The 71,794-nt window shown below is 40.7% G+C and overlaps 4 protein-coding genes, 1 long non-coding RNA gene and 1 other non-coding gene across 7 annotated transcripts; 1 reads left to right on the top strand and 5 right to left on the bottom strand.

Annotated features, from left to right (window-relative positions):
- Positions 1-4,756: 4,756 nt before the first annotated feature.
- On the bottom strand, positions 4,757-14,871 carry LOC117763437 (uncharacterized oxidoreductase YjmC-like). The gene is made up of 11 exons (XM_034588557.1): positions 14,669-14,871; positions 9,862-10,010; positions 9,560-9,748; positions 9,106-9,167; positions 8,265-8,318; positions 8,020-8,118; positions 7,493-7,628; positions 6,738-6,856; positions 6,234-6,329; positions 6,038-6,148; positions 4,757-5,425 (listed from the first exon to the last, which is right to left on the bottom strand). The coding sequence occupies exons 1-11, from the start codon at positions 14,674-14,676 to the stop codon at positions 5,357-5,359; spliced, it is 1,092 nt and encodes a 363-aa protein (XP_034444448.1). The 5' UTR covers positions 14,677-14,871; the 3' UTR covers positions 4,757-5,356.
- Positions 14,872-19,556: 4,685 nt separating this feature from the next.
- Positions 19,557-23,410, bottom strand: ifitm5 (interferon induced transmembrane protein 5). The gene is made up of 2 exons (XM_034589068.1): positions 22,418-23,410; positions 19,557-20,892 (listed from the first exon to the last, which is right to left on the bottom strand). Exons 1-2 carry the CDS (start codon positions 22,622-22,624, stop codon positions 20,671-20,673), a joined length of 429 nt encoding a protein of 142 aa, XP_034444959.1. The 5' UTR covers positions 22,625-23,410; the 3' UTR covers positions 19,557-20,670.
- Positions 23,411-24,604: 1,194 nt separating this feature from the next.
- Positions 24,605-24,676, bottom strand: trnam-cau. Its single transcript has one exon. It is a non-coding gene; the product is annotated as a tRNA-Met (tRNA).
- Positions 24,677-27,856: 3,180 nt separating this feature from the next.
- On the bottom strand, positions 27,857-37,121 carry cat (catalase). The gene is made up of 13 exons (XM_034589242.1): positions 36,875-37,121; positions 35,709-35,880; positions 34,400-34,510; positions 33,195-33,325; positions 32,891-32,995; positions 32,674-32,799; positions 32,401-32,592; positions 32,020-32,172; positions 30,894-31,032; positions 30,080-30,210; positions 29,605-29,712; positions 29,270-29,353; positions 27,857-28,723 (listed from the first exon to the last, which is right to left on the bottom strand). Exons 1-13 carry the CDS (start codon positions 36,938-36,940, stop codon positions 28,658-28,660), a joined length of 1,584 nt encoding a protein of 527 aa, XP_034445133.1. The 5' UTR covers positions 36,941-37,121; the 3' UTR covers positions 27,857-28,657.
- Positions 37,122-39,195: 2,074 nt separating this feature from the next.
- syt12 (synaptotagmin XII) lies at positions 39,196-67,667 on the bottom strand. Its single transcript, XM_034589243.1, has 8 exons — positions 67,132-67,667; positions 53,214-53,274; positions 52,221-52,414; positions 50,427-50,831; positions 44,691-44,906; positions 43,607-43,727; positions 42,956-43,089; positions 39,196-41,165 (listed from the first exon to the last, which is right to left on the bottom strand). Exons 2-8 carry the CDS (start codon positions 53,257-53,259, stop codon positions 40,992-40,994), a joined length of 1,290 nt encoding a protein of 429 aa, XP_034445134.1. The 5' UTR covers positions 53,260-53,274; positions 67,132-67,667; the 3' UTR covers positions 39,196-40,991.
- On the top strand, positions 41,091-46,783 carry LOC117763815. Of its 2 annotated transcripts, none has more exons than XR_004614218.1 (3): positions 41,091-41,201; positions 42,941-43,111; positions 45,792-46,783. It is a non-coding gene; the product is annotated as an uncharacterized LOC117763815 (long non-coding RNA). The 2 variants fall into 2 exon arrangements; XR_004614217.1 differs by lacking the exon at positions 45,792-46,783 and adding an exon at positions 43,638-43,767.
- Positions 67,668-71,794: the final 4,127 nt, after the last annotated feature.

The following is a 71,794-nucleotide window of genomic DNA, read 5'->3' as shown; positions in this document are numbered from 1 at the left end:
GCTACAAGGTGAACTGGAGGATGCTGTACGGCAGCACCAGGAAGAAAGAGAAGCTTGCAGCAGACTTGAGGAACAAGTGAAGAAGAAGAAAACCTGGTTCTTTCGGGCATATAAGAAATTACAGAGGCCAAAGAAAGCCCCAGCAGACACAGAGGAACTGATGTAAGACAAGGAAACACGCAGGATGGAGAACAAGTATATCACGTGTAAGTTAGAGGCCATGGAGGCCAAATATGACCTAATAGTTCAGAGAGACAGAGCTCACTCTCGGCGGAATGAAGAAGTCCTGCCACAGAAAGATGATGCCATCTTGAAGAATCAAGCCATCAATGCTAAGCTCCAACATATAGTCGATGAGCTCAGGGCACAAAAGTCGGAGAGCAAGAGGCAACCGGCCCAACTTGAAGACACCCTACATCAGGAGCAGATACAAAGGGCCGTCTTGGAGGAGAGAGTTAGTAACACTGCCTCCACTCTTGAAAAACAAAAGAAGAAAACCGTTAATTTGGCCTTTGCTCTTAAAAAAGAAAGGGCCATGTGGTAGTGGGGCGTGGTCAGCGTCGGCTGCAGGAGGGAGGGAGTGGGGATGGGGTTCTGGGATCGGTGCCAGGGAGAGAGTCTGATTGTACACAGGTGTTCCAGTTCAACTAAGGACTCTCTCCTCTTTATCAGCAGTAGCGCGCTGGGGCGCGGGTTGGCCGGGAACCAGGAGATCACTCCCGGACTCAGAAACTCAGAGATACCAAGCTGTAAAGCTAGTTGCTTTATGTGTGATTTAAGTTTATGTTTGTTGACGTGTGTGTGTGGAGCGAATAAAGAGAGACATTGAAGACACCTACCTGATTCCCCTTGTGTTCATGACGAGGAACTCACGGTAACGCAGAGGCATTGTTACAGGCCACAAGTAAGAGATACAGTTTTGAGCTCTACACATGAGTCTACACATCTTCTGCCGCAGGCTGAAAACACATCTCTTCCGACTACACCTTGGTTCGGCCCAATCCCATTTCAATCCTTGGCCCTATCCCTTGAAACAGAGTCACAAGGGGTAGTGGTTGAAATCTTCCCCTACGAATTGGGACTGCCCGTCAAGAAACCTGCCACGTCATCAGTAGTGGTCAATGTAAACAGACGAGTCAAAAGTTTTGCCGGGGATGTCATTGTAATAAAAATGTTGAGATCTTATACAAACCAATGCTATTGTTTGCAGTTACTAAAGTGACAAACCTATAATATCCAAATAACATCTGTGCTAATGCAGGTCCCAGCTTGCCGGTGATTCGCAAGGCATTGTGGGTACCCCTAGGTTTGAAGTGAGGGTCACAACAATCTCAGTTCCTACGCCTCAGTCCCAACAGGTATTGGGGACACCTACCCCTACACGTGAACGCGGGAAAACGAAGGGGAAGAGCTAAGGGGTGAAATGCGATTGGGCCTTAAGAAGATCTAAGTCAAGTTGCCTTTTTATATTAACTTGTCTTCCATATCATGACTGACAACAACTGAATTTCCCTGTTGTGTGGATCAATAAACTTTAATCTAATCGTGTCTTATCTTGAATTAATTCCAGAATCATCTGAAACTCATTTCAGCCACGTTACACTGACTCAATGTTTGATTTTAAAGCTTTAAAGCTCTTCATGACCCAGCTCCTGATTATATATGAGATCTCATGAAACTGAATGAGCTTTTAACTCCTCGACCTCCGTCATGACACGATGAAAGTGCATTCTCACTACTGATGAAGAAAACGTGATATTTACTCTTTAAACAATAAATCCAGGTCTGAATCCGGGTTATAAACTGGTAGGAATTTGATGAAGCTGGGTCACTACCAAGAATATCGCTGCATTGAAGTCAGAGAAGCGATGGTTTGAAGCATCAATCAACTAACTTATTGTCAAAATAAACAATTTGTTTGAGGGAAATGTCACACATCTGCATAAGAGCCTGAACAATATGGATTTTATTTTTGACATATATTAGTAAAACATTTCCAACACGATATATTTGTTTAAAATAAAGGCAAAGATTCCGAAGATGAAAGTGTTCAGTTACACATAAACTTTATTTAAAATAACTACCAATAAAATATAATTTACTAATCGAGAGCGAGTGGGGGGCGGGGTTGATGGCGCTGCTAACACGTGACAGACGCAAAAAACTAAACAAAACAAATATCTCCTGGTGAAAAAGTGGCGACACACACGTTGAACACACCGACGAAGATGATGACATGTGTGAAAGCCAAACTCCGTAGCCAATTCGCCATATTCTACCCGCAGGTCATGTCTGACAACGGCCAGACACACACACGTGCACACACAAATACACGCACGCGCGCGCCCGCACACAAACACCGAAGACACGCGTACTCAAACACACACACACACACACACACACACACACACACACACACACACACACACACACACATTAATAGAATGACTATTGGCCCTTTGACGTCTTTTAAATAACATAGACTATATAGATAGTCTAACGTTTCCTTCCACTATGCAGATGACACACAGATATACCTTCTGCTGAGACCCAATGACCTTGAAAGCCTAGTTGCTGTGTTAGACTGTCTAAATAATATCAACAACGTGCAATTCAACAACTCAAAGTCAGAAATAATATTATTCAAACCACCCAACCCCATCAATCACATTGAGCACATACTGTACCTGGTCATTTAATGTTAAGCCTGTTGCCAGAAACTTAAAAGTTCAAAATCAGAACCATCTCCAAAATCAAACCTGTACTTTCACACCCAGACTTGCAAAAAGTAATTCATACACTAGTCTTCTCTAGACTGGACTACTGTAACTCCCTGTAAGCCAAAAGTCACTCTCCCACCTCCGACTAGTTCAGAACGCAGAAGTTTGGCTCCTCACTGGTCTTAAAAGGAAACATCACATCGCCCCGATCCTTGCTTCTCTCCATTGGCTCCTTGTCCATTGTAGAATTGCTTTTAAGATTTTACTGATCACTTTTAAAGCACGCCAGGATCCAGCCCCAAGCTACATCACAGAACTGTTGACCCCGTATGTGCCTGCACATACCTTAGATCCTCAGGTGGAGCCCTGCTTGCTGTTCCAAAGTCAAGGTTGAAAACTAAAGGGCCCCTCAGCTTTTAAACAGCCTACCAGAGGAGATAAGGCTCGCAGAGTCAGTGACTTCTTTTAAATCACTTTTTAAAACCCATTTTTATAGACTTGCTTTCATGTGATGTTGTGTTTTTACTGTGTTTTTATCGCCGTCTTCTCACATTTTATTTTCCCTGTTCACTTATTTTTATTGTCATATTACTGTTTTTACGTGTTCAAGTTTTTATTTACTTTTCTTGCTTGTTGTCAAAGCACTTTGTAAACTCTGTTTTTAAAAAGTGCTATATAAATAAAGTTTCTTATTATTATAAACTAACAGACACACAACCAGACAAACACATGGCGGATGTAATAAAATCTATTCACTGTCTGTCTTCACAATACTAACTCTGTAGACATTAAGACAATGGTCATGTTGTCAGTATTCTTGATTGCATTGTTGGAATATCCCTATAGTTATATCATGAGATGACGTAAGAGGGCATGACAGTAGTGTGGCTGAAAAGACAAGGCTGCATACAGATAGGCCAGCATTATTTAAAATGTACTACATGTTGAAATATAATAAAGAAAATTCTGATGTAAAATAGACATCCAACTATGTACTACCACTTTAATTGAGGCTTTTTCAACAACAAATCACACAAAACTTGAGGCTGTTGAGTCAAACAATCATTGATCTATAAATCCATGTCTTTTTGATTTGATCTTTATTTTCATCGTCTGCAGCCCGCACCACTTTGTGCCCTTCAGGATACAGCTAAATAAATATATTCAACATTTTAAACTAATTTAGCTCTTCAGAATGCATAAAGGAAATTAAAACCGAATAATGTGGTCCTTTGAACAACACTCAATAAAATGTAATGGTGTTAACCTCTTGGTTCTCTCAGTGATGATTTAATATATATGCCCAGTTACGCATTAATCTTTCCAGCTCCAGTTGCTTAAAATAAATCTTCTTTCTCTACCCGTTACCATGGTGAATGGTAGTATTTATACACCACATGCACGTTTAACATACTCAGAGTTAACTGAAATGACTCAGAACAGCTGAACCATCTCAGGGTTGATCAGCACAGAGGTCAGGAGTAGCCTCAGTTTGTTGCTTTCTGTAAATCATATCACAAACAACACCAACATCACAGAATGAATGAAATGTAGAAAAGAATTACCGTCAAAGTATATTGACGGTCTAAAAAGTAAGTTTACTTAGACTTGTGGTTAAAACATATCTCATCTACAGACTGAAGAGGAGATTTTTTATTAAAATACACCAACAGCATATTTAGATTATGTTTGTGTGAAGTCAAACTGCTGTGTGGGATTTTGCTTTAAAATAAACTTGATTAATAAAAATTTTAGCAAGTTAATGAAAACGTGTCACATGAATAGCCGATACTCAATTGATGAAGGCAAACCACAAAAAAAGTTGATTTGAACATAGTTAAATCATGACACGCAATAATGAATAAAATATATTAAAGATGACATTCATATATATATATAAATAAACTGTGAGTTAAAGGTGTGTTGATAAATGGAATTTTACAAATAAATTGTAACTCATGTTGCCATCTGGTGGTTGATATGCATATGGATTCTTGTTTTGAAGATACAGAAGATGTTGAAAAAGAGTGATGAAATAAAAGGCATAGATGTAAAAGTTCGGGATATATATAATTTTTTTTAATAAGGCACAAATGAATGTTGTTTTATGATAACCTTGGAGTAAAAAGAAAATCTGAACATGGTCCCATAGTCAATTTAAAATGCTTTTATACATCTTTTAAAAAATGGTTTAATTACTGGGAATGAGCCAACTGGCTCGTTAATAACAAACCAAATCATGTTTAAACATCACCACCCAGATCATTCACATCCATCAGTCAAATCCGATGGTAAACAAGAGCTTCAGACAAATAATGTGCATATTTCACTCACAGAGAAACAACATCTTGAAGACATGTTTACATTTTGACATCTGCAGATGAATTATCTACAGACAAAAAAATATAAAAAATATGTTTTCAAAATGTCCCTTGAACTTTTGATCTTTTCCTTTCCACTTAACATCTAAATGGTAAAATTTTTCCAAATGAACCTTTGAAAAATCTGCATAAGACATGACCGTCAACATGCAGTACATGAGGCCACATTCCCACGTTGCCCTGCGGAGGAGCCAAGGAGTCAAGAGGAGCAAAAGTGCCAGATTTCTTCAATGTTGAGAATTTCAGCTGGAATGATTATTGATCGGAGACGAGCTTGTCACATGGCAGCAGCGGGCTGACACCGATTTTCTGCGCACATTCATTCTGCAGACAAAACAAAAGGTTAGGTTAACTCAGCCTCAAAGAGTGTTTGCCGTAATGCACTAGCGGGACATTTAGGGTAATATGCTCAATTGATTTCTTGCAGAAGTTATGCCCCTTTTCCACCCGTCAAAAACCCACTAACATACATTCACTCCTGGATCAAATGTTTCTGCAGTAGAAACATTTCTTTAGTGTTTTAATTGGCTCTGGCCCCAATAGGCAGTGATGGAAACATGACACTTGGGTGAATGCGGCAATTTCTTCTTCCTCTTTATTGTTGCTGAATTTTCGGACATCGACACGTAAACAGCCATGAACAGGAACGACTCAACTGTTTAAAAACACCAATTATACCTGCTGATTTTGGTGTGAGAGTTATTAGATAAGATGATCGATGTCATTGTCATGTGTGTACAGTAAACATGAAGCTCGAGCGGGCAGCTAACTGTCTCAGCTTAGCATATGAACTAGAATGGGCCAGAGCGAGCCTGGTTCGGTCCAAAGATTAAAAAAAGCAGCCTACTGACACCTCTAAAGCTCACTAATACACCACATGCTCTACAGGGCTCCATGTGCCCGACTGTTTGGTGTCGTCACTTTCTGAAATCTTACCATGTAGTTGACAACATTGATGTGGTAGGGAATCCCACCCATCTCTTCACACTTCTTCATATTCATCCTCTCTGGGTCTCCAGCAGCCAGAACAGGACTCCCTGCCTCAGCCTAGGACCACAGAAAGAAGTTAAAATAGTTACTTTGCTTTAAACTTGAATAGTTTTTCAGAATTGCACCATTAGGATCTACTCACGGGGTCCAGGCCTCTCTGGATGGACAGCAGGTCAGCCATCCTGTCGTTAAAACCATCAGCAAAGTTCTCTGGGTTGATCGCCACGAAACACTGACCCTGAGAACACAGACAGGACAATGACCACACTGTGCACATAGAGCCAATAGAAAGTAAAGGGACTTATAAACATGTCAGAATCTGGCCAACGTCTGACTCTCTGATTTCTTTTAGATAACAGTGGCTGTAAAAGTCTGCTGATACAACTCGGCTCCACAGAACTCTCCCCGTCATGGCTCATTTATTTGCTGTCGTTAATAAATTACACTGATGCTTAGTCAACTGGGCAATAATAAAACAAACAGTTTGTTTATCGTTACTTTGGAGAGAGGAACATAAGATACGTGGCTCCATGCAGGAGTTAAATACATTTCTAAAGATTCTCTTTCCAATCCAGATACAAACTAATGAGGGTTTTTGAAGTAACTATGTGTTCAAGTAAAAAAATAAAAAAAATAAAAAACGTACCAGGTCTGCAACACGATCCGTTACTTTCCACGTGCGGACATGTTTGCTGTACTTGGCGCCGGCCAAGATACCACAGAACACCTCCACCATCATTCCCAAACCGTAGCCTTTATATCCTCCTGAAACAAACAGACACAGAATGACATGAATGGAATGAAGTCGTTTAATATATAGAAAAAATCTGTACAGTATAGAAAACAAAAATACCATGGGGCAGAATGTACAATTATACAACAACAGAGTGAACTAGGATATTGCCCCTCCCACCCATTAAGAACGCAAATTAAATCAGAACGATGTCTAAATTAGAAACGGTACATGTTATTACATGTGTGCCTTTTGCATTTCTAATGTAGTGAATAATAAAGGAGAAAACAGTTAGGTCTGATTATTTCTCTTCAAAGAGGATGTGATCAATTTCATCTCCTGACTAATGAAAATAAACTTCTACGAGAAGTAGAAAGTGTGACGGCTGTTTCTGTGTGTGTTCTTTTACTCTACACCTGCAGCTGCTGGCAGACGGATCAAGTCAGACACAGTCAGACACCTCGAACTCACCTAAACGAACCAGGGTAAACTGAGACAGTTGATAACCAGCTTCGTAGTGCAGGTTATCAGGACGGCTGATGTTTGGTTGAGTGAGGCCGGAAAACAAAAATATATCCTGGCTACGTTAAACTCGCTTTGCAGTAAAGGCCCCAGGATTTCTATCTCCCTGAGCTGAATGCCAACAGTTGTATCTGCTGGTTTCTGACCTGTGGCTTCACTGCCGCCGATGGGCACCAGTCCTCCTCCGTCTAGGACTCTCTTGGGATCTGTTGTCAGCTTTCCCTGAGCGTCACAGCCCCAGCCCTCGGGAATGGTGTCTCCACGACGCTCATGCAGCTCCACCTGTGCACATTACACATTCAGTACAAGAGTGGGATGACTTAACATACACACATATCTCATTCAGCTGATAAGAACACAAAATGTGATGTCATTGTATCAGGTAGTCAATGATTCTGAGTAGTCATTTCTGTCTAATCACAAACTTAAATAAGGCTGGCTGTATCTTACTTAATAATTCAAAACTTCCTTGTCCAATGAACAACCATTGTGAACCATGTTACAAAATCCATTCCGAACAAGTTTAGATATTTATCAGACAAACATGTGGTGTTACAACTAAAATAATCCACATCCAGCTGCATTGGTGTGACATCGTCTCTCTGCATCAAGGAAGTGTCGTGCAGTTTGTACGGCATGCCCTGACAACCTATAATGATAAACCTGATCCCACCTTTCCAAGTGCCACTGCTGATGTGGCCATATCCAGAACAAAGCTGTCTCCGTCTTTGGAAGGAGCTGCCACACTGATGGGGTTGGTGCCCAGAGTGCACTGCAAACAGCAGGATCACAGTGTTAGGAGGGGACAGATTTTTTACATGCAATATGTTTATTCACTAAATAAATAAATAAAACTTCCAGAGTACCAAAAGACCCGCTCATAAGTGGCATGCGGTTTATATTATCAAATACATTTACCTCTTTAGCGCGTGAAGGAACAACCAGTGGGGATGTATTGGTAAAGGACATGCCCTGTGGTGGACAGAAGATTATTATAATACAAATAGAAAATATGTTAGGAAATACAGCACATGTTTAAATTACAGCTTCCATCTGGAAAAGAAAAATGAAATGAAACTGACAGATGAAAAGTTTTTAAACTAGATGCTAAAAGCATTTACACAATCCTCATCCATTCTTCTCCCCTTTTTACATGAACTGCATCAGACTTGCAAAGATAGAGCAAGCCTTAATGAGAAAACAGGAGCTCCTTCAAAACCAGTGGTGGGGAACCTCAGGTCTACATCAAAAGAATGAACTTCTTTATTGAACTGTCCACAAGGACTACGTGTCTACCCTCGTCCCACTCACACCTCAGCATGTTAAATTAAAGATCTCTGTAAAGCTGAACCGAATCCCACACAAAAACCATTGCATCACAGTTCAGATTTTGTTTTCTTTCTCATCAATGCTTTCTACACAGGTCATCTGTGTCCACTCAGAGACAAAGTCCAATAATCCAATAATCTACTCCCATGACCTAGATTCATTGCTCCATGTCTTTGCCCTCACCCCCATCTCTTCATTTTTCTGCCATTACCCAAAGCCTTCACCCTTCAAACCTTCCTCCAGACCCTCAATCATTTCACTTCACCTCCACCTACATTGTGCAATAAATTATTCTGATCCATATGATTATCGGTATGGTCTTTGGTAATGAAATAAAATAGGGGAATCTTAAGATGATTTTAACTATTTGTCCTCAGCAGCAGTGTAAATTTTAAAGATAGGTCAATAGGCTGATAAATGCTTCACTCACAATCATGTTTTCCTTCAGAGCTTGCATTGCATAGTATCCGGCAATACCATAATGATTGGAACCTACAAATGAAAAGTGGCATTAGCACACATGGTTTAAAAGAAATGGTATTTCATTGTCATCAAGTGAGGCAATAAAATCGACTCAAGAGGGATTTTATTGCTGAAATTAAAGTGAATTGTATTGAAAGACCAACTTGCTGAGTGCTTATTATCCAGTCATTCATCTTAACTACAGTTTACTGTTGTGTACCAAATACTATTCATCTTATACCAGGGAAAATAATTCCTGATGAACACTGAACATTGAGTCTACTCAAATAAAGACTTGTATCTGATGCCTGAGCATTGTTGGTGTGAAACATCGGCTCACAGTAAACAAGCTAACATGGTCTGAACCTTTATTGTTGTGGCCTTCTACAGTGTTGATGCAGTTAAAAAAAGACGGGACTGACCATGTGCCACCACCCAGCCAATGCCGACTTCTTTGGCTTTCTTTACGGCCAGATTCATACAGAAGTTTCCCACCACAGGACCCAGGAGGTTCTTCCCATCCACCAGCGCAGTGGCCACGCTCTCCTTCTCTATCATAGGCTCACCGTCCTTGGCACAGATCCCTGTCTTGATGTCCTTCACATACATGTCTGTCAAAAAGTACAGCAATAGTTCTATTTTAGCCACTTCCTTATTACATGCAAACACAATTGTGCTACTACCTTAAATTAAATGTGCAGATAAGTTCCAGCAGAGCACTAACCCATCCTGTTGAGTCCATGGCTATAGTGGCCTCTGTGGTCTCCTTCCACCAGCACCTCAGCCAGGCTACGAGCATGATGCGGCTTGGTGCCAACAGCCGTCATACATCTCTCAATGAAGCCCTGCACCTCCAACTGGCTGATCAGACATCTGCAGAGAGGAAAAATTGTATCAGATGTGAGAGGCAGAAATCTTTGACGGAAACGCTGGAGAAGAATCTTTTTGATGACAAAGAGCCAGTCAGACACAAAGGTTCTCGGTTAAGGCACTTTAATAGCAGGTTTGGGTCAATACTGCACACTCAACTACACAGATATCCACAAAAGAGAAACCCACAACTTGTATAGGGTTAGCATATACAGGCTGGTATAGGGATAGGGACTCTCCTACACATCTGCAAACCATCAAACAGGCTGCACACCTACTGGTGCCTATGGAACAACATATGCTTGAGGAATGTAGCATGAAGCCATCAGCAGATTGTTACACAACAAGGAAGAATTGGTTGAGCATGGTTCAATATACAAACTAAATAGCAAGATGATCACATCATTGTTGGAATCTATTTTAGCTGCAGCAGAGTAATGCATTCAAAAGATGTAAGAAAAAGAATTAGCATAACATTTCTTAAGACATTACAACAACATAGACACAGACAAAAAACCTAAATCCAAAACAAATCTGTGAAGTCAACACAATGAGTTCTAACAAGGAGTTAACCATAACAAACGCAATTGCTGTAAAATCTTGAGAGTTGCATAACTGGTTCAAAAAACAGACTTTTTGAAACTGTCCTCCAGCCGTTACTCAAGAGGAAACGTGTGTAAATCAAGATCTGACAGAAGCAAGAGCTCAACAAGAACTCTGTGTACGACTTCAAGTCCCCCCCACCAATCTTGAGCTGTGAACAACAGCAAAAACACACAACGTGTTGCTTTACTTTTATCTGACACCACTGTGCTCTGAAGTGTTACATAATTGAAAGATCCCTCCCCATCTTACAGCAAACACGCTGAAGTTTAACACTGATCCAATGATTCAAAGCAGAGAAGTGTGCTGAGGGTTAGATGAGAAGATGCCACCGTCATGTGTGTACAGTAAACATGAAGCTACAGCAAACAGCCAGTCAGTGAGGGTAACAAAAGTATCAGCACATCTAGACTGTAAAAACTAAACGTCAGCATTTTGACTCCTGTTGGTTGGCAGTCACATCCTGAAGTCTTGCTAGTCGCCTGATAACAGCTTAATAAGGATATTTACTGGCAGATAAACTCCCCCAATACTGCACATGCAACTACACAGATATTCACAGAGGAGAAACCCACAACTTGTATAGGGTTAGCATATACAGGTTTGATAACATGTGGATCTATCACACAGACATACTGGTGCCTATGGAACAACATATGCTCGAGGAATGTAGCATGAAGCCATTGGCAATTTGTTACACAACAAGGAAGAATTGGTTGAGCATGGTTCAATATGCTGTACAAACTAAATAGCAAGATGATCACATCATTGTTGGAATCTATTTTAGCTGCAGCAGAGTAATGCATTCAAAAGATGTAAGAAAAACCTCAATCCAAAACAAATCAGTTCAGTCAACACAACAGTTTTCGGTTTACATAAATCTTGGACTCTGATATCCGGTCTAAAAAGCAAACCAAGGCAAATGCAAAGTTGCCAACTCATGTCATAAAGGTCAACACTTCCATTGCCCCACATTCTGCAGGCTTTGGCAGCATGGACAGTGCCATGCTAACTCAAAGTTTGAAGTCTGTGTTTGCGACACAGACTTCACAACCGGTAAACATACAGATGATGTAGGTCAAACAGTAAATTCCAATTGGGGTTGCATTACTACTGCAAATAGAGCTCAGCAGAAACATTAAGAAGGTTTGACCACTGTAAACTAAATTACAACCTTACTGTTGACTTTGCAAAACAACGATAAGCTGAGTGAAGATTGGAAGTAGTAGGACATTATGTTCCAGATGTTTTGGAAAAAACTTTCTTTGTCCAAACTTTGAAAAATTGTATCACTGTCTCCGTCAAAGTTTTATCTATTTATATGCACATATTATTGCTTATACATTGTGTAAGCATGATAAGGAAGTATAATTGATCCACCTCAAAGTTGCCTATCATTCACAGTTTACCACCACAACCTGAAGGAGCAGCAAAGGAGTTACATGTTTGACTAAATGCATGACAACATTCAGCCCACTTACTCTTTGAATACACATTACAACATTAGATAATGTTCCAGGGTAAATTTCAATAAATGTTAAAGGACAATTTAAGTAGAAACATAATGATCAAGTGCCATTTCTACCAAACGCTATTCAACTGGAAAATGACGACCACATTGATGAAAAAATCTTGTCTTAACACAGATTTTTTTTAAAACAACCCACATCTGTGTTCCTGAATTGTATCATAGAGTATGCAATGTTCCTTTCTTTCTCCTCTATTCTCCTTTATTGCCCCCAGGTTTCCTCCACTGAGCTTTGTGGTATGTGGTGGTAAGTGTTTTTTGTCGACTTGTGTCATAAGTTTAGGAATGCACCATGATTGAATCCAGACCTAGGCAGGAGTGTAGGCGGGCTGGCCTCTCACTTCCTGTGCAAAGAAACAGTTTTTCTGTACGAACGGCTTCACCACTGACTGATGCACATCAGTAAGAACCTCTGCATTGAGCATTGAGACTGTATTTGGGTGATTATCGTGTGATGCATCACTTTTTGCTGGCTGGTTCTAGTTTCTAACAAGGATCTAACCATAACCACATGTTGTGAGAGTTGCATAACTGGTTCAAAAAACAGATGCTCTGTTTTCGACATCAACTTTTGGAACATTTAGGTCCCCCACTGAAAAAATGTTTGGGGAGAATAATGGAAGAACTCGTATGACCTCAAGTCCTCCCCCCCACCAATCTTGAGCTGTGAGCAAAAACACACAAAACGTGTTGCATTACTTTCATCCCAGACATCTGACACCACTGTGTACACAATTGAAAGATCCCTCCCCATCTTACAGCAAACACGCTGAACTTTAACACTGATCCAATGATTCAAAGCAGAGAAGTGCGCTGAGGGTTAGATGAGAAGATGTCACCGTCATGTGTGTACAGTAAACATGAAGCTACAGCAAACAGACAGTCAGTGAGGGTAAACAAAGTATGAGCACATCTAGACTGTAAAAACTAAACCTTAGCGTTTTGACTCCTGTTGGTTGGCAGTCACATCCTGAAGTCTTGCTAGTCGCCTGATAACAGCTAAAAGAAGACATTTTCTGGCAGATAAACTCCCCCAATTAGATGTTAAATAATTCAAACTTAGAGACTGTATCTGGATTAAATAAATGAGGCAGATTTTGTAACATTTGGATAAAACTATGCTAGGCTAAGCTAACTAGCTACTGGCTCCAGCCACAGTATTTAGCATACAGATGATTTATAGCACATGTTTCCTACTAATAGCAGAAGGTCAAGCTTTAATTTGACCTCACTAGAAAATATTGGAATCAGATGTTATATTTACCCATTTATACATGAATTCAGATTACTCTTGTGTATACGAATCACCTGGACAGAGCTAGGCTAGCAGCTTCCCTCTGTATCCAGCCTGTATGCTAAGCTAAGCAACAAGCTGCTGGCTCCAGCCACATATTTAGCACAAAGATGTGAGAGTGGCATCAATCTTTTCTCTGTAATAAAAGAATTTGTGTATTTCCTTCAATGCACTTTAGTGCTGCCAAGTATATTTTCCGCAGGTCAAACCTTAACTTGACCTCACTAGCCAATAGTATGGAGTGAAATCAATCAGTTTTGCATTATATTTACCAGTTAACATATTAATTCAAATTATCATTGTGTGTTTGTAACATTTGGACAGAAGTAGGCTATTTGTTTTCCTGTTTTCAGTCTTTACGCTAAGCTAAGCAAACCAGCCACATATTTAGCATACAGATAAGAGAGAAAGATCAATCTTCTCTTGGCAAATAAGCTAATCAGTGTATTTTCTACCGTGTAATAAAGGATTTCAACAGCAGTAGTTGAGTGTATTTTCAGCAGAAGGTCAAGCATTTGACCTCACTAGCAAATATGTAAGCCTAGAGAACTCCACCAAATTCAAAGCTGCACATTCACATTATATTTAACAATGCATACATTAATTCACATTATTATTATGTGTTCTCATGTTCACGTGACTCTGCAGAAACCGCATGATATTGCAGTGGAGGATCAAATAAAGCACATTGAATTGAGCTGTTGGAAATCAAAATGTACATATCTGCATCATTGTTCTGGTGAGGCTTCACATAAACACGCACACAAACAGAGGTTCAATTGTTTGCACTGGTCTTTGAAAGTTAAAAGAAGCACATCAGCCAGCGAGCATGTGAACACGATAGTCACTTGTGCAGAATACATGCTTTGTGCACAAAGGCAGAGCTTGTAAACTGATAGAGCTGCAGAGATGCACACGATTCTCCGTTAAAACCCTTTCAGTGGAGCTGTACTTATTTCCTCTACTTCCTCATTGTAACATATATTGCTGACAACCACAAACTGTCCATTATGAGAAGTTGACTAAAGTTAAATAAAGTCCTGTATTTGCCTTCATTCGAATTTGGGAGCAACACAACCACAGCATTTTGCTTGAAGTGTAGTAGAAGTAAAGAAGATGAATAAATACTGAGGTGCAGAACAAGCAGGCCTTCCTATTTCCTGTTTCAGTTTGATATCTGCAGGACCCTGTCTCACCTCTGCACACGGACACACTGGGACTGGAAAGAGGTCTTACCTGCTCATGTTGACTGTCCTTGGTGCTTCCACAGGTCGGTGTACGTCGTTCCTTCCTGGTTGCAGCAGCTTGTGACCTGCAGCTGGAGTCGATGATCCACTATGGACTCCACCTCCTTCACTCTCAGGCCCCACACAGCAGGGTTTGGAAACGCCCCCGTGTCGTCGAGTCTCCCAGGTATCCGGACTCCTGGCTGCCTGGGTGTGTTCAGTGGGAGGGTTTTTGGAGGAGTGGCCTGGAGGAGGGAGGGTGTTTCTGTCTGCCTCCTTCACGTGGTATCAGTGCATGATACTATGAGAGGGTGAGGAGGTGGGAAGTTATGTAAACTTTGCGTGGTGTTGCTGCACAGTTTGACATTGTCCCCTTGCAGGGAGGCCACCAAGAAGAATATCCACACAACCTTCATTTAAGGACTTCTACTGTAGGTCACCTATAGACTAATCAATTAAGTCAAAATAATCTGTTCTCATTTAGAGTGACATTTAACCATAAGATAATGGCCCTAAATGTAGTTGTGTGCATACATATAATACATATATAATTATTCTGTGTGGGCATTATGCCCGTCCCTTCTTAGAGTGACAAGACACCCCTTACTTACAAACACATACAACCTCTAAGATGTTGTATCATATTTTTAATCATACTACATATAAATACATATATACATAAAAACATGTGGGGGAAATGATAAAGAGAATAGACATAATAAAAAGAAAAATCTAAATGAATTCCAAATGAACTCAAAGAATTATTTGTATTAGAAATCTGTCACTCGATTTGATAATGAGCTTTTTTCTCTTCTCCCAGGCTTTCTCCAGATAACTGTCTAGTTTTCATTAACTTATACTTATATAAATTAGCCTACTTATATAAATTATAAAAAGTTTCCACACTGTACAGGTACATAGTGTACCTCGTGAGACAATGTGTAAATTTCTGTTTATACAATTATATATACAGAGGATTTTTCTCTGTACATGAGAAATATTTTTCTCCTCATCTCCTCATTCAAATAAACAATGATTTTTCACTTATTGCCCCGGGGTTAACCATGCAAAGTGTCCTGGGTAAATCTTTGTAATTGCACATTATAATAAATGATCATGCACAATGCGTACTGCATATAATACTGACAGGACTAGTTCCTTTCAGTTGGTTGTGCAGTCTGTCTGTGAAGCAAGAAACAATCTTAAGTGCTCAAAGGAAGTGGAAACATGAGACTTGCTTTAGACTTGGGAGTTTTCAGTTACATAAGACACAAGTGGAGAAAAACGTCTAATCATTCTGAGCATTGCTCCCTCTAGTGATGCTGATCTGTGCTTCAGATGCACTTACTCCCGATCATCTGTTTTAGATCAAGTCCACCATTGTACGTCTTGAGCTCAGGGTGGAATGTGGGAGTGGACGAAAGAGGAGCAGAGGAAAGGCAAAACACAAAGTTGAATCTGGCTTCAAGCTTATCCTTAAGGAATAGGAACCTGATTATGATTTGGTTGTCACGTGTTTTAGTCTATTTTTTACAATATTATAATTTACACCATCATTAGAAGAGCTGAATGCACACAAATCCGGACATTTCTGAAGTTCATCAGGCCACGGGATCAGCCACTCACTCAGAAGGATGGTGAAGATGCACACAGCAAACTGCATATAACCTGTTCAATGCACAAGTGTGTTCCATTTGGACACAGTCCACAGAGTTGGAACACATTAGTAGAAACATAATGAATCTCAGATGTTGGCAAGCTTGTGTTCGGACACATTTCCCTGATCTGCACTGATCTGCACGTGAATGAACCGAGTTCACGTTTGCCTTTTAAATGTTCTCATAGACAGAAAGAAAACAAGATAATGATAATGAAATACTTGGGTTAGGGTTACCCTAATTTCCTAAAATACTAGTTATAAAACTGTTGTGAGTTATGAACTTCAACCTCATTTAACACGACAAATAAAACTCTAGAAAAAAAGGCTTATCTTATTCACAAAGGGGAGAAAAGTTAATAGCTGTAATGTGGCAGTAGCTTAATGTGGCCAGTGTTAACATCTATGAATATTTTTGATAAAGTCTTAACCTGACTGAATCTTGCTCTTGAAACTGGGTGTGGAAACCAGTTTAACGGCTCTACAAATTACCGGTCACATTACACAAGAGCTTCTATTGTTCCATGTTTCAGGTACTGTAACCAAATCATGTAGTAGCCTGTGCATAGATACAATAAATTTACAACATTTTGACTAAACTCTGTGCCCAATCACACATTTATGGTCTGGATATTTTAGAGCTACAACCTCCTGTGTAGAGGAAATCTCACCCTTGTAGTATTGGCCATAATCAGTGGTTTACTGTTGTGTTCTCCGGCAGTCAATGACAGGAATTGTCCATTGCTGCTTTCCTGCAGGCACTGTACGACATGCATCGGTTAAAAATACGGGTTGAGACAATGTGTTCGTCTGTTTACCAGCCAGAGGATTCCACTTGTCTGCAGTTAACCCCGGGCTGGGAGGAGTACAACTGAAATGTCAGGAGGCACAGTGAAACCCTGCTGCTGCAACTTGGAAACATGGATCATTTAGATGTTAATAATTTTCTTTCAGAGGATGGTTAGTTTACATTTGATTACAGTTACTTCTTAAAAATGCTAATTGAAGATAGTGCCTAACTTTTATACATGATGTAAATAATCGGAGTTTCATAAAGAGTCCAATGTGGTGATCAGCATGTCTCAACAGGAGCAAACAATGAATCAACAGCTAATGTGTCAGGAGCAAAGATGGTATCTGTAGATGGACGTCACGTCTCCACTTCATCCCACTTTCCAGAAATATCCCGGACGCTGCCATCTTGTGGCGATTAAGACATTTGGATCCACAGTCTACACATTTGCGATTGGGGGAGGGCACGGCAGTATTGAAGTCCAATGCACGAGTCAATCTTTTTATAGCATCAAATAACTAATTAAAACCAAACTTACTGGAAAAACTATCACTTGTACAAACATCAGTGTGACAAGAACTACCTAAAATGACAGAAACCACTGAGAAAATATGTATTTGATCTGTACTTGGAAATTGGGAGTTTTTATCTTAGTCCATATCGTAATCCTATAACACCGATGCTGTATACTACAACCAGCCAGCCAGCAGGGGGCGATCAAGACACTGTGGCTTCACTTTTGCAGAGCAGTGATGTCGTCCATTGTGTTTTTTAACAGCAGCAAACAAAGGCTCAGATCAACAGTTGCTTAAAGAGTGTGTGTTTCAGGATGTTTGCATATGACTCTGTGTACTGCACGTCCTGCTCTCTCCACTTGCATCTGTGAACAGGGGTGTGTTTGCACATTTTTGTGCACATTTAAGAACACTTCTGTGTGTCTGTATCTGTATATGTGTCACAATTCAGACGAGGTTGCTGTGAAATGCTTTGAATAGTCTGGGCGTAACCTCAGAGTTGCTCCCTTCGCAGGTGGGGGGGGGGGGGGGGGGGGGCAGCTCATTTTGGTTGATGTCTCCTATAACTTTGGTTTGATCGTTAATGTATTATTCATCCTAACCATGTTACACAGACTTTTACTACCTGATGATAAGTCTAAGCTATACCCCTTACTGTTAGTAAAAACATATTTGTGTGTGTGTTCTTCCAGCATGTCTTCCAGGCAGAAGTTAGCGCCCTCTCCCTCTGCAGTGCAAGCCTGTAATTCTCCACTGCTCGAGGACATCTGTAAGTCATTCTCTCCGACCACAGGAGGAAAATAGAAAGTTGGAAGCTTGAGGCTGTGATTTGGGTATGTATAAATAAAGTAGCGAGCAGAGGAGAGGCTGCTAATATGATGGCATTACAGAGGGTGGGAGGTCAGCAGGAGCGGGACACCCAAGTCATCAAAGACAAGGGAGAAGGAGCGGCAGGAGAAGTCAGACCTCAACGGGATATGGTGTCCACATTTACTTTCTGAAGAGCTTCTTCGCTGGGTTTATTCCAAATTCTGACGTGTACCAACTGGAATCGTTCTCAGCTATCACATCCTCCTTGATTTACATGTTCTAATCACCACATACTGCATGAGATGTTCGTTAACATGGCTACACATTATACACACAGTTCAAATCTTTAGAATGACACTCAGAAGAGAAACTTGGCCCAAGCCCAACAGTCCCCTTAAATTCAAGCCGCACCAAATTTCACACATTAATAGATATCAGCACCCTAAACATGTCTGATTTTGTTTCATCGGGAACCATGAATTATTCCCTCGTGAATCATTGAAAACACCCTATTTCGCAATGTTAAAGACAGCGAAAATAATTTCCTGGATCCGCCCCCTGAAAAGCCTGATGGGTTGCCATGTGTTGTCTTTGGAAACATGGACTTTGGACTTTTTATTGCGTTCTAATTTATTATTATGTGTTCCAGCACAACATACAACTGTGATGGTGATGCTAAAGGCATTGGCTCAGGCTTTGTAGATTTACCAGGACCACTGGAGGAGTGGATACGAGCCCTCGTACAGCTGCAGGCTTTCAGACTGCTGTTAACTCCTCTGTAGTGGTCTGCCCGGGCAGCCCTGCCTTACAGCTGGACGGCACATATACACTTCCCTTAAATGGTATGTTCTGTTTATAGCTGGTACACCAGCGAGCTCACAGCTGGGATGAAAACAACCATGCCTCGCCTGTTTCACACAGACACCACCCAAGGATCAAACTCGAACATGGAGCCCATAACCATCACTTTAAAGTTGGGTGTAGGTGCTGCAGCAGAACCGCAACCGAACTTTGAACCTTCATCTCTTCATCCCTGTGTTCATTAGCTGAGAGGGGATCTGAAAAAGACCTGAACATTTTGGTTTTGTTGGTAAAAGGAGAAAATGAAGGTTAGTTTGTTTTCTATTACTGAGTTTACAGTATCTGTTTTATTAAGCTCACTCACAAGAGGTTGGAAGAAGATCAAGATACGTAAAACAACAAATAAATGAATAAAATACATGAATAATGACAAAATATATGTAGCCTATTGTAGCAGTAATACAATTAAAAAAAAAAATCTTTAAGACATAAAATAGAGGACTATCAATGAGAGGTGAGTGTTGATCGTCCTTTGTAAAGTGGCTTCTCATCATCACGGTTTTCAAACTCCACAGTCGTCTGTTCTCTCTTCTCTCTCTGCTCTCTCTCTCTCTCTCTGCTCTCTCTCTCTCTCTCTCTCTCTCTCTCTCTCTCTCTCTCTCCTCTGTCTGTGCTGACCAGAGGGAACTTCAGCTGTCATCCAAATTCCACATTCATCATAAATACAATAAATAACAACAAATATGACTCAGAGTAGCTGCATGCTCAGTCTTTCAGTCTGGATTCAGCTCTTAGTCATTCTTCGTTTTATATTTTATTTCAGGCATCTTCAATCTTTTCAGCAAATTTCTAACCATTTCTGAGAGACTGGCAGGTGCAGGCTAAACAGCCTCTAATACTGGCATTACAATTAGGAATGCACTGATACTAATGTTTTTTAATTAAAAATACAAATTAGGAGAAATGCCAAATCACAGGCACTGAAAATGTATCATTGGTTGACCAATAGGTGACCTATTCAAAAGTCTTATGCTTTATTTATAACTTTTTTAAATGTGTAACTCTCAGACATAGGTCAAATTTCCTGTCTAGTTTTGTATTGACAAAATATTTGATTTCAGCATTTCAGTATCGGTGCATCCCTTGACAGTTATTCCTATAACACACAACTCCAAATTTACATTTACTTTTGCCAATAGGGATTATTTTAATACTGAACAGGTTTTCAAAAGCTCGGCAGTCTCTGACGTCCATACAGAAAAGAACGCTAAGACTTGTATCACATGCCGTACTCTGACTAGAAGCTGTCACGTCTGACCTAATCTGCTGAGCCTAATCAAATGCCCTCTCCTGACGGTGACTGTGAATGGGTCGACATTTTGAGATTGATGTGTTTGTTTATTTCTTCCTTTTCTCTCTCCCTCCCCCCAGTCGATCTACCAACTGAAAAGTTTGAAGAAGTTTTTGAGGCCGTCCTCTCCGAGGAAGTCGAACGAGCCCTGGGACGAGCCCAGGTGGACGAGCAGGAGGACGATGAGGACGACGGCCAGGAGTGGGATCAGCATGTTCCAGCCGGCCGCCAGGATGTTGTACCACTTGGCTTTGTCCGAGCACTCCTGGGCCAGCTGCAGGTTACCCTGGGTCTTCTGGTCCCTGGCCTACACACACACACACACACACACACACACACACACACACACACACACACACACACACAATGTTTGTGTTTATACCCATGTAAACAGTAGCTAAGTGTAGTGACAGCAGGAGACCAAACAAAGACATGTTATAAAGTTCACTTGTGTTTTTCTTTATAACCAGTCCAGACACAACTTCTCCCATAGTTCTGTGTTTTTCCACACACAGTGCAGATAGACTGTGCAGTTGGCGAAATCTTTGAGCTGCTTCCAAGGCTATCTTAGTATTTCTTGAAGCAGACTGGGCCAAATCTTTCCCCAGCACTCTCTAATTTCCCATGAGTACTTGCCCATTAGAGAGATGCCAATTACACCATTTTTAACTCCCCATGCAGACAAGCAGCCAGTCCCTGTCTTTAATTTGAGCATTGAGCCAATGCACGGCCTGGCCTGTCATTCAGAGCGGCACCCTACACACAGACAGAAATAAAAGACTTAAATAAAGGGTACCCACACATCTGTGGTGTAACCTTTTTATTCAGGTGATCTTACAGTCTGTCCCACCTTGCTTTACTGGGAGTGTTCAAGGATCTTTTGGTCGTCTTACAAGTGAGAAAAGATTTTGTTTAAGTTTTTGTTTCTGCACAGCCCCATTCCTGTGGTGACGGGGACACCAACCTTCTACTTTGTGTGCCAGCTGACCAGGGACAATACCAGGTCCCTATACACACACTGCTTTTCCCCATTTTTCAAACAAATGTATTTACATGGCATTTACATGGCGGATCAAATGCTAAACAACCCTTTTTATGGCATCTACTCAACCTGTTGCCAAATTCTGGCAGCGCAAATCCTGACATGGCATTTTTAACCTTGACTTTGGCAGAGAAGTAAAAGCGTATTTCCACTTGTTGTTTTAGAAATCGGTCTGTGCTTCATTTCCCAATATGGCATTTGGCCCTGCCAACTGTTCTGTGCGTATCTTGGCAGTTTGGCACATCTTTTGTCTGGTACTGCCAAGCTTGCATTACAGAGGGCTTCAAAATCATGAAAGAGATGGTTTTGTTGCAGATTGGGTTGCATCAGAGTGGCCTTATAAAAATGTAGAGTGTATTGTATTATTAACTAGTTTCAAAATAGTAAAATCTAATATTTCTGCCTTTGTTGTGTTCAAAATCACTCACCACTTAAAATTTAAAACAATTCTACAAATATTGGTTATTATCAATAGAACATAGTTTTTTAGACCCGATCAATCAGATGTTAAAAACATTAAAAGAATAGTTAAAGTATCCATGGCAAATTCAAGTATTTTCAAAAGACAGTGACAATTTTATTTTTGGGATCCATCTATACATCACAAAGTGTGTCCTCCAATAATTGCTACAACATCCTTATTTAAACATAAAACAGTTCACGCTCTTGCTATCTTCTTCCTTTTGACAAATTTCTTGGTTACTTGGCGCGTTATAATAATATGAAAATAATGGCCCAAACTTAAACTAGTCACTAAGGCTGGCACAAAAATAAAAGACAAAGAGCTCACCTTGATGGAGTAGATGAGAGCCACGAATCCCAGGCAGCAGAAGTTAACGTACAAGGTGTTGCACAGCGACCAGAGGAGATAGTCTCGGGGAGGATTCTTGCCAGCGTTGCCCATGTTCACCACGGTGGATCCACCCGGCTTACGGACAGACTTGCAGTTGGTGAGCGGGGTGCAGTCGGAGGGGAAGTTGTATGAATGGTTGTCCATGGCTTCGTTAAATCAGGAGTCTCGAATAGAATAGATTGCTTTGCGAACTACAGCTAGTCCTTGTGTACAATCACTCGTTGGAAATTAGTGCCCCCTCTGTTTGAGACGTTTATAAAGGCCCACGGAGAGGGCGGTGACCGGGTGAGGACGCATGGGCAGGGTCCTTTAATACACAGCAGGTCTGTCATTATGTGGCGAGGCCTGACAGAGAGACTGAAATAGAGATAGAGAGAGACTGAAACTTGTATGAGAGAGAAGCCAGAAGAAGAGACAGCAAATAGATACGGGCTATAGGAGAACAGTTCTCCTCAATTTGATTAGCGGTCCTTGTGGTGTGGGTCAGGTGGTTGTGTTGGAAGGTGGCGGCAGGGAACAGTGGCGGCGGGGCTGTGCTGTTGCGAAGGAGTTCATCTGAAATGTTGCCTGCCAGGGGCCACAAGGGATGAATCTTGTTCTGGAAGAAACCTGAGTGGGTATAAAAGGTCCCGCTTTACAACAGATATACAGAACATATGACAACTCCACTATCTCCACGGTTACAAGAACTCTTATAGAAGTTCTGGCCGAGTATCATCCAACACTTTTGTTGAGGGTAAAGCTGAAATGCTTGTTCAAATAACAGAAAATGTGCCTGTAACTTTTGTCTAGGTCACATCATTAGGAACAATGCTGTAAACTGTATGTACAAAAGATTGTGGAAGCCAGGTGTCTTCAAGATGTGGATTCAAACCTTCCTCTCTAGCGTTTTAAAGGTTCACTGTGTAGAATTTAGTGACAGCTAGTAGTGAAGTTGTACCCCCTCACCTCACCTCCCCTTCCAAACATGAAAGAGAACCTGTCTTCAGTTGTCATTAAAACTCAAAGGTGTTTAGTTTGTCCAGTTTGGATGACTGTAAAAAACATGGCGGCCTCCGTAGATATAGATATAAAGTATTTAAAAATATATGGCTCATTCTAGGTTAAAGAAAACAACAATTTGTACAATTTAGATGAAACACACTGGTGAAAACATCACTAGAAGTATTTGATGGTCAATTTTCATCCAACAGATCCCTTTCACCTAAATCTTATACACTGGACCTTTAATCGATGCATTATACATTATTGTTGACATAAAGTCTCCGGATGTGGGGAAGATTTCAGGGGGGGGGGGGGGGGGACGTTTCATGGTTCAGATCGGCTTCTTCATTTCAAACCTTTCAGACAGTGTAAAAAAAAATTGCAAAGAAAATCTGCACTTTTAATCCCATTTAACAAAAATCCAATTTAGGCATTTTAAAGTTTTATTAGAAGAATAGTTTCACCTGCTGAATAAAAGGAAAATCTAAAAGAATATGTTTATCTAAATTGTTATTCCTGTATTATGTGTAGTTTTGCCATAACATAAATCCTCTCTCTCTCTGCTGGGTTCTTCTTGGCAGAGGTTGTGAGTTTTTTTTTTCCAGTTGGTTGCAATTTGCAAATTACATCACTAGGTGTCACTCAAACCTTCACAGGGAGCCCAGACAATGGCTGGGAGAAAATACATTATAAATACGTTATTGTGGTAAGTGTGCAGATAATGTGCCATGTCACCGTGATGTATAATAAAAAGAGAGAATAAAAGAAGCATTTAAAACAATGGTGCAACAATTCATGTTTTTTGGGGGGGTTTTGCACATTTTTCATGTTTGACCGTGAAACAGGAAAACCCGATCTTATTTTTCCTTTGAATGCTTGTAGAAGTTGTTCAGGTTAATCATTGCATGTATTGGAATCTCATCACCGTCGTGCTTTAAAAACACTGAGTTTGAGGTAAAACTGTTACATCAAATAAAAGGCGTTTAATCAGATTGTGTGTGGAAATTAAAATACCAAACATTATGCGGTTTGGAAAACGTCTGTTAATAGGAATCCATGTTACTGTCGCTTCAATGTTGTGTTGACATTGAAAAAGAAATATGTAAGAAAAAAGAAAAAAAAAAAGAAAAGATAAACACATAGCAGAGGATGGTTTCGATCCATCGACCTCTGGGTTATGGGCCCAGCACGCTTCCGCTGCGCCACTCTGCTTCATGACGAATAGGAGGAAACATAGCATTATATAGGGTATGTGTTAGGGTGGTGCTATGACGTACAATTGTTTTGTCCTCACTCGATCGCAATATGAAGGTTAGTTTATAATGAACAATACGTCTTTCTCGCCAACAATTCAACATAGTAAAGGATAAAAACACAGTAACGGAGACGTATAGGCCACATGTAAGAGCAACAACGCCTCTGTAAGAAGAGTGAAGCTTATCTAGGAAGTCCCCGTTTACCTCATTTATTATTGCTACGACCCGGCTCACGAGGGAAAAGGAGGTAACATAAAGTCAGATGATTTGAGTTTAAAAAGGTTGTTTATAACAGGCCGGTTAGAAACAAAGAAACAAATATAACAAAAAGAGGACTCTTAACAAGAGCTGCACAACAAACCTAATGCAAAGCACAACGAAAAATAAATCCTCACTAACAAGACAACTGGTTCACAGTAAAATAGCGCCCAACTCCTAATATCTCAACATAGAATTCTCAAATAAAGAATTCCCGAGTGCTAGTCATCAGTATAAACATAATTGTAGTATGGGCTGACTCAGGCAACAGAAACAAGTGTCTCACAACAACAGCGGGCCCAAACCCCAGCCTGTATTTCTTTGGACTATGGTAGGTGGGCTAAATTTAGACAATCAAAACTAAATAAACTGCAGGCTAATGGCTATGGGTGTTTAGACACCAAAGCCAATACTGATAAAATATGTTCCTATACCAATATACCGACTGACATATACACATATTTAACTAGAATAACTGCACTGCAGTAAGCCTCTGCCAACCAGTGCAGTTTCCATGTACATATTTTTTTCCAGATTCATATAAGGTCACTGTGACCTTTGACCACTGAAACGTAATCACTTTATCTGAAAATCTTAGTCAGAGTGACAACTGATCAAAAGTTGAAGAAATCCCTCAAGCAGTCTTGAGATATCACATTCAAGAGACCTTTGAACACCGAAATCAGTTAATCAGTGAGTCCAAGTAACTTGTACCAGATGTAATAGAATTCCCGATGGGCAGTCCTAATATGTCACATTAACAGGGATGTGAAGTCACTGTGACCGTGACCTTTAAAACTACAAGCACCTAAATCTAATCAGCTTTCTTTGAGTCCAGGTGAAAGTTTATACCAAATTCAAATACATCCCCTTAAGCAGACTGAGGCCCGTGGTTAGTTGTGCCTGGTTAGTGATCCATGTTTGTGTTAGTGGCGTGGCTGAAGGCACGACACTCCTGGTCCAGCATTTATACAGACATTTATGTTCCCCTGAGGATGAATCCAAATAACATTTTCTGCAGCAGCTCCAGCGTGTCAAGGTTTTCACCTCATCTCAATACCTTCTTGATAATTATATGAACTTTGATTGGCAGCAGTATATAGTTTTGCAATAGGCACCAATGTGGCTGTAGACACAGGTCAGTGCTGTGTTCATGTTCATTGAGTGTGTAACATGTTCACAATCCAGAAAAGTGGCAAAATAAACCAACCACTGCTTGCATGCATGCGGACTAGATGTGATTGGTTTTCAAGTGTGCTGTTTAATGCACACTATACTCCCATAATGCATTGCACAAAGGAATTAGGGGAGTAGTTCACAGCTACACAGCAAGACGTTGTATTTAATACAAAATATGGATTGCTGGTGGTGGCCACAGAGCTCCACAAACCAGAAAAAAACCCACATAAAATTCTACAAAAAACTTTTTAATGTATCTTAATGAAGTATTATTGGTCGTAGCTTTCCAAACTTGCATTTTGATTATGACAGGCCTATTGTATTATTTCCTATCAGCATGGATTGGTTAAATATTATACCACCAAGAGTAAATAGTATATAGAATTATAATCATGGTATAATTATTGTTATGGAAGTTTTCTAGAAGCCGGTGAAAGGAGAACTCAGGCAGCAGCTGAAGTCTTATGCAGAAGGTTTTAATGTAGACTTGATGCATCAAGGAGACCAGAAGAATTGTCACCCCCCCCAAGTCTGAAGATGTCTCCCACAGCATCCCAGTATATCTCTCCCTTTACTTGCGTCACCCATTCTAACAGCACATCCACGAATGGCTAGAATTGCTGTCACTCTCTATCTTACATGTAGGAATTTGCAGCCTCTTGGATAGTCTAGCCTAAAGTATGCATTCCTAAATCCCATTGTGTCCTTACGTCTTGCCACTGGTGAAATACGCAAAAGTTGGTGCCTCTCTGTCTGGGGCATCTGAGTTAGATATGAAAGTCCCTCAATACAATGTACTGTTGGTTGGCTCTTTATCTATAACCTGAACTTGGGTACTGCTGAGAGAGAGAAGAGAGTATCTGTGGAATTAGACCAGCACTATTCTCCTCTACAGATATAATGTAATATACATAATATATAGTTGCATATATCAACGGTCAGGACGGTCAAAAATTCCTCAACAATTATATTTTCATAAAATGAGTTGTACAACTGTTATAGTTGTTCAGTTGATGATGCAGAGCGGGATCGATCTAGATCAGAGATCAAGTGACATCAGTTGTTCAGAGGCTGAGACAGTATCTGTTAGTGTGCTCAGAAATCACAGGAGGGTGTATTAAGAATGTCAGATATTTGATCAAACTGCAGCACATGATGTATTAAATGATGCATTAATATGAAAGGTGGGACGGAAGAAATGGAGACAAATAAAAGCTGCTGATAAACTTTGATTATAAAATAATTCATACAGACCAAGTATACATCTCAGTTGAAAAAAAAAAAAAGTGACATTCTGATGAGATCACTTGAGAGTTCAGAACAACACAACAACAGCAGGTTACATGGATAATTCATATTAGATAGCGATGCATTTGGTTTAAATAGCTTAGAGCGTTTTGATCATGCTCCAACATGACAAATGTATACTTCTCCAGTGACAAAAATGTGTCACATCTGTAATACACCATTTAAACCCACAGAAACAATGATATGATTGTTATTCATTTAAGATTTGAACGTATCACAACCTGTAGATCTACTGCCAATTTAAATCTTCAAACATTATCTCTCATTCTACATGTGAACAAGGAGCCATTTTGTCTAAAATCAAAACAGATTCTTTCAGATTAAAGGTTAAAGTCACTTGTATTTTGCAGTTTTTGTACAAAAAAAAAAAAGGCACAGAAGAGTGTTTATGTTTTTTTTAGCTGTGAGAAAATATGTAATCTGGAAACTTATTCTTGGTGAATTCCATATCTGTAGAGACACGCAGACACCCACCGGGAAACAACTACCTGGAGATTTCTTATTGCCTTTTTTATTTATTTGTCTGTGGTTCAATCTATCATGAGGAAAAGTAGCTTCAAACTCATCTTTACGTATAGTGATAACTAAAACGCCACAGTCGGCAAAGTCATGAGTAAATCCTGAATCACAAATACAGGCTCAAACCCAAATTCTGAATTTAAGTAGCAGTCATGTAAATTATATGACAATGACTTTTTTTCCTAACAGATGTTATTTGAATGTTGACAGCTGTACCCGTTTTCTTTCAACTTTACTTAATGAGAAAAATCTGATCATAACAACATAATCACAACCTGAGGAATTATTGGAAACAAGCTTAACTCAAACTACTTCCCAGCAGTTGGGATTATTTCATTATATGCCATACAATCAGAAACACAAATAAAATATTATTTTAAAAATCATTTTCAAGGCTTTATGTAGCAGAAGGTAAGCGGTATAAACACACAATGATCTATGTTTTAATAAAAAAGCCTCTTGAATATTGCCAGCTTTGAGAATGTTGAAGAAAATCATTCAGATTGAGTTAAAAATAAACTAACTCCAACCCTGACAATACAAGGTTAACATTTCAATCTTGTTAAGTAATATCTAATCTTGTTACTGGTAAAAGCCGTTGGTGATCACATAAGTGCATTTGATCTTAGAGAGAAATGAGCCGGGGCTGATTCTCGGACAGAAATCTAAGGCATCACATCTTGGAGGCGGCAGCAATAGCTGAGGCACCTGGACGGCTGTAAACATGCACAGCTGAGTTCTGGGGAAGACAAAGAGGAAAAGACAGAAATATTTTAATCATTTTAATGTACAGAATATGCAGTGGATGACAACGATGAAGTGGTGTAATGACAAAATTAACAAAGCAATGTGCCCAGTTTCCTCAGTTGTCTTCTTTCTGTAAATGAGGCAAAATCTAATTCTATTTGTAAAATGACCTGCAATGTTCAAAGACGTCTTTAAATGGCTTCACTTAGGGCAATTCACTTACTTTCACACAGTATCATTCAAGAGAATTTTTCATGTTCACATATTTGGAGTTAATGGATAATTGGAAAATCTAAATAACTATATATATGAGTTATTTTTTGCATCCAATGCTTGCAACAGCATTAAGACAAACTTCTGCATGTCACTAGTTTACAGGGAGGTTAGCATCTCAGTGAAGCTGCACTCAGCACAGTGCTGCTCTGAGCTAAATACTAACTAACTGCATTCTCTGGGGATCACGAATAACTCTTCCAAATTTTGTCAAGATTCCTAATCTTGAGTTCAACTTAACAGTGAATCATAAACCTGCGTTTACCTTCTCAGCCTCTGCATTGTGCTTGTTGAGAAGAGTCTGAACCCTGTTTCCATAGTCTGGATAGACGGCCTTCAAGTTCTCCACCTGCAGGAAGAACCAGACAATGACACTTAAAAAGGCCCTGAAAACATATCAAACCAAAGACCACCATCAACTATTAGTTTTTAAAATACATTTGTTCAATTAATGTGATTTAAAGAGTGGATTATCTGTTTTAAGAAAATTGTTATTGGTGCTCAACTAAACAAACTATTTGTTTTTTAGATTTATAAAAGCAGTATCATGAACAACAATAAGGTGAGGCAGACTGTGGTCACTACAGTTGACGCACTCACCATGCGGTGCTGGATGAACTGCTGGGCTCCCTTCAGGGCCCCGGCCATGTTCTGGCAAAGTCTCTGACGCTCCTCTTCATTCAGCACCTGGGTGTAGAAGGTGCGAACCTGAAATAAAAAACACAAAGACACTCAGAAACGGAGGAAAGAGGATCGCATCAAATTTTGGGTTTATTATATATTATTTTGGTGCCCTTCATACAGGAATAGCAGTTTATAAACCTAAACATATTATTATGCTCTATTTCAACTAACCATTCAGTGCCCTGCCACTATACTGTTCGTAATGACAAGTCAAAAGATTCAAAGCAGCTCTTCCTGTCCTGGTCTATGTAAAGCTCTGTTCCTCTGGGTGAGCGTGTGTGTATAAGTGTATGTATTACTTAAATCAAGAACACTCACTGATTGAACTCTTGTGTGCTCAAATCGCTTGGACACAGAAGACATGCCCATAAAATTGTGACAGTACGTTTACCTGTGTAACATTATCTTCGTCACCACTGTTGAACCGCTCCACATCTGGAGACACCTTAAACTTGCACTCCACACAGTGAAGCTGGGTCTCTGGGGCACTGAAGCTGTTGGGATAGTAGTTTGGAGCGCCACCTAGAGGCCAGACAGACCAAGCACCAGTGAGTCAGGTGGAAGAAAAAAGGTCTTGCTGAGGGTTGAACACTGCAAAGTACTGAGACGACAACATTTTTTTTGAGAGGAGTGTGCGGGGGTGAGGGGTTGGAGCCTTGCACTCGAGTATATAGAGGTGTGTGTGTGCGTGTGTGTGTGTGTGTTTTTAAATATTTTAAAAAGGACTGTGTGATTTATTGTTTCGTTTTGTGTTGTGGTATCAAATTGGGTATCGGTATCAACTAGTAAATGTTTGGTATCGTGACATCCCTACATATTTCAGGAGAATGGGTGTGGGACAGTAAAATGAAGTACATTAACGAAATCTACTGGTTATTAAAATGCACAGCATACAGTATAATGTAGAAGATTATTTAATCCTTGAACTAAGTCTGTTGGGCAGCAGTTAGCTCTCTAGTTCTTTAGTAAATATATTCGAGACAAGACTAAAATGTTTAAAAACAGAGTGAAAGTTGACCAAATATTATTAAAATGAATAGGGACTTTTGTTTTATCTCAGGACTAAGACTGTGTCTACATCTAAAACTAGCTGACATATTATTTCACCAAAACCTCCGAAGACTCCAATCACGGATGTAGGTATACACATTTGTCCATTCTCGTAATTATTACCTCTACAAAAAAGACACACAGGTGGGACTTACCTTGGTTGTCAAACATACACATTGGGCCGTCACGCTGGTAGTTGGTCACACGTGTCTTGAAGGGACAGTTGACGGGGATCTGCAGGTAGTTGGCTCCCAGCCGATGTCGGTGTGTGTCCGGGTAAGAGAAGAGACGACCCTGGAAACAGGCATGGGAGAAGACAAAGCAGTGTTTTACTGAGGTCTCTGTGCTGTTAAACAAGCAGTGTACACCAAAGGCTGGTTTATGGTCCATCAGAACGAAAAGTATTCATAGATATTCCAAACTGCCACACTAGGTGGCGTCAGTTTTCACTAAAGACATTTGAAAATGGAGAAATTGCTGCACACTCATGTGGAAAAGAGACACAAATAGTTGTGTAACAAATGAAAAAGCAAGAGAGGTTCTGTCGAAGGTTGGTTTCTTACTTTCTCAGATTTGACAAATTTACAGTAAGAAGTGAATGTCCAATCTCAAGTTTCTGAAGCTTATCAGGTATATGGAGTATGAAGCAAGCTTAGCTAGGTTTTGAGTAGTTTACTCACAAACTTTCAGTCAAGCTTTAGTTCTGCTAAGTGAATGAAAACATCTGACCTAGAGTATAGTCACACCGAGATGGCTGAACACCCACGGGAACATGACACCAAAAGTTACAAAACCAGTTTAACTTGTTGATTTCAGGTGTTCTCCATGATCAAGCATTGTTAGGATGTGACATATACTGGACGGATATGATGTACAAAAGATGGTAAATGTTTCCTCCTGGTTCAAACAACAAATAAAAAAGGATGCCAATTATTAATACTTTAAGGAATTTGTTTGTAATCAAATGAGAAAACACAACATTTAATGAGAAAACACATTTTGTCGGCATTTCTCTCATGTTAAAAAGACAGACAGAGCATCCGTCCAATCAGCTACGAGCCTTTTCGATAGTAGGTACCTACCCTTTCCATTAGAAGTTACATTGTGTTTTGTGATTTGCTGTTGTGTTTTTGCACTTAGGGGCCACTGTATATTTTTTGCTATGAATACATAGTTTGGTTATATAATGGCAGCAAACTATGGTTTTTGTAGACTGTTTTTACTGTATTTACTTTTTTTCCAGACCAATCTGAGAAGAGAAGACGCCGGTCGTGGCGTTACCTGCAGCATCTTGTCGGGGCTTGCTTCAATGCCTGGTGGCATGTTACTGGGGTCGAAGGCCAGCTGCTCCACCTCTGCGAAGTAGTTGACTGGGTTCCTGTTGAGAACCAATTTTCCCACGGGGATCAAGGGGAATTCTTTATGCGACCAAATCTGAAAAGTGACACACACAGGGAAGTTTTTTTCATGTAAGCAAACATTGTGACAACGTGTAACACCGATATTACCATTTACTGCAGCAACCCCGGTCAACAGTTGCACGAAAGAAACACATTAAAGTGCTCTGTGACAGGTTAAAATGTGATTGAAATTGGTGTATTTTTACAACCACAGGTCTTTATAACTTTAACTCCGATTGTTCTGCTGTGGAGGACGTAGTACCTTAGTAAGATCGAAGGGATTGAACTCAAACTTCTCAGCCTCCTCAAAGGTCATAACCTGGATGTAGAAGGTCCAGGATGGGAAGTTGTCATTGGCGATGGCATTAAACAGGTCTCCAATAGCATAATCTGGGTTGGTGGATGCCAGGCGGTCTGCCTCCTCCACCAACAGATTCTTAATTCCTTGATCAGTCTAAAAAACATGACATGAAACATAAGTAAGCAATGACAATCTCAGGAGGCAGAATCTCTATAAAGTTAAACTCAAACTGACCTTGAAGTGGAACTTGCAGTAGACAACCTCTCCATCAGCATTGACCAGTTTGAAAGCGTGTGAGCCGTAGCCGTTCATGTGACGATGGCCATCGGGCAAACCTCGATCACTGAACAGGAAAGTCACCTGCACAGAGGAGAGAGGACGATATAATGTCATATATATATATATTCCCTTGTTGTCTTCAAGAACAGTCTCATGCTCAGGAAGCAGTTACCTGATGCAGACTCTCAGGCCTCAGGCTCCAGAAGTCCCACACCATGTCAGGGTCTTTCATGTGGGTTTGGGGGTTGCGCTTCTGGGAGTGGATGAAGGACGGGAACTGTAAGTGGTAAAAGGCCCAAGGTCAGCATGGTGTATTTTACACTTGATACATACATCATCATGTTTCAGATCATATTCAAGCTACAGTTGGGATTACAGGTTTGGTTTAAATACTTTTGTTTTTTAATTAAAATGATGAAAAATACTGAGTGAAAGCAAATGATTTTCTATCTCGTACATCCCCTCCACCCACTCACCAGGAGGGCGTCTCTGATGAAGAAAATTGGGGTGTTGTTGCCTGTCAGGTCCCAGTTGCCCTCCTCAGTGTAAAACTTGATGGCAAAGCCTCGGGGGTCTCGCACTGTATCTGCTGATCCCGACTCCCCAGCTAAAGTAAAACAAAGAAAATAGGGAGGTGACAAGGTGAAGGCAGCTGAGAAGAGTGTGTGTGTGTGCACTCCCTGTGTATACATGGATATTTACGCAGTTAACCACATGTTTACATTTCAAATAACCTACTTTCTACATCTCAATGCTTCATAAAGCCGACGGGCTCACGATGTCACACACCCCTCTCCTCGCATCTTTGCCCTCAGTTGCACACTGTTCTCATACATACACAACCTCTCTAGAACCAGTCAACAGAAAGGCATGTAAGAATGGAGAACTGATTTTTTCCAAAATACCCTTACAATAGTCACTCACACACATATGCAGTATATCAAAATACATGCCTTTTTTCATCCTTTCACATTTCCTATTCAAAAAGTAATTTAGAGCTGATAAAAACAATGATATGATCTTGGAGAAGTAAATATCACATTTCTATTATATAATTTTATAGAGAAGGTCTGAACATTATAACCTTATGACAGCAGACAAATATGAAGTTAATACACCATAGGAGGACCACTGTGTTAAGCCAATTTGTTTGCATCACTGATATAAAGCTAAATGAATAAATAAGGCACAACTGAAATAAGTAAAATAGAGTAGCATTTTCCAATCCACTTCTACAATGAAAAAGAAATAGTTCTATGTTTTCGGCATAAATTTGACAGTAATAGTAATGATAAGATAATAAACTTTATTATATAGCAATTTCCTCAAAAATGTGTGCTTAACAACAAAACCAGACATGGCAGTTGAATAAAAGGGTGTTGGCCACATAAGATAAGAAACAGTAAAAATTACTAAAACAAAAAAACCCCCCATTAAAAACAGTATAAATAAATGCATATCAAACATTCTTAAAAGCTTCCAAAAAGAGAAAAGTTGTAAGATGGGATTTTAAAGAAGTTAGGAAGTGGGAAACATGACAATGTTTGAGGCCATAAAACTATCCTATCTTTAAAAAAGAATACAAAATATGTGTTTTTGATATTTTCGAGGGAAATGTAACTCCCAATAAACAATGACTTCGCAGTGAATCATGCTGAAACACAATGAAGGTTATTCTTACCGACAGTGGAGAAGCGGATAGCGATAGGTGTCGTCTTTCCGACATGCTCAAACACCTTGGCCTTGGAGTAGCGGGTAATGTCATGAGTCACCTCCAAGTAACCAAACGCCCCTGCATCATGGAGGAAAAACAAAAAGACATGTCTTTATCAGCAAAGACAAGTCTGGTGTCAAATATTTGTGGCCGACTTCTCAGACTTGGGTGTTTTATCAGGCACTGGAAAGAATGGGTCCCTCCAACAAAATAAATGTGAGTGACCTTGATCTGAAAAAGCTTGAATAGATTAGTATTTGACTGGAGCTAATCCACAAACAAGAATTACCCTCATTTGCCTTTTGCCTACTTTATGGTTAGTTAGTTCTGTTAACTCTGGAGGGTTAATGTCGTTGCATCAGTGTCATTTCATAGGATTTCCCAAGGATTTTGAGATCTAGGAGTCTGTACAATTTGGTGCAGATTTCCTTTTTTGTTTCTATTCTAAGAACCGTACAGACGTGTGTTGACCTGTGTGGCCTTGGCGGAGGTTTGTGCTCGACTGTGCCATTCCAGATCAAACTTTTCTCAGTCTTACAAGTCTCTAAGTTTGAGGTGCAGAATATGAATGGATCATGACCATCGCAGCATGTGGAACAATGCTGCGATGGCAAATAGTGCTTAGTATGGCATTATTTCAAGTATTCGAACAAAAAAGTGAAACCATAGCCAAAAAGACAAAATGTCTGGGTCTCCCCATCATGTGACATATGTTATATGCAGTAGAATTTGATTTAAATTATTTGATATCACAAAGATTACATTACCGCACAAAATAGGAACCACTGAATATCAAAACCAGTAGTGAACACTGAACAAGTTTGGTTTCTTCTGTAACAAGTTTATTATGTCTTCCCTACATAGTAATAATAACAATAATAATAATTATATTATTAATAATCTTTTTTTGTAGTTTGAAAAATAATAAAAAGAAACAGACCCAATAATTAAAAAAAAAAAAAAAAATATATATATATATATATAATACACAAAATTTGGCCTCTCAATACTGTGTATTGTTATTTACATTAGCTTTTATGCTAATGTTTATTTATCCTGTAAGAGGACATATTTACAGTTTCCTTAAGGAGGATATGGAATAAGCCACAGTATCATTTTTGTAATAGGGGAACAATCAGGATATGAATATGAAATGTGCCAGTTATGTGAAAATACAAAATATTACAACAGTTCCTTTATTGTGCAACGTCAACCAACCACAGATATGACACAGAGCAGGCTGCAGGGAAGTAACTGATCCGGGTTCAACACTCACCTGCACCCTTGGCGTGCACCACTCTTTCTGGGATTCTCTCCCTGTCAAAGTGCGCCATCTCATCGGTGAAGACCACATCTTGGACCAGCAGGGGGCCCCTAGGTCCTGCAGTCTGCAGGTTCAGCTTGTCTCCAACAGGATGACCAGCTCCTGTAGTCAGTGTGTCTGGCCTCTGTAAAACAAACACATTCATGTACCAAAGATGCATGTTAGATGAGTTACATGCATGTATGTATGTATGACAATCTACATTTCAAGTCATGCTGCAAGCAGATCATTATGTCTAAGTAATAGTAAAGACTGCCAATACTTATTTTATTAATAATTCTGTTGATTATTTTCTGATCAATTTGATTTAGTGTGCCAGTGGTGGATCCTGTATTTTCAAAGTAAAAACACATACATTAAACTACAACAAAACACAAATGATGCATCAAATTCACATGTGAGAAGATGGAGCTGTCGGGGAACTTCCTTTATTCCTACTGCAGAGACAGTAAGTTGGCAAAGAAGATGAGTTGGCTGACAGAATCGTTTTTGATTGCTTTTGAAACTTTTGAAACAAAATGGAAGCAAACACATTTCATGTGGCACGACACTGACAGACACTGAGAATCATGTAATAACTGGATCCACCAAATCAATGATGATAATTGTTATTATTCTATGACCTTACAGCTGTAAACCATTCTGGGAAGTTGCACCGTGTGCATGAGTGTCGCAACAACATTCAGGCAGCTGCAACAATACAACACAGAGATAAGTAGCAAGTCATCACAGAGTGGTTGCAGTGTCTTTACTAAGTGGGATTTCCAGGTTTTCTGTGCGGAGCTCTGCTTATATAACAAACAGGGTCGAAGTTCAGCTGCTGGACACTGACCCACTTCATATCTTCTACACTCTGGGCTTAAGGTCACTTTCGCTGTTTAATAATTAACTGTAAAACACTCAGTGGTTACTCGTGGGTTTATATAGGAGGCTCAATTAGCCCGTAACGTTAGCAAACAGCTGTTTACAGGTTAGCTAGTGCTATGAAAACAAGCTAGCTGCAGGTTCCCGGCTGTTAGCTGCTTCACCCCAAACGACCCGAGTCTCCCCCAGTCCCCCCGGAGAGAGGCAGCGCGGCGCAGCCCCAGCTCCTCGTCAAACCCCGGGTAAATACAGACCCGCTGGCCTCTGCCGTGCTGCCACATCTTCATCTGGTCCGTGGATTTCTCTCTGTTCTCCGCCATGTCGACAGATCAGCGCCCCTGGACGTTACAGACAAACACTGAGAGTCAAACGGTGTCGAAGAAAAAGTCGTTATCGTTTTTTATCCCGACGACTTTGGTCGATGTGGCCCCTCCCTCACACTGGCGTCCCTCTCCTCTGATTGGCTGAGGGGAGCAAGTTGACCTATTTTTGAGGTGAGAGAGCGAGAGAGAGAGAGAGAGAGAGAGAGAGAGAGAGAGAGAGAGATATGGGGGGGGCACCATATCAAATATCGTCATTTGTTTGTACGTGATGCAGTAAACATGCTTTGGTTTAGAGTTTGAATAGCCCTGTTAAATAATCTGTATGTTTTACATCTCTTCTGTATAGAAACACAAATTCACATGTTTCTTAAAGGGTTGTAGTTTTGCTTGTTTTTCCAACTTTCCAACTTTACACAACTGAGTTCAGTACAAAAAAGTAGATTGTCCCCTTCTCACTCAGAAGGCGGCGCAGGTTCTGGTCCAGGCTCTGGTCATCTCACGCTTAGACTATTGTAACTCTCTCCTGGCAGGTCTACCTGTTAGTGTCATCCAACCTCTGCAGCTTCATCCAGAATGCAGCAGCTCGACTGGTCTTTAACCTTCCCAACTCACACTACTCCGCTCCTCTGATCCCTTCACTGGTTACCAGTGGCTGCCCGCATCCGTTTCAAAACATTAGTACCTGCGTACCGTGCTGAGAACGGATCATCTCATGGATGTAGACTGGACCTTATCCGTTTAGCTCCCTCGCTGCGAGCTAAACACTCAACAAAATCACGACTGTTTGCTGTCCCGGCTCCTAAATGGTGGAATGAGCTCCCCAACGACATCAGGACAGCAGAAAGTCTACACATCTTCCGCCGCAAACTAAAAACACATCTCTTCCAACTATACCTTGAATAAAAAAAACCTTTAATTTAAACAAAAAACTTAGTAGCACTTAAATAGCACTTACTTGTAGCACTTTGTAGTTTGGCTTTCTTGAAGAAAATTGTACTTTCTTGATTCTTGTTGTTCTAGGTTTGTACCCTAATGGTTGAATGCACTTTTTGTAAGTCGCTTTGGATAAAAGCATCAGCTAAATGAAATGTAATGTAATGTAATGTTAAAAGTAGGTTTTGATGCAGAGTTCCCCTTTGAGACTGGGGACACAAGCTGGAAAACCGGTTATAGTTTATATTAATTGATGCCACTTTCTAAAGTATTTTTTGCGTTGAATTACACATAGTATGCACATTTTTGTTATTATAAAGTAAGCTGGGGGCTGCTGGGGCCTGCTTTACCTGGTTGCTAATCAAGCCTTGAGTCTTGAAGTTCAAACTGTTAGTGGTGGAAAGAGAAAGGGGACAACATGGAATTACCATGCATTTGATTATAATTTCCATGTTTCCCTGTTCTGTAACAGTAGCTACAATAGTAGCCTTCATTGTGGTTTATATGCTTTACAGCATTACATTATTCCTGTAGTTTATTGTATTTTAGATTAAACTGATGCAGTGATGTACAATCTTATCGTCATATTGTATGAAGATTTACTGAAAGAAAAGAACAGATCATGTTATCTGAGAGAGAGTTCACAAACAGCTATTAAATGGATCTTGTGGTGAGATTGTTTTGTCAACTCCTGTTGCAGAGATCAATAATGAACTTTCAATTGCAGCTTATTCTCATTATATGTTAAATCATTTATTAACCTCAGAGGACCGCTGTAATGTCTGCTCATCTGATGTGTTTATGAACACATGCTTAAGTAAAGATGAACACATTTACCTGCAGATACCTTGGTATTTTATACAGTAGACAGCCACTTACTGACTACAAAGGTGGGTAACAATTTAGAAAATAAATTTCAAGTCATCGTATTTCTACCTGTATTCCAAGCTGTAATTTAGAGTGACCAATTGTCTACACGTTTTACAAAATCTTCCTATTTGCCACAAATTTGAAATCAAGGTGACACTTTAAATGCTTCAATTAATACTTTCTCCACATTACATTTCAATCAAAATATCCCTAGCCTCTATAGGAGCAGCTGTGTATAACTGGGCTGGGTTCAATGCTTGTGATGTGAAATGAACTTACAGCATTTCACAGATGATATTTAAAAATATATACCATATATCACAACAACAATAGTGTTATATGGTATATGAGAACACATTTTTGGCACAGAATAAATAAGGACAGAGTGAGACATCTTTCTTTTAGCCCCCTCTCAGGTTACAATAAAGATAAACAAGTGGTCAGTGTTACGGCTGAACTGCTTTTATTTCAAACAGCATTCACACAATACACTGAATTCTTGAGGCACATTCACATCAAGTGCTAAATAATTTCATGCATGGTCTGATGTAGGCTACAGCTCTGTTGGGTTGAATGCAAATGCAGATTGTAAAATGAAAATATTGCTTTATTATTTGGCACAATAGGAAATATTGTCTGTTCTATGACCACAGGTTTGTTGTTTTTGAACAGTGAGGAACGTGGTCGCAGCTCGACCAAAAAATGTGAAGTGGGTTCTGCTGGAAGAAAAAAGTCGAAACAATGCATGAGGCTGACGATGCTTTTAGAGTTAGCAGATATTCCACATGATAATTCACATTCAGAGAGTTACAACAAAACAGCACTATTGCACAATGTTTTAGAGAATGTCTCTGACAGATAAAAATCCACCTTGATGTTCTGACTTTCACAAGACTTAAATTTTAACCCCAAAAAAACCTTTAATCCACATTACCATTCGAACTGAAAGCTGCCAAGTGGCTCCAGCTCCGCACTCACCTAGGAATCACCAACGCTTGCAGGTGGTGTTACGACAAAAGCTATCAAGGTGTTTTCCTCTGACATTAAATAAATTAAAACCTGTTTAAAGGGGTTAGTATACTTTACATCACAAGTTAAATTCCCAGAGGTGTTTTAATCATAATACATTATTGATCAGCAACAATACTGGTGTTAATTACAGTGTTGTGTAAATTAACTTCATGAATGTGTGATTGTATGAAAAAACATGACTTGCACCCAGAATTTAGGGGAGAAAATGGCAATGATGAAGACTGTTGTACTATTTACACTGTTAAATATGCTTCTGCAACTAGTATTGCCATAAGTGTGGTTAAAAATAGAACAAATGTGAAGTGAAATTTATATGTTGAGTACATCTGATTTGGCCACCCTGTAACAACTGCTACAAATTACAATAATTTTACCTGGATAAGAGTACCTGGATTTAGATTTTTTTTATTTTCATTTTTTTAAAAGCACAATAAATACTGAACATACCAAAAACCTCTGCTGTTTGTCGGTCTCACTGTTGACACAAACACAAACCACATCCAATAGAGCGGACTCCATCGAGCAGGCCCCAATCGATGACTTGGTTCGAAAAAGATAAATGAGAGTTTTCCTGAAAGAGAAGCAATCTCCCCCCCTCCCGTCCGGCCGTTCATTCTCTAGACAACTATAATAGGCTACAACCAGAGTAGGCACCATGCAGAGAGGAGGGTGGAGGGGGTAGGGCGTATGGCGTGGTCACCTTTTTCTGAATTAGAACTCGCCATTAAACTCCACACTGACGTTTCTGATCGAGATATTTAAGAATGAATGGGGGATTCAGGCCAGTTCTCAAACCAAAGGGGGGACTTGCTAATGTAGGGAGTACAGGATTAGTTTGGGTTGACTTCTCCCTGCCAAACACCACCCTCTGCCATAGTGCATCTGAGCCAGGATGAAGCCAAATAATAAAGACAGGATTTAAATGTATAATTGATCCCTATGCACCCAGATACACCCAGTTCAGGGTCAAACACTTGCTTTTCAGCTTCCCCCCCTTTATATGAATGTAAGGTGTTTACTCCAACTTCTTACATATCAGAAAAAACGCCACAAGAGAGACATAAGCCACACACAGTATTCTCCTGTGGGCCACAGAATAAACTCTTATCTCCCGACACAGATTCGAGCAGGGCACCGCATGAGGGGGGGAGACGATGAAGAAGCGAGTGTTTTAACTTGAAACAGGTCTGGTGTGTAAAAGGGCAGATGGGGACTAGATCCTGCGCAGGGGGTGCCACATGGACACGGGTTTCCTCAGAGTGGCCAGCATCTGGTTCCAGTGGGTGATCCCCATCCCGCTGGCCTCAGGACCGATGATCACGTGACCCAGGTTCTCCCCCCGACCGTCGTCTGTGGACTCGGCCACCGTCACCCTCAGCGACAGCTCCTGCAAACAGCACAACATGGTTACACAACCTGCTATGTAAGCATGACTCAGCATCCTTTTTTACAGCAGGGAATCAGTTAAATGGACATGAGCAATAACAGCATTTGCTGCTTTTACTGCTTTGGCATTTTAACCTCATCACCTTCTTATTCACAACATTTAATTTTATTACTGTTTGGCTCATTTTCCAAAAAAAAGTGTCAGAGCAATTACATTTTTTTGTGCTTTAAACATTTTTATAAATTAATCGAAGTCTTTAAGGGGCACATGTTATACTGCAGGAAGATTTTAATGAGTTTGTCATTGTTATTTTTTTAATATTATTCTAGGGATGGTATTGTCAGTCTTGAAGTCAGTCAGCTACTGGATTGCTGTGACATTTGGTAAACACACGTTCATTTCCCCTGAGGATGAATGGCAGGGGCGGATCCAGGGGTGGGGCCAGGGGGGCATTGACCCCAACTGAAATCTGATTGACCCCCCCAAGTTCCCCATGACATATAATTGGCCCCTTTATGGCCCCAGATTTAGAAAAATCCACCACTGGTAATTTTTAATAACTTAAGTGATCCCTTATCCCTTAAATAGTTTTCATTATGACCAATTACCTGTAAAACAGTCCAGTCAGCTTCATGCTAAATCAATATGCTGAACATGGTGAACATTATACCTCCATCAGCATGTAAACACTGTGTGACACTGACATTTAGCTCAAAACTCTAACCAGGAAATCTTTTGTGAGGCCACAAGAGACTAGTACACATAAACATAGAAAACACCCAATACTTTTACAATATTTAGGTTTAGTCCAATAAAAATAAGACCTGAACAGAGGTGTGAGTATTTATAATTGTAGATATTGTAAAATCATTCTATCCATTAAAGATGTTATAATTGTCAGCAGCAAGCGCACATCTGTTTTAATCACATCACATTTTATTGACATTTAATTTGATAATGTTTGGCTCATTTTCTAAAGACTTTGCAAAGCACATGTTACACAACAGGAAGCTTTTAATGACTCTTTTAGCCTCGCTGAGAGTGAAGCTGATGGGATCTGTTTCCTGTTTATGTTCTTTTTGTTGCTTTAGTAGTATAAGTACTGTGGCTAGAGATACTGCTGCAACGATTTACTGAATTCAGGCTGGAAATGCCCATGTTCAGGCTCTCAAGTCTGTTCCTTGCCTTGTCTCTTACAAACAAGATGCATGAGATCAGAATGAGAATTAGGATACATTACCTCATCACTATGCATCCTGTTGTGTAATGATGTGGTTTGATATTCCAGCCAACTTTAGGCCCTTATACATTGAACGACTCTCAGGTGGGATGTTCCATTTACCCACTATAAGAGGATGGATGGGTTTCTAGTACCGGTGTTTAAAATTCAATGATTATGTTGAACCAGTTCTAATATTGTTAGAAGATTGTCTTTTCTGACGAATGGGTTCATATTTTCTGTATCTTTATATGAATATGTTGAGTATTTTGTGTGTGCGCTCCCACATGTGTTTTGGTCAGATAAGGTTACAACTGGGAGTGGTTTTTTTCCCATACTGCAGCCAAGTATGGTAAAAACAAGTTAAGCGGAAACACTACTGCTTTTGTCCACAGAGGCACCACAATCGACCAAAATGAAAAGTTCCTTGTAGGAGCTTTAAGGGTTAGGGTTATTTAATCACACATGTATCACATTTCATCTCTCTTATCATTTTCTTTTACATAAATCTCCTGTTTGGATATAACAGTTTTCATCTCATCGTTTCCTCAGCAAGAGTCTGAAGTGTCACCTGCAGGACGAGGGACGGCACAGAGAAGATCATGGCTTCGTTGAAGATGGGGTTTGTGTCGTCCCTTTTGGTGGACGTCTTCTTCTTGCTGATCTTCCTGCCGTCTTGCAGGAGATAAACTTTGACGAACGGATCTGACAATGAGAATGAGTGAAGGTAAGATTACATCCGCGTGTCAGGCCTCTAAAACCCAACATAAACACACACACACACACGTTAATATACAACACCCCCTCACACAGTTCTTAGTCAGTGCAACAGACTATGATGGGATCAATTAGAAGCACAGTCCTGTACACGCTGTTAGCTCAGTGGATGATAACGACATTGTTTCAGTAAGTGACCTTTATCAGTGCAATGTTAAAGCGGCACTTATGTGGACGTTTAATGTGATGAACAAGTCAATTGAATCCCATCTGCCTCTCTGAATAATAAGAGAATCTTCTCCGAGTGGACATTACGAGTCTGTTATTACTGAGTCAATACGTGTTTTGTTCAGTGGTGAGATGAGTCACTTTGAAACGACAGATTTTAAGGCAGAGAGACGGATAGATGTGTACAGTGCATAGTTCAAACACTGAGGGAGATAAGATAGACCAATAAAGTACAGACACACACATACACTACAGCCAACAGATGAAGGTCCCTGACCTGCTGTGTTCTTGCCGTTGGTCCACACTAGGTTCTTGCACTTGGCCACAACCACAGTGAGGCGCTCTGCTGTGGGCAAATAGCTGAGAGACAAGAGGATCTCGCCGACTGCATCTACAGCCTGTGGAGTCAAAGCAGAACACGGCAACACATGTCATATAACACAGGATGAGTGACATGTGTTCGCAGGGGTCTGACCAATCAGAGTTCAGTGCTTTTAGGTGAAATACTGCTAACATACTGTATATTCAGATGAAATATTTAAACTAAAGCAATCACATCCCGGGAAACTGCACATTTTTAAATGGGACAATAATTTAAAATGTAACGTGAGGCCAACATATGTAATATCTAAAACCTTTTCAACATGTTTGATTCCATTTTAATATCCAATTGATAATTAATCACTATAAGAGAAAATATGGATATAAAAATAATAATTGCTAGATTTAAGGACCTTTTATTGTTTTACTGTGCATCAGTTAATGGCAATCAACAAAGTTACAGCCTTTTAAATATGCTCGACCCATTTAGTTGATTAGAATTAAACATGGTAAAAGCCAATAACTATTCCAGAGGCACACTCTCTTCCCTGTACTGGTCAATATTCTTGATATTTAAATTTTAGGTTCAGTGTACACACATATATATTTATACATGGGAAATTTGTTAAACTTTTTAAACTTACATATTCGTTTTTTTAAATCACTCAGTATTGTTACCATGGTAACCTCCAATCTTATATACCTGTGTTATATACCTGTCACACGTTTTTCGATGCCGATAGCATAAAAGTGTTTCAATGAAATAGGCTTTTTATTATAACTGACGTCATCACCAATCACATCAGTTCTGCATTACATTGTGCAGGTAAGTCTTGTCGCTATTTATTCTATCTGACATGTAGTTTGTCTGAATGTCCAGCAGGGGGTCTCAGACACCACTTTGCCTTCCAACACATTGCAATGAAGACAGCATTTAGACACGTTCAAATGACGTGGTCGTACTTTAAAACCCATACTTCTGTCTTTCCTTGTGTCATATCAACTTACACATTATGACACATGTCAGTATTGAAATTCACCTTATTGACATCTTGAAGGTAGAGCCACGCGTTGAAGGGTCTGATGGACAGGTCCAGGTCTGACAGCTTGAGATCTGCCACTCCTGCGCTGATGTTCCTCTCGTCAGCGTCGATGCCAAACGCGGCGAATAGCAGGCTGTACTCATCCAAATTGGACGATTCCATGGGGATGGAGAAGCGCTCGACAAAAATCACGGTGAATGCATTGGTCTGGACCTGTGGGAGGCAGAGAAATGTTGGACTGTAATTCATAACAATGGCTGGACCAGGCCCTCATAGGTCGAAAACACATAACGTAAACACAGAGGAACCAAAACCACAAGCACAAAATGTCTTGTTGTTTTCGAGATGAATCAAACAAGTTTCTAAGAAAAGATGTGGTGTAGGCTGTAACATATGCTCCTCTCCTCATCCTCTCCCTGACTCACTCAGAGCCACACAAGGACAATACACTTTCTATTTATGACATGATAACTCACTCAACTGTGGAAAAACCTCTGGTTCAAGCAGGCTGAATGAATCCATCACCAAGGTATCACATACAGACGACCCCAAAGAAAGCAGGTCTGCAGGTAGTTTTTTAAGACAACTTAAAAAAAAGAAATGGTCATTTCGAAGTGGAGAGAAGAGGATGCTTGGATACCTACGGTGTAACCTACACTCAGGGCTGACAGCATACAGTACAATACATGTAAAAAATAAAAAGAGGAGGAGAAGACGCTGCCCTGAAACCAAATGTACGATTAAATGTGTACTGTATCATCTTCAACTACTTTACCAAAAAAACAACAACAAAGTATTCTATATCACCTAACTCCATGTGGCTCGAGGTGTTAAAATCTGCCGATTCCCAAACAGTGAAGGTGAACTTTCATATTTTTTGGTTCTGAACTACTCTCTCCTAAAGAAATAGTCCCTATAACACTCTTGGCAGTGTGTGCTATGGACGGTCATTGTCAGGTATCTCAGAGGAAATCCGTAGAGTGTTCCAACTAATATTAAAGTTACATCAATTTAATAGCACATATACTCCATATCGGCTCAGTGTTCATTCTGTGCACATCTCACCCTAATGCACTTAGCTACCGTTTGCACTTTCAGGCTTGATGCCAAACTGTCTTTGGAGCTTCTTCTTTGCAATGACAGCAAAGCTTGATGTATTAGCTGAAAACCTGGAATCATTGACCAAATGGCTTGAAACTACAACAGGGAAGACATATGTTATATGTACATTCATTATATTTGCATTTGGGATTCCCAAAACTATTCCTTCACTTTTCCTGCCATATCCTCATTTGTGAGGCATAAGTAACATCTTGTGTGTTTTTTTTCAGCAGCCCACATCAAAACCAAGCAGAATCACGTCACAAGTCACTGTTGCTATTTTTACAATGAAAAAACCCCAGTCTGACGGCAGTTTGACCAGCAGAGCACACCATGACTCCTACAGATACAAGTGAGAGACTCAGTTATTCAGCCACAGTGACCAACACCAATTTGGTGTCTGATGCTGAGTTCAACCATCAGATGCTGAAGCCCACGTGGAAACAGGGGGGCTTTCAAAGCGGAGGGAAGTTACCAGGCAACTAGTACATGCGTAGAGGGGAGAGGATTTAATAATAGCATTTTTTTTTTCTCACACCAGTGTATATTCTTGAAGTGTGAAATACAAGGAGGAATCTTTCTGATAATTTACACACGAACAAAAGCTGCTGCGATGCAAGGTCACCGGAAGATGTTATTGATGAATAGGAAAATAATATCTGCCTGAACTGAAGGAGAGTTGTGAATTCAGAGTACAGTATCCACAAATGAGCCTGTGTGAGGCCGACCTTGGTTTGCACCTCATATAAAACGTCTGAATATCAACACAATCATACATCCAACACCTACAGCATCCGGTATAGGGCCCTGCTGCTGCTGCTGCTGTGCAAATACAGTATGTACATGAAGATATAAAGCATCCAAAGAGGTATCTCTCGCTCCTTCCATAATATGAGACTGTCTGTCTTCATTATTCGCCCTATCGCCAGGGGGATAACAAAGGTGATGTGTGTGGTGAAAATGAGGCAATGAAAATAGAGAGAAAGAGAGTGAGAGAGAGAGAGAGAGAGAGAGAGAGAGAGAGAGAGGATGGCATGTGTGTGAAGATGGGAGCGTGATTTCCACAGGAGACAGCGACAGAGAGAATGAAGACTGGCATGAGCATTATTACAGGCAAAACAAAATCAAGAAGCAGTGACAGCAAATAAATGAGAAGGAAGAAAAGGGGATGAGGGTGAAAATGAGAAAGGAAAGGTGAGTGAAAGGAAAAAACCGAGGAGCTGGGGGTGAAAGTGAGCGAGAGAGAGAGCACAAGAAAACAAAGGCAGAGAGAGGGAAAGAAAAAAAAAAGCTGGCTTGACCAGCAGGGCGAGTGGAGCTGATGTAAGCATTTCCTTTGGTCGTCAGCATTAAAGAGAGAGCCAGTGAGAGAGGCTGCTTCCCTTTCTTATTACACCCAGTGTTACCATCAACATGCTCAGGTGAGCGGAGCCCCGATGAGTGTGTGTGTCTGTCCCTGTCAGCCCTGCACAAACTGTACAAAGCGACAGGCACACACACACGAGGCGCCGTCAACCCACAGCACAGCCAGGCAGGAATCAGAGAAAGCTCTGGCAGCGTGGAGCCGAGAGCAGGAGGCCAGCGGCAGGTGGAGCAGATGGAGGAGTGACGCTCTGTTCTTTTCCTCACAGTCACTCCACCGTACAGAAGAGCACTTTAGGAAATTGGTTCAGTAGAAAATGTAACAATTAAGATAATAGCTTTTATATCTTTTAAAACTTTAAAAGATATGCGTGATAAAGAAATAAGAACACATATGAAAATAATGAAAGTACATTTTCAATTTAAATACATTTTTTATTGTAAAAGTTATGAGATTGTAACTTTAATGTTTGGACTTGATTGGTAAATCATTACGTAATAATTATAATAATAATAATTAGAAGATGGATAAATTCTCAATAAATAATGTTTAAAACTGATTTACAGAGCAATAAAATAAAGATATTAGCTTTAAAAAGATGCTCTTTAATACCAAAGTAAAATAACAAATGTAAATAAAATAAAATATAATTAAAATGCTATTCTAAACTTGAGTGTTTAAAAAAATATATTTAACTGAAGATAAAGAAATATGAACTCAGTTCCAGTGAGTATTTTGATTTTGATTATGTTCATCTTTTATCTTATTTTGCACACATTCAATGTGTGCAACATCCTAAATTTCAAAATATCTACATGTCAGAATGTATATACTGATATATATATATATATATATATATATATACATATACATATACATACTCACATATTTTCAGGGATAAATATTATATAAGAAACAGACAGAAATATCTGTTTTTCACAAATTCAGAAAATAAGATTCCAGAAAAATCAATGCACTTCATCACAGTATGTGGTTCATTGACTTGAAGAACTGTCCACGGAGCCTAATTATACATCCAGAGGTATTAACAGGATATTATGGAGGAAAAATCTGAAACTGTCTCATAGTGAATATATCGTTATATCAGCCAACACTATTATCTAATCTAAACTCATCTATGTTGTGTCCTGCAGCATTGCTCATTTTAAACTTTGAACAAAACACATCCGATCATTATAACCTAAAATGTTCCATCTCAAACCACTGAGAGTTCATCACATGCACTCCAGATGAAGGTAAAATCTTCAACAAAATTTACATCGCTTTGTACATTCAGCCCCCAGGGGGCCTCACTGCTCAACCACATGAAACAGGCTCTCGTGTCAGACAGGAGAGGATTGGGCTCATCGAGCTGCAGGATCAAGTCTCGCGGGACGTATCGCTGTCGAAACTTCACCCAGGGCTAAAATCTTAACCACAGTTCAATCGAGCCGAAGCTTCACCACGAGGGAGAATGTTTCAGACGCGACTGTCTTCAGTCCTTTTGTCGAAGTTCAATCACTACGGCTTAACTGCAGATTTCCTGTCTGAGAAGCTGTTTCTTTCGTTTCCACCTTCACTATAGGAAGTCTGCTTGTCTATGGGGGATGTGTTGGAAGTCCCTCATATGAAGATTCACTGTATAAATTGGATTGCCTTTACTTGACATTAACATAAATCCATCTATCTTTAAAAATGCTGTAACGCTTAGAAAAACACATACAGTGCTGAAAGGTGCTAAGATTTATTAGTTGATCAATTTTGACAATTAGATAAACTGCTGGAGGCATTTGTCCAAATAACCGATTCTCAAAAGTGAGTGTTTTTCTGTTTCCTTTGGGGCTCAGGGCTACTGTCACTTTTTTGGCTCCAGGTTTGACAAATGCCAGTGCACCACTTTAAACCACACTGAAAAGATTTCGATTTCTCTATGCACTTCTGTCTGCCACCCTGCAAGAAAGATAATGGGACAATAAAGGCCATTGTGCAACTAAAACAGGAGCATTCCACAGTTTGTAGAAACGGCGCAGGGTGGAACAACTACAGTAACTGTGGAAACCGGCAAAATTAAAAGAACCCTGGCAAAAGAGAGACAGCGAGTGTTAGAAACCAAGGTAAAACCAAAGTGAACTTGACATTCACTAAATTGGCTTATCACTAAATTGCCGGACTAGTCGTTGAACATCGACAAAGATCAATCTCATGCACATCCCTGACGTCAGGCACATGGAGAGGCACGGTAAGGAGACTGATGGGGACGGTAAGATCTGTAAAAAACAAAACCTAACCACTTATTTACACAACCAGGTGCTTTACTTTGCCTTTACCATAGAAAGGAGTTATTTACGGCTCTAGCCATGTTGCTAGTGCTTAACAGCCAAACTCAGACATCTGTCCCATGTGATCTGAACAGGTCCTATGATTCTTTATCTGTGTTATTGGTGAAAATCACTTTATACTGTTATGATCAAGTTGATATAACAGAAAGTGATCTGCTCCTTGCAACGGCAGCACCAACTTCAATACAACTCTTATCGTCACTATAATACAATAATCCAAATATGATACGTTGCAGCCCTAAGACACAGACAGTGTCAGTCCAGCTGTGAGGAACTTCCCTTTAAAGGTGCCCTGTGGATATTTATTCAAACATAACTTACTTTTACATTCAGTGTTTGCCACCACAATACATTATGTGAATCCTTGAGGTCTAACAAATGAGCTGAATTGATTTTCGACATAAAACACTTGCAAAGCTGATTATTTAAACACCAGCAGTCTTCTTCTTCTCATATCTCTCTAAATCCTGCTGGTGAATATTACTTGTGTGTTACCGCCATCTGCACGTCACTGTAACAGTTTAAAACCATTGGCGGAAATCTGTGTGGTATCTGTGTTGTATCACCCACATGCATGTGTATGTCACTGTACACATGCTTGATACCAACTAACACTGATCTATAGAGTGGCCAAACTCTCCATTGGGTGCCTTACCTTATTATTACCTATATTCCATAACTAACTTATAACCCATATAACTTTATAACTGATGCATGGACGGTTATATCCACCAGGAAACACAGGAAACATTTTCTAACGTGTGTCATATTCAGATGAATCAATGTGGTTGAAAGTCATTTTTTGATTGTGACTATTTCTAAGGTCAATTTCTAAGAGAAACAATTGTATTACTTACAGATTTTTTTTCTTATAATTTTGAAGACATCACATATAAACACAAAAAGACAAGAACAAAACCACCTCCTCACCCGTGTGACTCCCACATTTTGCTCCTCTGGCCCCAGGGAGACTCTGATGAAGCAGCCAGGGAAGTCTCCCTCCTCCTTCTCCAGCAGGTCCTTCCCCTGGTGCAGGGTGATGTGGAGCATCCCCATCCCCTGGCCCGGCTGCCTGGGCGGTTCAAACTCCAGCGTCACCTCCAACTGGCCCACCGTATAGTCGTGGCCGAAGTTGTTGGCGATGGAGGAGATGGAGCTGAGCGAGTCGGTGGAGATGGAGCGGTTGAGTTGGGCCATGCCGGTCGGGTCCAGCTCCCTGCTCATCAGCTCCAGGTGGCCCAGGTCCCTGAAGCAATCCGGGGTTTCACCGAGGGCCAGGCTGGGTTTTCGGCTGGAGGTGGTGGAGGTCCTCCGGTGGTTGTTGGCCGCCACTCTCTGGACCAAAAAACATTTTAAAGTTAGGGGGGGTGTGGAAATCAAAAACTTCCTGTTACCTTCTCTGCTTGTCTGCAACTGGATCATATTTCAGTGAGAAGTTAGGCTGCATGGTTGAATGGTTTTGTTTTTGTTGTTGTTATTTTTGTAATTCAGACCATTTCATAACAAGACACTAAAATGTAGTCAAGTGAGGTTTTTTTTCCTCAGCTCCAAAAACATTTTACCATGTGTTTAAAACGTAGGACTTAGTAGGCAAACAACTTGTCATCTTCAAACTTCAATTTGACTTATATGCTGGTTTTATTAGTAAGTTCAGTAAGGTCAATGCTGTCTGTTCTGCACTATGAGCTCAACAAGGCCACTTCTTTATTAACAATAAACCTGCAATAACTCATTTATCTGGGTCTGTACCGACTCTCGTGGGCAAAATCTGACTCTTCAGCTTGTACATGCTGCACTATGTCCACCATCTTGTTGTGTCTTTGTGCTGAGTAGGTGTGGAGTATATCAGGTGTTGGCCAAAAGCAACACAATGAAAGCAGCAAGTTAACAAAACAGAACAGTGTTGGTCAAAACATCTTGACCGCCCCCTGATGGTTGGCTGCAGCATAGGTCAGAAACCCTGCTTCCTCTATGTGAGGGGACATGTCAAATACATTTTTCACAAAGTCAGTTTCTGTCATTTGAGGTTTGTTAGTATTATTAGCGTTATGTGCTATTTTTTCTAAGTTTGGTTTTAATTAGTTATTGGTCGCAATTAAAACGGAATAAAACGTCATGATTGACAGCTGAAACTCTATATAGAGCTCCATATGGCTGGGAGAGCTGAAAATAAATTCTTCTTATTAGCTTTACCTCAATTGTATGAAATTGTCCTTTTGTTGAAGTAATGTCGCGGTTTCCGTGTCTCTGAAACTACTTTATTTTACACTTGTTATCATATCCTACGGATATTGAGGGCCAAGACTCTGAAGGTGGTGCTGAAGTGAATTTGAACCTTCAGCCACAGGAAGCTTTCACAAACCAGCTGCTGCACCTCAGAAAGAAGACCTTGCAGACATGTCTGTTCATCACAGATCCAGGTGATGAAACCCCAACTTCACAAAACCCCTCAGCTCCCTGCTTTTAGACATACACGGCATCTTTTGTGCACAACACTGACAACATACAGACCCAGTTGACTTGTGTACATACACTCATGGTGTATAATTTCATGGGGTTGGTCATTAGTCTTTCTACTATATTGTATATTCTCCTACTTTCTTTTCACATCTTTTTACCTTTCTTTAACATCTTTTGTTGTTGTTGTTGTTGTTGTCCTCGTCCATACAGCTATATGTGTATTTCTATGTAAGTACATCTTACAAAAGGTACAAGTACCCGTACCTTTTGTCTGACTTCTGAGAAGGAAGTTCCATATTTCTCTTGCAGGTACCGATAGTCGAAGTTGGGGAAGGGCGACGGCGTGGGGAAGGTGCCAGACTTCCACAGCTTCCAGATGTTGAGCCCAGCCACACCCAGCAGCACGAGGAAGCCCACCAGGTAGATGCCCACCTCCCAGCCGGGCGGGTTACGCACCACTGAAACAGACAGAACGAGCTGCCATCTCTCCTTATGCGTTTCCATTTCATCAGCGACATGCATCTTACAGCTTGGCGTCATAACCGTGTCTGTATTTATGGGCAGAGTTTGATCACTGAGCACAGTAAAGATTGTTTAGAAAAGGCTTTTTATGTCAAGACCAGCAGGAGTCTTAACAAGCTCACAGTCACTGAGCTCAGCCGCTTGTGTCGAGACTCCTCATTTAGCAGTGAGTTGTGGCTTTAGGTGATCGTCAGGTTTAAAAAGTGTAATGTCAATCAGATAATGGTTTGGAAAAAAACCTGAGAGACAAATTGGAACGCTGCTCTGAATTCAACGTCAGAGTTTCTCACGTTACATTGAAGAGGAGGCTCGTACTGAGCCGCCTTCCTCCAGATGAATTGCATCTGTGGGGGCACTCTGACAGCTTTATCTCCACTTTCAAACACCAGAGATAAGTCAATTATGGGGCAAGTCCAAATGTTTTGTAACACCGACGGCCTTCAGCAACAGATGAGGACAGAGGAGTTGTAAATCTTGCGTTTAAGGGCGACACCAGCTGTCAAATAAACCCGAGAGCAGACACAGACACACACACACACACAGACACACACACACACACACACACACACACACACACACACACACACACACACACACACACACACACACACACACACACACACCCAACAGCGTGGGTAAAAAACATAACTGACAAGCATTCATCGACACAGGGATTCATGCAGAGATCAGGGCTGTGCTGGAAACTGTGTGTGACGTGCAGCGCTGTCCACTCACCGCTCTGATGGTAGCCTGATATATCGCCACTTTGAGCCGAGGACATGGTGCTGCAGCCAGCCTGCAAAAAAACATCCAGACGATAATCTGTTCAAGTGGCTTTAATGTCAAAGGCTGTAACAGAGCAAAATCTGACAAGGGACAACATGGGAAATGTGTCAAAGAAAATTATAGACTTCACTCAAAATGGCAATTTGTGTGATCATGCAGAATAAAGTTTGAGCTAATTTTCCTCTAAAATATATTGAAAATAAAACTGAAGGAGCTTTTTATTAAAGACATGAAAAATCATCTTGTAACATCCAGATCTGAATCGTTTCCCTTCAACATGAATCAGAATAACCATGTTGATTTAACCTGCTCTGAGCCGCAGGGCCAGAATGCACCATGGGACACTAGCAGCTCCTGTCATCCATTGCAAGGTTCGAGATAAAATACATGTACATGAACAGGGTACATGCACATTGACAGGCATGCATAACAAGGAAGGTCAGGGCTCATGATACATTTTAACATTTCTACACAGGGACCAACAGAGGGCAAACATTCAGATGTTTATTTCAACCAACGATTTATCAAGAAGCATTATTTAAAGTGCTGCTCAGATCCAGGTCCACTGCTTTGCAGCCCAGTGTTTTTACTGGTCAGGATGTCGTGGTTAAAATAATCCAGTCTTAGCTGATGGTGGGAGGACAATGTGAAACGCAGCCTCCAGGGTTAAAGTCAGACTATGTTTGCTCAGACTTTCACCTTGACACACACCCTGAGAAGTTCTGATACACTATAGCTGTGTAAATATGGTTCCACCATCACTTATTGGAGAGAACACCCGGTATTTGTTAAACCACAAGAAGTTGATGTCAGGAAGATTATAGAAGCTCATATAAGAAAACAATATGTTGTGTTTCAGTCATGAACCAACAATGGGGGAAATCTTGCAGGGGGAAGGAATTATGTTTTTTCTACAGACGGATTACATCTTCAGCAGAAGTACCATCAATACCAGATGCATCAGGGAGACCAGACGGACAGAAGGTTAACAAGTATACAGTCGTATTGCCATCACCAAATCTGACAAATATCTGAACCTTGGCTCGTCCATTGTTGTGTCTCCTCAAGATGTCTCCAAAGAAGTCAGAGTGTTCTCTTGCTGAGACATTATGTACTTTCCTCCGGTTCTTATCTTTCTAGCATCCTAACTCAAATAAAGAAATGGGGACTCGGTATTATAACTCAAATCCTCCTGGGTTAGAGAAGCCAAAAACACATGATTATTCATACTAAGGGAAAAAGAATGAAGGTAACTACAAGTTATTAAATAGTTTTTGTAAAAATATTAAAGATGGTGTAGTTGCAAGCTGGAATATGATAAGAGGCCTTTTTAAAAAAAAATCAATTAATGAATTAGGTTCGACATTCCTCAACTACATCAAGGTTTCTGGCACACGGGTCACACAACTGTCTCACCAGAGTCCAGAGGTCTTTAGGTTTTTAGGTCTTGGACATGGCTGGGGAAAAAATAATGTTTTTGAATAGATGAAATGAAAATGAATTGAGAAATTGTATTTTGCATTTGAGGTCACAGTAGACTATAGTAGAGGCAGTGATTCAGTATGAACTCACTGTGATTGTACTTGATGCTCATGCAGCCGTTTGGTTTGTTTAGTTCACAATAAGAAATCAATTCAGGTTTCGTTCCCATGAAATAGCAGTTTTCTATTGCAGAGACAGAGGAGAACAACATGCCCCTGCACCCCTCTCTCTGCCTCCACTAACTGAAAAACAAAAAAGACGCTCGCTGGCGGGTGACTCATTCCTCCCCTCCTCCTTCCCCCACTCAGAGGAATCTCCACATATCTCAGCAGCTCGGGGAAAACTGGAGCATTATACTAATGATATAGAGAAAGCAGTGTGTGTGCGTGTGTGTGTGTGTGTGTGTGTGTGTGTGTGTGTGTGTGGGGTGGGGGGGTGGTGTTCACTCAATTCTGCTGAGCGCTTTGCAGACTACAGCCAAGCAGGCCAATTAAAGTAGCTGACGCAGTGCAGGGCCCATTGACAGCTGCTGATGTGCCATTAGCAAAGCATGGGGGAATCTGTGGCAGAGAGGGAAGCTCTGGTCACCCCCCCCCCGCGCTCCACCCGCTTGCTCAGCACGGCTCGGATCAGCTCGGCCCTGCTCGAGGTAACATACGAGTGTAGAGGAGGTCCGGAGGAAGCTTACAAGGGAGAGGGGAGGGACGATAGTAGAGAGAGAGTGAGTAAGACAATGTCTGACAGATTTAGTAAATAATTAGCGTGGGCGCTCTGGAGCCTCAGTGGGTTCAACACCAACATCAAGTCCAAGTTGCCTGAAATAGAAATACATTTGAAAACAAGGAGGCACACACATTTTGTTTGGACACTTCAGCTTTGTAAAGTCTGTTAATCTGAATGCGATGCCTGTGGATTTACAGAATTTGGAAGTCATAAAGATGCGGTTATCTTCCCACACAGTGGTTCCCAAGCTTTTATGTCTGACATAAACCCACGAGGCTGTTAGTCCTCGGCTACATCCATACTACCCAGTTTTCTTTTAAAAATGCATTAACTCTGCTACAGACACTGCACTCCAGAGTTTTAGAGACATTAAAACTGAGAAGTTTTGAATCGCTGCTGGCCCCGTTTTAGTTTGAAAAGTGCGCGGCTGCGTTTTGGTCTGGACGGGCAAACAAAGATGTTTGGAAACGATGATGTAAACACTCACACACGTTTGCTGATTGGGTCTTTTCCGTCACGCTGCAACCTTCGCTGATTCATCAGGCTCCTGTCACATGACCCAATCACAACTGGCACCAGCCTCGGCTTGGCTGACCCTGTCTGCATTTTACTTTAATCGCCATTGCTCCTTCTTGTTTGTAGCCTATAGCTCTTTCTGCAACTTACAACCACGTGCTTCCTGTTTACACCGACATACACATATCAAGTGTGTGTGAGCAGTCAGGCGATATGTGTTTCCGGGTGTGTTGGTGTGGACAGGGATGAAAACAGATTCGGAGCCAAAACACAAGAGACAGTTTTAGTTTGAAAATGCCACTTTAAAATAAAAACATTGTAGCATGGATGTAGCCAAACTCAAGTTCCACTTCATCCACTCCAACAGTTGTCTTTAGAATTTATCGAATAACAGTACTTTGATATTGTCTGTGTTAAGACCTTGTCTGCTTCTGAATTACATTTGATGCTCTTGAAATCTCAACATTCAGGCACTAGAGATTACAAATAAAGATCAGCCACACACCAATTTGTCATCCAATTTCTATGTTGTGTCGCACTGATGATGACTTTGTAACATCTGTTCAGGGACTACAGATGAAAAACAGCTGCAATAATCCATAAATCCCAAAATAATATTGATGATCCCAAACAAATATGTGGATTTACATTTATTTATGTTATTTGTTCAGTATTTTGTTGTCTTCGTCCCGAGCTGTAAGTCAATCTATGTGTCTCAGTGTCTAAGTACACTGAGAGCAATGCTAAACTGGAGTCAAATGCCTTGTTAAACTGAAGTTTTTATCTCATGACGACACAGAATCTAAGGCAGAATGTGAAGTTCAATTCAATTTTATTTGTGTAGTGCCAGATCATAATATATATTATCTAAAGGCACTTTACATAGAAGGTCAAGACTTTAAAATTATAGAGAAACCCAACAGTTCCCACAATGCACTTTGGCGACTGTGGAGAAAAATACCTCATTAACTGGAAGTAAAAACTTGCAGAACCAGACGCAGTCAATTATTTTATTTATATATAACAACCACTTTTGCAACTGTTCTTAAATGAATCAAGATTTAAAAAAAGGGTTCAGCCAGTTCAAGGGTTGGAAGAACATTTCCACAGATCTACACAGAGACGGTAAAATATGGGTAAGCACAGATTTCAGAGGGTCACACATGAGCAAACACACAACTCCCAAATCTCTTTGGAATGTCAAAATATAAAGCGGGTTTACGCAATAAAAAAATTAATTCAAAAAATCATCAATGCAAAAGACTCTCGTGGGTATTCACTCATGTGCAGACCAGACCTGCACTCTGCCCTCGACAGAGGGGGATTCACAGGGATCTGCCTCTGCTGCTAATTATCCTCTCTTCTCCTCATCTTCCCTTCCACCATCCAGCACATCAAATCTCTGCACAAGTGTTGTGTGATAAGGGAGATGGTTTAATAGAAGCACTTTGTGTAATAAACGGAGGAGGAGATGCCAGCTTCAGGGGACGCATCAACTTCAACCTTCATACACTCTTTTTTTCTCTGTTGCAATTATTAAGCTGAAGAGGCAGCTGGTCTAAACCTTTTAACCAGGATGTCTTATTACATGGCATCAACATATGTCGGTAATTTACATCACAACCAGTTTCTCCTTTAAATGTGACACTTTCTTTCAGTTTACAGCTCATTACCACGCTGTTTCAAGGTAAACCACTGATGTGTCGTCTTCATGCCCACATAATGTCAGCCCTCCCACTGCTTTAGATTTATCTCACAGTCGCTGCAGGGAGTCCTCACCAGGCCTGAAAGGACCATCTCCCTACACTGCATATTCAGCTAAAGGACATTTTAATCAGCGAGATATGCATCAGATGATGTCTCGTCACAATGTCAGCTCGCACAACCGGCTGTGATGAGCATTAATAATGTAAAGTAACAGAGCTTGAGAAGTTTGTGCAGTACAATTATCCAGAACAGCAATGAGGCTGTCTCAGGGAAAAGGAGTGAAGACTGAAGTGACGGGCAGGTTTCTTTCACTGTAGCGACTGTAAAATGACAAAGAAGATTCCTGATTTAAACACTTAAACACTTAACACTTAAAGTGCAACTACATTCTGTTTTTAAATGGGATTTTCAACGACCTAAATAATATAAAAAGTTGACTTATAAACAGTTTCTCCTTTTATTCTCTACTTTTGGGTGTGTCTTAAAACATCTGGAGCAGAGTGAAAGGTGCTCCTCTTACGAGACAGAACACACCACCTGATCTCTTCCAGCTGGTATCAGCGTGATACGCCGCAGGTGCTCATTTAAAAAGAATAACAATAAGAATCTGGTGTTTCTAAGTTGCTCTTTACCTTCAGAAAGAAGTCAGAAAAAGCTGCTAGTAATTCCTCATGGTCGTCACCATCACAGCACTGGGCAGCTCCTTCAGTGACAGACTGAGACACCCACAGTATCTAAAGGAGTCGTAGGTGTTTCCTTCGTGATGCTGTAAGACTGAACCATGTAGAACACTTATTTATCTGACTCACACTCACTCACACTGTGCAATATTCATTTTCTATTGGTGCAATTTCAAATATTTAACAAATGTTCAATATCTTTTTCTATATTTTACATTTCTTTGTGTTCATACTACATGATTGCTGCTGTATGGCAGATTTCGCCATTGTGGGACTTATAAAGGATTATGTTGTGTTATGTTGTGTTATTTTGTGTTGTGTTGTGTTATTCATTCATATATTTTAACAGCCACAGTCACATACAAGAAAACAATTTCACATCCTTGTTACTGTAAATATTAATGAAGCCATTAACACATTAATATAATGTCACTCAGTTCACCTCCAACAGTCCTTAAATCCAATCAAGCTGCACTAAATATCACACACTAGGAAACACTTCCATAAATATGACTGATTTCTTTCATCAACACCCATTAATTATTCTCTGGCGAAAATGTTGAAAAACACCTGAGAGACACCTTCAGAGAAAGTGATAAAAAGAAAATCCTGATTCTGTCCCGTGATCCGAATCAGCACCTTCCCTGACCCATACCACATCCTTCAGCCAGCTTCACAGTAATCCATTCAGGAGTTTTTGCATAAACATGGGTCGTAATGGACAGGGGTGAAAACATAACTTCCAGGGAGGTAACAAATTATAATAGTAATAATAAATAGTTGAATACTTCTAATTTGTTTCTGCAGTTTGTCTGAGATCTGGTGCAGGGTCTCCCACTAACACACCAACATGACCAGGGAGGAAACTGTTGCTGCTGCATGCAAGACTGAGCAGCGTCCAGCTGAACCTAAAGCAGCTGAGACACAAACGGACGAAGCCAACACGCTCTTCACGTTGAATACCATCGCTGCTGCTGCTGCTGCTGCTGCTCCATGTTTGCTGCTAACAGAAAACAAGAAAGAGAACAAGAACCCCCCTGTACTGGACCTGCATGTTGGAGCAGCTCTGATCAATAAGGAACACACACAGTGATTTATGTCACACACACACAGAGAGAGAGAGAGAGAGAGAGAGAGAGAGAGAGAGAGAGAGAGAGAGAGAGAGAGAGGATGGTTAGATAAGGGTAGAAAAAAGACAAGGATGAGATAATAGAAATAAGTGATGGAGGAAAATAAAGAAAGGGATGAAGAAACATAGCCCATCTGAGAGGAGGAGAAGGGAGGAGAAGGGAGGAGAAGGGAGGAGAAGGGAGGAGAAGGGAGGAGAAGGGAGGAGGGATCTCAGGTCTGTCAGCTGCTCTCCTCCGACTCTTTCTCTCTTTCTCTCTCTCTCTCTCTCTCCCACCAGCTGATCAATCAACTTTGCTTTTAAATCTCGCCCAATGACTCATAATCAAATCAACTGCCTCACTGCCATTTTACTATGGAGCGTCTGAGGATCTGTGCCACTTCAATCTGTGAGCAGGCAGCAAAGCCACATCTTCTTTTCTGTCTGTGTCCTACAGCCTGTTTCCACGTCAGCTCCACTTTGACTCTCTGGTTTAGACAGCTCATTTGGTAGATGGTGAAAGAAAGGAAAAGTAGCAATGCACCAGCCGCCACCTTTTTTTTTTTTTTTTTTTTAAGTGTCAGCGGTGGTGCCAGCTCAGTCGAGAAGAATCTGCAGCGAATCAACTCAATCACTCAGGGTTAAAAATAAACCCTAAGCTCAAACTTTCATGCTGACGATACGTCACCTCGACAGGCCAGGAGGAGGATCTAGGATTCGTCTAAAGCAGGGGCCATAAAGGGGCCACAATATACACAGAGGGGCCATTTATATGTCCAACATCCATACGCAATTCCTGATTCAGTGAGGTGAACATTAAAAGGGATAGTTCACCAAAAAATGAAAATTCCACACCAACAGTCCACAAAACACTTTAGGAGTTTCGGGGCTAAATCCAATACAATTGAAGTAACTGGTGACTTCTTCTTCAGACGTAAAAAAAAACGGCAGAAAAAAAAACATAACATGCCTCCACACATGCCACCGCGTTCGCACGCACACAACGTGCAGGGTGCAGTGCGGTTGCATCGCTACTTCCATGAGCGGAGATCAGGCTAAATACAGGGTGTAAATGACGCTGTTTCGAGTCGAATTTGAATCCTAAATTCTTAACAAATTAAGTGTTCAAAGTCATATTTATTGTTTTATTGTTAGTGAATGACAATTTTATTTTAAAGACTACGGACAGGACAGGGGCACTTAAGGGACCCATCAGATGTCAGTAGGGGTCAGTGCCCCCATCTGGATCCGCCCCTGCTACTGGCTGATAAAAGTGCAGCAAAGGAACAGAAACAATGAAAATTTACACTGAACTCTGTGCAGTCTATGACTAATCAGGGCAATTTTATCTACCAGTCCACAGCCAGCAGCTCTACGAGGCCACGAATTGTTCATCTTAAAATCTTTGAGTGTGAGATTAAGTAGAACATTATCTCCCTCTAATTTGTATATTTAGTCTGGAGCTACTTAAACAACTGGAATTTGATTTGTGTCCAGAAACCTGGAGGTTAAATATTTCCTTTCCTTTATTCCCCAGATGGAGAGAAAAGCTCACACTAAAGTTTGTGATGAGCTTATGAGAGAAGGTCCAAACAGGCTCATTTACAGAGTGGATAAAACGGAGCAAACACAATTAAAGCAGACAAATGGAGGCAAATCGCTCGCTTGGTTGAATAACTGCCAGCTAATTTCCTAAAATAATGATTTTTGCCTTTTGTCCAGATAAACAATGACATGTTATATCCCAGAATAAGCTCCATCACACACACATGCATCACAACACACCCACTGCATTCAGGCTGAAAGTTATTTCTTCACCTGAATAGACATTTTCGGTGCCTTTGGTTTTTTTATTACCTCTTTATTACCTAATATTGACGCACGAGTCTGGAGCTAAACCTACAAATCTAAAAACCTTGTTGTGATTGTTGTCGACCACTCATCAGTTCAACTACGAGGCTACTTGATAGATGAACCCTCTCACAATTAGGCTAATACAGGACAGGGGGAGCTGTCAGTGCTGCAGGGCCGTCTGTCAGACCTGACAAAAGGTTCATTCACTTTCAGTAAAGTGGAAGTGGGTGGGAGCCGGGGTTGTGGGGAAGAGCGGCGACTTGAAGGCCCGCCACAGCTTTATTGATTAACTATTGAGTAACAGCAGTCAGATCCAGAGGTATTTGGACAGTAACACATGTCTTTTATGCTTTCACTCTAAATCCTTGTTTCTTTTTGTTTTAAAATTCCACTTTAAATATTTAACCTGCTGACGTTCAGCTTTAATAACGACTTAAGATCTGAATGACCCATAACACACGAAGCTAATGGGAATGTTCTGTTTTTCAGTGATTGACATCCAAGGGACACTACAGCTCAGAGTTCAGGTCGGACTGAAATACTGACGGCAGCATGTCATGGTGACACAGTTTTATTTATTTTTTACTTCTTTCCAGTTATTTAACCGTTTGGGCCTTTACAAAGTTTAATGTTTGGTAGGCCCCTTTTTACTGTTATATTTATGGAAGCCAGCTAGCATAGCCAACCCACATGTATATGCTCTATTTAGCCGTGCAGGCGGGCTACTAAGTACATATTACTGAAAACAGAGAAACTGGTTTAGCACAACAGTGACCTTTACCAGCTCTAAACATCAGAGGTAGTGTAGGAGGTGAGACAACCTCCACTATTGACAGCATGCCTTTACTGCACTGATTTATTTATTTGTTTTTTTTACTTTCATTCCTGCCTTATATGGTTATATTCCTTCATAGCGTAGTAATAATGGTAATGTATTGCATGTTAAGCTGGCTGCACACTAGATGATTTTCAGCTCTTGACCGATTTTAAAAAACGTGGCAGATCCCAGACATAATAACAGATTTAACTGACTTTTTATCTTATAATCTTCAGAACGCACACTGACAGACCCAGCTCGCTAGGGAAGAGGAGGCAACATAATTAAAGTTGTTTAGATTATTTTGAAACTCAGGTTTTCGATTGTAATGACAACACAGGTAACGTGAACTAACAGAAAACAGGCCGGAGGGAGCTATTTCAAATCAAAGAAACACAGATAACAAAAAGAGGACTCTTAACAAGAGCTGCACAAACCTAATAACGGAAATAATTCCTTATTGAACAACACAACTGCTTCACAATCAAAAGACAAATGAAAATAGCACCCCGCTCCTAATGTCCAACATTAATTCTCAAATACACAATTATGGTCTGACCCTCAGACAACGGCAAATAGCATCTCTCAATAACAGACGTAATGTCAATAGAGAGCTGGATTGGCGAGCTGTTCAATACACAGCTGCCACGACCTACACAGCCCTGGGTGACTCTTCCTGATGATTGGAGGCTTGGGGTGGATGCCGCTCCAATCGGGATCCTTGTTTCCACCACCAGCCAGGAAGGAGGAGGAGCATCTGCCAGGCCTCCACCGGACACAGAGATAGAGACACATAGAGACACAATACACACCAACATGGACAGGGGACGGTTACGGCCGTAACACACACAGTGAACAATTTGGCCAGAAATTCAGACCACACACTTTCCGTTTGTAAGATACGATTTCACAGCGGCCATTCCAGAGACTTGGAGTCTCACAGAAACTCGAGATTCTTCTTCTTCTTAAGTTTTTCTATGGTAGTTGCCACTTTACAGCCAATTTCTGAACTAGAGTGTGTAACAGGTGATTAAAGGTGACTTCAGAAGAAAAACAAACATGAAGGAGGAACAAAAGGGAAAAAAACATACAGATGTAGTCATGGCGGAATTGGTTTATACGTTTTGCAGCACGAGCTGGAGGTGAGTTGAAAACGTATTGTTGTTTTTAGTCGCAGCTGTACAAGTGCGCAATATTCGGTTGGCGACGCTTCCCGGTCAGCTTGCTCTCATTGGCTTTTGTGGGTTTCTGTCGGGGCCGATAAGAGGAATAAATATCAAACATGTTTCGAGAACGGGGGGGGGGGGCTCCGACTCAATCATTGGCATTAAGATTATTTTGTAAACCCCTCAAACTTTCGGATTATTTGTGTAGATCATCGGCACAGACTCTGCAAATGTCATAAAGGGCAAAACGTGTCTGAAATCAGCCTTTAGAACTTTTGATGTGCATGCATGTGCACGTTAAGCTATCAAGTGGGGTCAAATTAGGCTTATGGACGTTCCAAGGCAATGTCATATGGCTCGATATGAGCAGCCAGTCTTCATTGAGAAGGAGACGCTCATTCAAGAAGGCTACAAAGATCTGTACCTTGAAGGGCCTCTATAATTCACTTTTAATTTATATATGAGCATGTGTGATAAGCTACATCTCTTTGATTCAAGACATTTTTACTGTCAAAATACTGACGATGCTTTGCAAACAAAGTAGCTCTATTCTTGAGAAGTACTTTAACTACAAACTAGAGACATTTTTAATTGAAGCCTTGTGTAGTAACCACTGTTGCGTTGGACGGTGCTGTCCACAGTGGGCCACCAGGACAGAGGTAACAATGTCTATAGTCTATAATGTGTGATGGGTGAAGTAGGCCATGTTCCACTTGACTGTAGAACACTCACCAAAAGGTGGACCTGTGTCCTGTGATTTGAATCACGACACAGAGACACGTACGGACTCATGGAGTAATGCAGGAAGTGTTCACCTCAGAGTTGGGACAGATGGGATTTAATCATCTAACAACCCCGGCCCTCCAGCTGGCAAAGTGTTTTGGATGAAACTGTCTGTTGGTACCAAAAATCCACTCTCACAGGAATCTGCTGCTGCTGCAAAAATTAAACGAAACATACTTTTTTTTCATTTTGATTAACCGCATACATAGAGGAATTGAACCAGACAGCACAAATTGATACACCGATTTTATTTGCTAAATTAATTAGAGCTTCAGTTAAGCTGTCAATTTAGTCTATTTCCATCCAAATGAGATGAGCCACTTAAATGTTTGTAATTTGTTTCTGAAGAACTTTTTTTAAAATCATATTTGTTAAAATCTTGTCCCGATAGCGTTCTATAAATAAAGTTGTCTCCAAAAAAATGAAAGGGAAAAAAGCTGTTGTCTGTTGTCCTCACAGGACTATAGTTAAGACTGAATGAAATGACTGGCTGGAGAACTTTACCTGCTAACCTGCACTGTACCTGCTAACCTCACAGCACAGCACCAGAGTCTTGAGCCGGAGAGACTAAGAAAGCTAGCGAGCGAGTCACAGATAAGTCGTCTTCTTGTAGTTGTCAGTCAGTGTGAGTTCATGTGTTTTTTGGGGGCGTAGCGTTGTCGAGAGGGCCGATTGGAGTAGGCGGGGTGTATCGATTGCATATTTTAAGCATTGCCTGCTCAGCTTTTCCAGGATTACCAACCCTAGCTTTAAAACCTGCTTTGGAAAATCAGAGCAGATTAGGGGGATGTTTATTTTCTCATGTTCATGACTTTGATGCCACTCTGATGTTTGAATGGAAAATAAGTCGCATCCCTCAATTTCCCAAAATTTAGAACTATTATCTCAAGTGAACCGTCAGTAAGGCAACTTGTTTCATATGTTGTCAACACAGTTTAATACTTGATAATATCTTTGGGCATCATAAATATGATTCATCTTTACCTAATGACTCTCTCTCCAGCCTGCAGCGTTTAGAGAACTTAGCTGTGGCTACATTTGACAGCAAACTGCTCTGACCACACACATCCTGCAAAAAATCAACCAATTACATGTTCTGTTCTGGAAAAATGAACTGTGACACATTAAAGTGTCGGCCAGCGCTCGATGTAAGGAAGGAAACGTTCTGAAAATGTCCGCAGGTGTTAGAGGAGATTCCTCCCTGTTCATCTATGTGCTCTCACTTTTCTTAATGTAATAGCACTTTTCTTCTGAGTGGTGTGTTTGTGTGTGTGTGTGTGTGTGTGTGTGTGTGTGTGTGTGTGTGTGTGTGTGTGTGTGTGTGTGTGTGTGTGTGTGTGTGTGTGTCAGGGGAAGTCCATGACAGAGTGAGAAAGAGAGTAGGTGTTAAACGAATGGCTGAGATGATTGTAAGTGCTAGAGGAGGAATTGAATTCTGAGCAGGCCGTATTTCAGCTTGGCTAAGAGGCGAGAATCCCAGTAAAACACACACACACACACACACACACACACACACACACACACACACACACACACACACACACACACACACACACACACACACACACACACACACACACTCGCCTTTTTCAAGCGAATGCTCATCACACAGCTTCTGGATGTGATTCATGTTTTCAAACTGTTAAAAGCCTCTCTAAAGCAAATATGTGGCTTGAAGAGGCGGACGAATCAATCGATATTTTCCAGGTATTCAGAGCACATCTTTTGATTTTATGGCATCATTGTCTGCATCACTTTATAGGATTAGTATGTGTAAAAAGCTCAATTAAAAACCAAAGCAGCACCTTCCTTCTCTCAGATGGAACATTTGGTCTCCTGACGTTTTTTAACTTTTGACCCTTTGAAATGAAGCAATATTCACTCCCAGCCTTTTCTCACAGGCTGCACAATGTCTGAGCTGTGAGCTGTTAAACCAGAAAGCGATGTTAATTCTTCACACTGAGATTCATTTAAATGGATTTTAGCATTCTGTGACCCCTCGGGAACAATTGATGTAGAATCCCAATTGGTAGAAAAGCAAACATGCCGTCTGATCTGACAGGACTCAGTTTCATAGTATTGGCTCCAATTGCTTCAAATTCGATGTCATCGTTATCTTCTGATTCTTGTGTTTGGATCAAGTGAAACACTGAAGAAGACCCATGTTGGGTCTAATAATTGTGTTGATCTACAATATGCAATCATTAAAAAATAACAGCAGTTCAGTAAATCATTCAAACTTATATACGAGCCACATACGTAAACTGTAAAAAAGCTACTTCAGTTTAATTTCACGGAAAACATTGAGTATAAAATCTTGCAGATAAACCAGGTAGGATCAACACAAAGTTTTCCAACTTCCCTCTGCACCATAGACTGCACACAACTTCCAGCACACAAACCATAAAAGTGACGGTATATTATAGAACTGTTTGAGGAGGACTCACTAATGACGAGGAATAATTCTGAAGAAGCTCCAGAGCACAACAGCCCAATCCGTACAGACAGGTTTAGAACGGGGCACTGTGTTGTAAAGATTAGCTCCCTCAGTTGGTTTAATTACACACCACAGCTCATCTAACCTGCAACTAAGTTTTTTTCCCAGGCCACAGTTTAGAGCTGGAGTTTAGCAGAGTGGTGCTGAAAGGACAGCTCCTGGTGCCATTTGTCACCAATGCTTTAACCTCCTGTGTCCCAGTGAAGCCTCGAATCAACCCCACAGTCAATATCCCGCTCCTATAGCTCAGGTCCACTTGCAATGCGCATCGATATTTGGGTCGAGTAAGAACAATACTGTGCCAGATTTTAAAGAGAGACAAGAAGGATGCATCCAGAGCTGCATTTACAAGCGCAGCTAAAGCCTCACACGCTTTCAATTCACCCCTGCAAAGAAAAAAGACGCATGCAAGTCCCCCCCTAAGTCTCGCCATGATGCATGTTGCTTGTTGGTGCACGGAGAGGTGCAGGAGCGCAGCGGCTCGTGCGGCAGGTGTTTGGATGCAGCCAAACGGCCTGAGTGAGCATTTCTTACCCGGAGTTTTCTTTTGGTGCAGTAGGGAGGAAGGAGGAGGAGGAGGAGGAGGAAGAGGAGGAGGAGGGTAGAGCAACTCCACCGCTCTCCCTTCTTCAGGCGCCTCTCTCCATCCAATGACACAGGGGCCGGTCCGGTCTGTGCGTCCCGGTGGAGGAGTGCAGGAGGAGGGGAGGAACACGGCGTTCACACTGCTCCCGTGTTGCAGCGCATCCAGGGAGCGTTCAGACGTGGCCCGGCAGCGGGGAGGAAGAGGAGCAGAGGGATGATGAAGAAGAAGAGGAGGAGGAGGAGGAGCGAGGTGATGTCCGTCTGTTTCTGCTGCTGCTCGCTGGAGTCTGGGAAACTGCTGCTGCTGCTGCTGTGAGAGGCATCTCTGTGTGGAGGCTCAGCCGCGACCCAGCGACTGCAGACACCAAGTCCCACCCCTGCAGCTCAACTTCCACCGGCGGCCCCGCTCAATAATAACACGACCACCGCCCCCTTCTCCTCCAGCAGCTGGAGAGAGACCCTGCTGTCTGACACACACACACACACACACACACACACACACACACACACACACACACACACACACACACACACACACACACACACACACATACACACTCATGCAGTGACTACTTGCCTAACCCGAACACTTACCCTAATCTTAACCCTAGCTTAACCTAAACCATAGTTAATACTTGCCAAACCCTTATCTTTACCCTTACATTAACTTTAATCTAACCCTAACCTCACATTAATCTAAACCTAATCTTAACCTAACATTAACCAAAACCATTTTAGAATATAGGACAAGATGGTGAATATCCTAGTAGGGTAGCAGCTTACCCAATACCCTAACCTCAACCTAAACCTAACCTTAATCTAAACCTGACCGTAACCATAGTTACTGCTTGCCTAATCCTAATTCTTAACCTAACTTTAAAGCAAAAGTTCACCCAGAAATGAAAATTCACTCATTATCTACTCACCCCTATGCCGATGGAGGGGTGGGTGAAGTGTTTGAGTCCACAAAACACTTCTGGAGTTTCAGGGGTAAACAGTGTTGCAGACAAATTCAATACAATTGAAGTAACTGGTGAATCTTCTTCAAATACAAATAAAAAACAACTGACAAAGCCCCGACATTCAAATTCGACTGGAAACAGCATCATATAAATGTTTTTAGCCTAAATTTCTGCTGTTGTCCTCAGCCCAGAGCCTGGAGTTATGCAACAGATGCACAAGATGTAGGGGGAGGGGCATGTGTATTTCAGGGACACACAAACTTTTTTATTTTCTTCTTCTCCCCCTCAGCATCCCTTCCTCGTTTAAATCTCTTGACCCCCAAACTGACTGAAGTTCCTGTCCCAAGAATAAACCTCCTCCTCCTGCTCTCTTCCTCCTCCTCTCTTCTCTTCCTCCTCTGAGGTGTTTAGCTCTTGGGGATGATTCAGTGTGAAATTACATAACTGTTAATACCGGGGGTGTGCCGGGTGCAGTGATGACACCTCAGATAGCACAACACTCATCTTCAGCCTTCCTCTCATCCAGGCCCTTTCCACCGAATCTGATTACAGCTACAGTTAAGGTAATCCTCACCTCGCTGCCACAGCACATTACACCAAGATGGTAAATTAAAAAAGGTAAGTGCCACTTAAGGTATCCTATACTTACAGGCTTTATGAATTAAACCAATAGCTCTTTAGATAGTTAATAAATCATTTATTCACTCTGCATAGATCAGAACAGCCGGGAAGATAAACAGCATCGAAGGAGATTTATTAGCCATTAATAAAGGCATCAGTTACACTTTAATAAGCCTTTGAGTAGAACTAATTTGGAAATAACTTTATCTTACTTGATTCCCTTTAATAGATTCCTTTATTGACATTTTTTAAATCATTTTAAGCTACTTAGCACTAAACACTGAAAAATACCCATTTGGTTAATTTGCTACAAGTGTTCTCTTCATTTGATCATTTCAAAGCAAAATTTACACTTTGATCATCCAGTTTCTTCAGATATCTAAAAATCGGCATAAACTTTCATATTTTGAAACATGTTACTCTCCTGATGAACTTCTGTTCAACTCCATCTACACAGCATCTGAGGGGGAAGGGGGAGAGGGAAATAGAAGCCGACATTTCAGAGGATGCTTCCCACATAGAAAAACTGTTTAGGCCCAGATTTGGCCCACATTCCACACATCCAGCCCACATACCAGATGGACTGATGGCACTAGGGCGGCCCACTCCTGTTTGCCGGATCTAGGCCACAAGTAAGCCATACCAATCCCGCTTGTTAACCGAAGCTGCCAAAGGTGGCCTGAGTTTGTTTTGTGCTACATGGGCCACTTTAGGTTCACGTCCAGATAACACCTTGCCGAGAGCACCGCATGTTTGTCTCCCAAAAAAAGGCCCACATTTGTTTTGGGATATTTGCGCCACTGTTGCTTTTTTTTTTTACAATTGGACAACTTTAGGCTCACATCCATTTGGTCCAGGCCACAAGAAGGCCAGAAGTGAAACATCATTGCCTGAACTGGCCCACATCCATATGCTGACTGGGTTGGACCAAATGCTTTCACTGCATACACTCAAAATCTCAAGTCATCAATTCAATTCTGGCCAGACGTCTTTTGGTGCTACTCAGAAAGATACGGTCATGATATTGCTCCAATCCTGAAACGGCAAAAATAGGCTGGTCACCCCAGTTGATGGAAAACTTTGTCGATCCAGTATGGAACGGTCATTACTGAGAACGTCATCATTAAAGTCTGAAACCGGGAGATACATCCTTGTTATGACAAGTGGCTCACAGAGTTTTCTAGTACTTTGTGTATGGAGAAGATTCGATATGAGATGATGAGGGAAGCAGGCAGAGACCCTCTTTACACCTCAATGACTTAATCTGTTGTTTTTTGGTGTTGTTCAAAACCTAATGTGATTGGATACAACGGAAGACAGGAACATCTGAGAAGAGTGCGTTTCTTTTTTTAGATTTGTTAAATTGTTGCTGCTGTTTTAGTGCTTGTGTTTAGAAGAGTTGAGGACAAGTACATTTTTATCGTCTCAACAATTCCTCTGAAAATAAAATAAAAATAATGGGAAAAAGTTGTTAAAATGTGATGCACAAGCATTTTCCATTAAAAAGTTATTATAATCCATCATATATTTGCTGATTATGTTTTGTTTTACTCATGTGAATAAGCAAAGTAACAGTAACATAAAAGAAGTGGAGTAATGATAATACAAGATTAAAGATTTAAAGATAAGAGTTGAATGTAAAATAAAAACACTGAAGTAAGTACAAATACCTAAAACTTTACTGAAGTACAGTACTGGAATATTTCTACTTCCCACCATATAACTCGGCGCTCTACCACTTTCCTCTCATCCTTCCGCCTGTTGCTTTTCTTCCATCTATCATTTATGACAAACACTTACTGCATCCCTGCCGGTCTACATCTTAAACACACCTCCACAGTCATTTAACGATTACCTGGGGGAAACCTCGCTGACAGGGTTTGAAATGAAAATTGAAAACCCATTTAAAAACTGAAAAATCAGCTGTCATCAGCACGCTGCAATACTTCCTCCTCAAAATCTGTCTAAGGGTTGAAGGATGCACAGAAAGAGAAAAAATACTTTATTAAATATATAGGATCATTTTGTTTTGTAGTTTTTCAATCACAAATCTGCAACACTCAGCTTATAGACAGCTCACGTTGTAACATCTTTCTTTTATCCCTACTGATATTTTTCATTTTGATGATATTTTCTTTCATTTCCCGTGACAATATCACTACAGTACTTGAATTTTCATTTACAGTTTATTGCCCTGCCCCCCCTGCAGTCACCTCCGAGGCTCCTCTGACCCTCCATTTTCTCGTTGACCTCATTCAGCCACAGTATTGATTTAGAAATAGGTCACAATACAGGTAATAAACCCAGTGGAGCATGGAACTGGATGCAGACGGATGAATGTCACGATTACTGCCAACAGAAAATCCTTCACCATAACCTCATGTAGTGGATTTGGACAGGTTTGAATAAAGTAGGAGATCATTTTGTAGTTTTATGGGACAAATGTGCCACAGTAAGCTCTGGTATTTGTATTTCTTTGGGTAGAAAACACTTTGGTTCTAAAGTTCAAGCTAAATGACTGACTTTCATAAATAACAGACTCTTATGCTTTCATATTTCTTTTCATAGTAAAATCCACTCTGCAGTGAATATGACAGACATGAAAGTCAAAGGAAACAGACCAATAGATGATTGAGACACTCAACTGCAGGTGAACACTGCCCCCTGTTTTTTGTCTAATGAATGTCTCCATCTGGTGGTGGAGCAGGAGTTAGCACAGTTCAATAAACTCAACATGTGCCTACAGAACACCTCCCACCCCCAAACTGAGATTGACTCAAAAACATTTCATTTTGGTCCAGACAGCCTGTTTTATAGCCACTGTGTTAAAAACATGACACAATGAAAATGTATTAATAACATGGTTTAGTTGGATGTTTTTTAAAATCATACTTTTTTGGGGGGGGTTCACAACCAAGTGCTTGAGTAGATTTCTCAGAACACAAAGTTTCAGTGTAGATCAATAGTGAGCTGTAGTGAGGTAATAAATGTACTTTGCAGTTGAAATAAATCAGAGAATATATCTTTAA

The sequence above is a fragment of the Hippoglossus hippoglossus genome, chromosome 6, assembly GCF_009819705.1.
Source record: "Hippoglossus hippoglossus isolate fHipHip1 chromosome 6, fHipHip1.pri, whole genome shotgun sequence".
Classification (NCBI taxonomy): Eukaryota; Metazoa; Chordata; class Actinopteri; order Pleuronectiformes; family Pleuronectidae; genus Hippoglossus; species Hippoglossus hippoglossus.
Note: the sequence above shows the minus strand (reverse complement) of the source record. Positions and strands in the feature narration are given on the sequence as shown.

What these genes read in the sequence shown, in the direction of transcription:
- syt12 (XM_034589243.1), bottom strand. Translation starts at nt 53,259, where the DNA reads ATGTCCTCGGCTCAAAGTGGCGATATATCAGGCTACCATCAGAGCG. An exon ending in ACCTTCAAGATGTCAATAAG is followed by an intron (nt 43,728 to 44,690) that starts GTGAATTTCAAT and finishes TTGACTCCACAG; the next exon opens with GCTGTAGATGCAGTCGGCGA. An exon ending in CAACGGCAAGAACACAGCAG is followed by an intron (nt 43,090 to 43,606) that starts GTCAGGGACCTT and finishes TCTCATTGTCAG; the next exon opens with ATCCGTTCGTCAAAGTTTAT.
- ifitm5 (XM_034589068.1), bottom strand. Translation starts at nt 22,624, where the DNA reads ATGGACAACCATTCATACAACTTCCCCTCCGACTGCACCCCGCTCACC. An exon ending in CTCTCATCTACTCCATCAAG is followed by an intron (nt 20,893 to 22,417) that starts GTGAGCTCTTTG and finishes GTGTGTGTGTAG; the next exon opens with GCCAGGGACCAGAAGACCCA.
- cat (XM_034589242.1), bottom strand. Translation starts at nt 36,940, where the DNA reads ATGGCGGAGAACAGAGAGAAATCCACGGACCAGATGAAGATGTGGCAG. An exon ending in ATCCCTTCGATCTTACTAAG is followed by an intron (nt 32,173 to 32,400) that starts GTACTACGTCCT and finishes GTCACTTTTCAG; the next exon opens with ATTTGGTCGCATAAAGAATT. An exon ending in GTGTATGTTTGACAACCAAG is followed by an intron (nt 30,211 to 30,893) that starts GTAAGTCCCACC and finishes TCTGGCCTCTAG; the next exon opens with GTGGCGCTCCAAACTACTAT.
- LOC117763437 (XM_034588557.1), bottom strand. An exon ending in CGGATCGTGTTGCAGACCTG is followed by an intron (nt 6,330 to 6,737) that starts GTACGTTTTTTA and finishes CTGTGTTCTCAG; the next exon opens with GGTCAGTGTTTCGTGGCGAT. An exon ending in TCAATGTTGTCAACTACATG is followed by an intron (nt 5,426 to 6,037) that starts GTAAGATTTCAG and finishes TTTTGTCTGCAG; the next exon opens with AATGAATGTGCGCAGAAAAT.